Source organism: Ptychodera flava, chromosome 10 (genome assembly GCF_041260155.1).
Source record: "Ptychodera flava strain L36383 chromosome 10, AS_Pfla_20210202, whole genome shotgun sequence".
In the NCBI taxonomy this organism is placed as follows: domain Eukaryota; kingdom Metazoa; phylum Hemichordata; class Enteropneusta; family Ptychoderidae; genus Ptychodera; species Ptychodera flava.
In genome coordinates, this window is record NC_091937.1 from 38,984,641 (window position 1) to 39,039,609 (window position 54,969).

Sequence of the window (54,969 nt, forward strand, 5' to 3'; positions counted from 1 at the left end):
TGGCTCTAAGAGCGCCCTCAGGAGAGTAAGGGATTAATGATTTGACGTTTAAAAGGTTTACGTGCCTTTAAACCCAATCTTTTGTTCTATACAGCAACAGCTCATGTTACTCTGTGCACAAATGTTGAAAAACTGTGACTATCATTATGTGTCTTACTCGAATGATAATGATAATTTATGAATAGAATATCCCTTGCGTCAATATTGTTCGAATTTCCCAGCGCATGCGCCAGATTAACCAATATCCCAGCACGCCCTGACCTTTACATCTATCTCAATCTACTCAATCTACAGCGTTCTGTACTTTTCAATGTAATCGACAGATGTACTATCCGACACAAGCCCGAAAATATTAGGTTGAAAGCGATGCGAGCATAAACATTAGCAAAGCAAGCAAAGCAAAACGACATAAGTGAAGAATCGAAGAAGAAGAAGATTTTGATTTTTCAAATGAACGTTTATTACTAAAATTAAACTCCTGTACAGAAAAGTACATATCAAATCATTTCAATTTTTGAGACGAAAAGCATAATTGAAATCAGACAAATGCGTAATAGCAAATGATGATCAATTACTGAAAAAAAATAAGCAAAGTTGGACACTATAAAGAACAGCAAATACTCGGGGAAATCCCCTGCAAAGTGGTTATGACACTAAAGCCAAGAAGAAGAAGAAGAGTCTTTGTTGGATGACAGTTTCTCAGTGAACCGATTAGCAAACTTGTAAGTGTTTGATTTTCTACGGAAACCATAATCCACCGTAGGTTGTACCTTCGACAGTTGTGTGACACATAACATCATTTTGTAGAATTGACAGATATAAGGATAATTAACTCGTTTTCCTCGGCAAGAAGCTGCTCGGGCAACATGTCGCTGTTATTTGTATAAAAAGCTGATTCTCAAATGGGATGGCACACTGTTTCCCGTGACTGAGCATTCAGGCTGTAAAGTTTTGGGGTATTTTCCTTGCATCTGTCGAAGAAGCGCAACGACAAATGAGTTAATCAAAGTAGTTTAATCACAATCGCCTTTCGAAATAAAATTGACATTGACAAATTTGAGAAAAAAGTGCTTTTCTGAACCAATGCACTTTTACTGCACGTGATTGTGCATGAAAGTCTTAATACACCTTCACATGTTCATAGAAGTTGTATAACATGGTTTTGTACAATAAACACCTTTAAAGTTAGTAGACATTGGAATCAACTTCTTTGCTCCTTACTCACACCTCTCTTACTTGGTCAAAGTAATATATTTGCCATAATTCCTATGTGTCCGTAACACAAACTGTCCAGTAAAAGGGAATGATTTGATAATAATAACCATACAACATGCCAACCTTGGTAAACAAGCCGTGTCATTACATACCCAGTGAATTTCAATATATATACTTCTAAAACAACTTCGAAACACCTGACATCACTTCTTGGTCTTCTGGCCAGAGGTCCATATATCTTTCTTACATGAATATGACTTTGTTTGTGTACCGTCTATTGACTGTCTGTTCTGTGCTGTTTTGTGTCTATGTTTACAACTATTGTCTTACGAATTCTGACCTACTGTCATTGGATTATGGATTGGTATGATTGCGATTATTTTTCTAAAGACTCAAAACTAACTACCTATGAATATGCTCACCTTACACTCATGGTAAAGCCGTGTTCAGAAAGTGTAAGCTTATTTTATTTGTTCCGGAGATACAGATTTCGATGAAATCTCAACACAATCATTTACACAACAGCTGCACAATTGTATAATATTTTAACCAGGCACAGTAATATTATCCATTGACTGAGGTTTTTAGCGTGAAATGTTGTCTTCTAAAGGGACTACATGACTTTCGACAATAGTTTCATCATTTTCGTGCGATGAAACAAGTACGTTTCTTAATATTCTCCGTAATGTACATTTAGACGAAGAACAACTTCTAAGGCACAGTGCATTGTGAACCATTTGCAACGGACGCGGGTGGACAAATGGAATCTAGTCAGGAGTGGAAGTTTTCATAGAATCACATCCGACATCACTCACAAATAGAATGTAACGGCAACTTATAAACCACGTATTTGAAAATGAAAATGATTTTTGATGTCGAACAAGCCATCCGTATTGCACAAACGGGGCAAAAACTGCTTGAAAAGGTTTTACATCAAACACATAGAATTATACACATACTCTCCGTGAGTCTGCGTTCAATTTACAGACCCTATCTCCGAGATTAAAATATTCCTCAGAAACTATATTGCTGGACTCTTGGCCTTTTCCCCTATCATATCACTGTTGTTATTCCACTGAAATTGTGTTGACATTCTCGTTCAGATGGAGCCTTGTGGAAAGGTCAAGCGTCGCTTTTTCCTTTTGGCGGTCGTTGAATCTGTGTAACACCATTTGTTCGTCTGCGCAAAGGTCACAGCCTGTCGTGCGCCTGCCACGTAAATCCAAATGATGTGCGCAATTCCATACAACGTTATTTGCTCGATGAGATATTGAATTAATTGAAACTCCTAAACAGGAACTAACCGCTTCCCAGGGTTGTGACCTCACGAGTCAAACAATTATTAAATTCATCGCCCTCCGTAAAAGGCCTCCGTTGTGATTTTGCACTCGAGCGCGATGATGGAAAACAACCCGTTTACATCGCTCTTCATCACGCATGTTCATTTCACAGCCTTGTGATGTCATGATCGAGAAGGACACCAACCATTAAATACCTTGTTTTCCAGCGTAAACATCAAACGTGCAAATATTGAAGTATTTGGGTCTTCCTACGGGGCATAAATTTGCAAAGCAAAGGTAGTTTCCAACTTCAACCATATATACCAATGCTGTAACTTACTTATTTAGGGGGTGTTCTGGAACAAAGAAATCTCCTATACGGAGGTTGGAAAAGTAACGCAAAGGTTAAGGTCAGCCTGTTTGATGGAATGACCGTGAATTCAAATGCTTGCAGTGGACGTCGACTACCGGTGGTTTTGTACGCGCGTTAACGATTTAATGTCCAGACATGAATAAACATATTTTTAACTTAATAGTGTGACGTCACTCGACCTTAACTGACAGAATCAGGTGCAAATAATTCTCTGTTGTTAAATCGAAAAAGAGCTACAATGCATTCAGATTTTATGGAATTTTTTCAATTGAAACATTCTCGACGATTCCGTTTGGATTTTTTTGTGTGTAGGCTAGAAATATTCGACTCACATGCGACGTGGTCCTGTAACCATGACACCGAGGTGACAAGATCTCCACGCTGCGCGCTGTCTCGGTCTGTAGCTGATCAATATCATGTGACGTCATGACGGCTGGCCAGGCAGTCGCGCACTCGCACTTAGAGCTCTGCGCACGTTGACGTCAGAGTAGCTTGTTTTGATCGAAATATTCAGCACCGTCAACGAATCGCTGTACACCGCAAAACACGTGTTTCGCTAGAGTGTATCTTTGTTTCGGTCGCCGATCTGCATTTTCTATCATTTGGTCGATGTATTCTCGGGAAAAGGTAGGTACGTTTTATTATCGCGCGTGCATTCTGATGTTGAAAACAACCTTCCGCGCAGTTGGCGTTGAACGTGAGTACATGTATTTACCTTTGAATCTGATAACCATAGAGCCAAAACGGTAATAGCCTTGCATTCACTTGGTCCAGCTTCTGTTTTTAAGTAATGATGGGAGTTGCAAAAATCAGATGGGTTAACTAGGAATTGGTAACGTAAGATATATCTGGGTAATGTATATGCAATGTGTCCAGACGTTCACTAATCCTGTGTTGATGTTCAACCAAAGCCAGCTAAAGCATGATTACAGTGATAATGACTTTTAGAAAGCGGGCAGATTTTTTTTCTCACGAGAAACACACAGCCTTTCTTCGCATGAGAAGTAGCATCGGTAACTTGATGGCAAATAATAGTGAAAAATATTCAATAGCATCTTTATAAGACATTGAGGTCATCAACATTTTGCATTTTAAAGTGTACATGTGCACGATGCTTGGTGTATACATGTTGACATCGAAACACGTGATGGTTACATACCTTGAATGTAAGCTGACTGATGTCAAAATGTCGACTCAATACATCGAGATTACGAACAGTTCTCGAGAGTCACTGACCTTTGCACGATGGACTTTCGTGTTTGTGTTATTATAAAATCACTCTACATTGCTCAGGTAGTCACATCGAATCTAAACATTCCCACAAAATGGGACCATTTCCCATGAACGCTCGGAGATTTAAGAATCAAAATATGATATTAAGCGGGCTACACAGGTTTACTAAACAAAGTGAGCGATTTGAGTAAAATTCAGGATTCATGAAAGTTTTTTGCATATATATATATATATATATATATATATATATATATATATATATATATATATATATATATATATATATATATATATAATACACAATATGGTGGTGGTCGCAGTTTATCATTATTATCATCATTGTCATCGTCATCATCTCCATCTTCATTGGTGTCGTCATCAAGCTTTACCGCTATCAATTCTGATCTTTTTCAATATCACAACATTTAAAACGCGCTCATTTAAAAAAACGTTTTGAAAGAGGACTGAATGCAAATCAACAACCTTGATCGGAGCCCTCCAGGCAGCTTGTCGTAAGAGATATAGTATCAGCTTGGAAAGTCTGCGTACGGTACTCATATACATGACGTAGCGGAACAGCGCAATTACTTCATTCGAGGCTCTTGTATAAATATATGCATGGTTCTGTGTCCATTTTTCCTCGCTTAATGTCAGTAATATTAAGTCTCCTTTTCCATTACTTTTTTCAATTCGCTGGAGCAATTGAAATGACCTAGCGAGCGTTAGGCGAAAATTTGATTTCTCTAGAAGATGCCATTTCCATGACGCTGAAATGCGTCCTTACACAGAAATACGCGTGATCTAATTCAGGGAGCTCTACACTGAAATAAAGCGTGGCTAAAGGGGAGACAGGGGACAGGTATAACAATTTACTTAGAATCCGCGCTAGATAAGTGCTGTTATTGAAGACATTTAGCATCAAACGCCGTAAAAAGTGCGTCATCAGTCACCGTATGGTCTTCAGCAAGTTCAACCGTCGCGGATCAAATATTTCGTTATTATAATATGTCGCGTAGGGTATGTCGAGGTCAATGACAAGTAAATATTTGTCGCAATGTAAGTTGAAATGCGCACTTGTCATGTTATGTAACAATTTGCAGCGACAGCAAACTACGGTCCTGAAATGAGAGTCTCGTAAGCGAGGTCGATGCCCCAGTCGATAACGGGCGAAAGTGCGTCGATGGTTAATAATTAAATCAAGCTCGAGCTAAATGTGTCTGATTCAGTAAAATGGTGAACAAATTATCAATACTGTGTTATCGACCTCTTTGACGTCTACCTAAAGTCAAGAGGGTAATTGGGAAAAAATAACAGATTTGTCTTAAACATAAAAAACACGTGTTTTATTTTCACGTTTTCGGCGAATTTCTATAATGTATACTAGTGTCGTGACGCTGTATCAATTTTTTTTACAACAAATACATTTGACGTACCGAATCCTCTCCATGGTTACCGGCGCGATCATCATGATGGAAAACGTGCATCATCTATATAGAAGCGTTTCAAAATCTCGGGGGCTTTGAAATATCGTTATGTGGAGACCGTTATTAGACTAAATTCGTTGATCTGTAACTTGCTCGGAGGGCCTAAACGTTTCTGCATGCGCTAGTCGTCTGTATTTGGGCTATCAGCTCGCATCTCGCATGGCAAACTCGTTGATTTTAGAGCGAACCGTTCTTTGGAAGGGAGCGTTTTTGACAAATCAACATACTGCCATAATCTTAGTTTAGTACGCCCAATAAATGGTTTTCTCACGTGCATAGATCTCGTGTTACTTCAAACGTTTCTCTTCAATATACCGGCAAGTTTGGCGTTTGCTATAGGGAGTTGTCTTCACAGGACGCCCGCAGGCGACTGAGCAAACATTGTCGACTGCCAGTGTTACTTTGCAGTTTACACTTATCCCTCTATTGGCAATGTAGTTGTTGTGGTGGGAAATAAACTGATGATTCAAAGCCAAAAAGTTTAAAGGTGAACTTCAGTTACAAAACGTTGAGAAATCTCACAGTTTTCCGCGCACAGAGAATGACTTCGTTTTGGACAATGATACTTAGTAAAACCCAACCCGCTTGACCGAAATTAACGGTGACGTCGATAACATTATCCTACATAAACACTTTTTCCATGAACAATAATCTTTATTTCAGTTCCTTTTCGTTATCTGTTGTAACCAGCAGTATTTATCCATGACGGAATGTCAGACATAAACATAAACGCTCGTGAATGGAAGACATTGACGTAATTTTGTCAGGAGACGACATTATACAGGAAGTGAAGTGAACGGCATCTAGGATCAGTTAATTTCACTTGGTGTTTGCCATCTGTTTCACGCGAAATTTTCACATCCTACGACGCCGCGTCAAGTGTGACTTTTACGAGCATTGCGTACACGCGTATACGTTGAAATCGAAAGTGCTGCGTTGCCAGCCCCCTGACTCTAAAATTAACCAACATCATTCAAAAGGGTTAGAACTGTCGGTGTGTTCCCCTGAACACTATCAACTTAGAATTAAAACAGCGTACAGGAGTTGAATATAGACTCCTTCATACGTCATCCATTCAAACTTCTGCAAGCGTTGTCAAGCTTACGGCAATAAACGCATGAACATGATCACCCGAGTTTGCAAACACGATCCATGAAAAAGTCTCACACAAACTGATGCAATGACGTTTTTGAAAAGGGACTTTCCAAGGTTATAAATCGAAAAGTCATAGAAAATTTATGATTTGGGAGAAGCGAAGAGAAGGTTACGCTATTGTAAATGTTCTGTGATTTCCCGGTAATTCATCAGCGGAGTGATATTGTCAATATCGTGTACAAATATGACAAGGCAGAGATCACAAACACCGTAACGGGTGATTACTTCTCCACGTTTTACAGTCAGTCTGGTGTGACGAGCGGAGCCGAGAGTTGCAATTCTGTATTTCAAAGGTGAGCCTACATCTTGTATATTCAAGCTATTCCCTTCCGTAGGAAAGAGAAAAAACGTTTCATCGTTTCCAGCACAGCGAATCCACGACAACCTCACTATACCTTCTAATATACACATTGATAAGTCTGTGTGGTTACCATAAGCCTATGGTAATCACAGACACCATAGTGCCTGGCTACCCTACAATATTCATGATCTGTTTTGCGGTTAAGCAGTAACCCACATGAAAAATCTGCTTGATTAATGCGACAGAATTGCGCCAAGAGAATCTGACACACTTGCGGACTTTCAACGTCCAACGATTTTATTCGATCTACAGTTGGTTTAGACTCAAGTTGAAACCTATTGAGAAAAAATAATGATTTTTACCATTTTATTTTTTTCTGAAAATAGTATTTCACCCCATACTAGATTGAAAATGACTGCCATTGTGAATTTCAAATACAAGAAATTTGAGATAATTCTCTTATCGTATGCAAAAGTTCCGCTTTTACCCTACATTTCGAGGATTCATGAGGCAGAGTGTGAACCAAAGTTTGACACTTTTATTTCCGATGTGCCTGCTACCTTTAAATTAGAGCTCAAAAAGTCTATGAACTATACACATGCTCAAGGCTAATTAAAACCTGACATGTCTGTATAAAGTTAAACTGTATTGATATTAGCATAATGTACAGCAATGGGAATTCAACTTACTTTGGAATTCACAGTACAGAGAGTAGCAGAATAATATAAACATAGAAATTTTACAATACCTTCTCGGTCTACAACTTGTGTGGGCTTATTTGGAGCTCATGGAGTAAATAAAGTGTTCAGTCTTATTTTTGTGAAAATACAAAATTAATTTCTCCCCTATAGAATTAACACAGGGATGGCGGCCATTTTGAATTAAAATTGTCGCTAAATATCAGGTATTTTTTTTTCTCTCGTACAGAATTTTGCACTGTGTGACCCTTTATTTCTATTCTTGATTTCGAAAGAGAATGCTTCAAATTTGGCGTGAGGAAAGTTTGACAAAAAATTCAAGTCTTTCGATTTCGAGACACTTTCCATCATTAAACGAAAAAGGCGTCGACACTGGTTTTATGGAAGAGACATGAAATTTACACCCTGATTTATTCAGTAACTTAATTCTTCTTCTTCCCTTTCTTTCGAAACATCTGAGCATGCGCAGAATCGTTTGATCCTGTTGTCGTCTGAAAGCTTTGTCAGCCTCTAAACTTCATCTTTCAATCCCACGATCACTTTGGCGCGCATTTCATGTATAGGTGCATGTCCAGCCTAGCAGTCGATTATTTGACCTTTCATTCTGGCCGCTACGAGAAAACATCATTCGCCCTTTGCTGGAAAATATGATTTGATTCTGAAATGAAGCTGATTTGGTTTGAAAAAGCCTTACTGAAAAGCCTTACTGATCATCGCAATGGATGTGGTTTCACTGAATGCCTTTTGTCATCGGGGTATTTCCTTGTGACGTCATTGCCATATAACGTATATGATCCATCACCATGGTTACACCTCCCATAATCAAAAGTTGTAGATTGAGGCGAAATTCGAACAAAACGTAGCTCTTTCATCGATATAAACCTGTCGTGAACATACGTCTGAGGGACTTATCATTTAATCTTTATTCTATCTGTTTCGGAGGTTGATATGCGTGACGTTCAAAAACAACCAAAAACATCTTTTAAAAGAACAGCAGCTATAAATTTTTGTAATATTTTCATAGTTTGGTTTAAAGAAAACTGGAACATTTCTTGTTCTTCTCTCGTGTCACCGTGGCGACAAAATGCATGAGCTACAACATGCAATATTATTGTCAGTGGCAAATTAAACTCATGCATTTCGACAAAACTTTGAATGCAAAACAAGGAGCTGCGCACCTGAACAACACTGCGTTCAATCTTACAATGTTTTTTGGGGGGTAGTTCCCATAGTCCAATAAAATGGGACCTCGTAAGTATGTGTTAATTCGTAAAATTGTGTTGTCTGGGCCCAGCATTCTTTAGTCTTGTCGAAGTTTCTGTATTTCACAAACTAAGCAACTTTAAGATACCATTAATCAATTAATAATACGCAGAAAGTGGCTCTAGAGCTGCCAATGTTTTCAGTCTGTGGTTCACAACATAGTTCGCGTTCTCGAATTTGAGAGCTGACACTCATCGGTCACATACAACAATTTACGTACCCACATACCCAACCGCCAATCCGTGCGCCAACCAACCCATATATCCATTAATCTACCTCCCTCACTCCCTGTCTCTCTGCCTGCCTGTTTACCTACCTAGTACTCTACCTACCTACCTACCTACCTACCTACCTACCTACCTACCTACCTACCTACCTACCTACCTACCTACCTACCTACCTACCTACCTACCTACCTACCTACCTACCTACCTACCTACTACCTACCTACCTACCTGTAGTACCGACTTGTACCTATCTGGCCGTGTATTATACATGCATGCATACATTCACATATTTCCTATATGAGTCGGCTCTCCGATCCGACTTTCAGTGAAGGTTGAGTTCTCGACCTTAACATGCCCTACATAAGATTTGAACTCAAGAATTTCGCTAAAGTGGTAATCTGGCAAAGGTTTGCATTACGAGAGAGAAATAAATCCTCGTAGAACTGACCCCTGAACACAGATATCAGCTAATACGTGCATTTTACCTGTCTAAAACTAGCTTAAAGTTACGAGAGAGTGAAATCCTAGCTTAAAGTTATTGCCAAAAAAGGAGTTATGCAGAAGAAGTCATACAAAATCGTTAAATAATATTTCATTCCCCTTATTTGTGACACTTCTCGAATCTAGTATTATGTGATAAAAATGCAACTCAATCTGATCATGAGATCTGAGTTTGTTAGTCATCATTCAGGGATCGCTGGTACAAATGTGAGCTTCAATCCATCACATCGGGTCAAGATATCGGTACCGAGTCTAATTATCACCGTAAGAATTACACATCAAAGTCCCATAAGTTTTGTGTCTTATCTGGGAGTCCATTAACAAAATCGTAATGGAATCATTTTCTCTCGCGCACCCGGCACTCCAGGTTAGATTTTTCACCTGATAGTTGTCTGCCGCATACAGCAAAGAAAGTCTGAGATAGCACAGTATGTGACTGAATATTCTTGGAAGTCATGAGCGAAAACATTGTTTTTCCAGAAAATAATGTATAATAATTTTCGAATTGATATCGATTAGGCCCCTGCAAGAATACAAGTATCTTTATTAACACGTTGAATTTGTTGTAACGACTGTCAGAGACGAGCAGTAAGCATTACGATATTCCTGTATTTTTGAGAAAGATAAGCCGTGGGACACAGTTTCACGATCATACGGGCTCTCAACAGGCAAAATCCTTAACAGCATTACTTACGCCTAACTATGCATTTTTACAATAGCGATGTTTTTCAGGGACAATAGCTGCAGCCTCTGATAATATTTTCATTTATATCGTCCTAAAAGAGCGAGGACATTTTCTTCTCATGTTTCTCCCTGAAGTGTGCATTATCCAGGTAAACACACTGCACAACTACGCTTGAAGACGTATATTGGTACTCCAAAAATTTTACAATTCTTTTCCAACCCACCACTTATGGGGGCTCATTTTACAGCTCTTGCAGTGAAAATATTTTCACTGTCTTGGTTTATCAAAAATTGAAAATTTACTTTGAATTTCAAATATCAGTAGATGTTACGTAATTTGTTTCTTTAGTACCAAACTATGCACGGTGACCCCTGATTTTTATTCTCGATTTGATAAGAAAATGGTTGACAGTTTCACCAGGAAAGTTTGAGCAAAAGTTAAGTCTTTAACTTTCGAGGCGCGTACTGCCTTAAATCTCCGAGAAATAGAATGTACACATCAAAAGTTACAGCGAATGGAAGTTGAAACCATTCCACAGAAATTGTGTTTTACCAGAAAAAAGACCGTGATAGTGTAATAACAATAAAAAGAAGACTAACACTCATCAACTGTGTCATCATGTTGACAACTTATGTGATCGTTAAGGTCTGCCGTCGCTTAGGAGTCGTGCATGATAAAAACACTCGCATGAAAACCGGAACTCATCACCTTTTTTTTTGGGGGGGGGGGAATAGCTCTATTCGATTAATTGTGCATAAATTCGCACTGTGTGCCACAGTGTATACCATAAAAACCATACATATGCGTGGTACTCATTCATCTTTCAGATCTTTTTAAAAGTATTGACAGAAATGTTTGTTATTGATGAACGTGTCAGCGGCTTAAACTTCCCGCAATCAATTTCAGCAATTCACTGTGTTTTGCAGAAGTTATCGAATTCGTCGAACTCAAACACTCCCACTTTCGATTGGGATTGGTTGAGGTTGGGTTGGATTGGGTTGGGGCGGGGCGGGTGGGGTAGCAGGCAGTTGATGTCAAACACAAAGAGTTTCACCTGCCATGCACAAAACGTCAGTGTTTTTATGAACTACGATCCCTAAGCGCGGAGAGCCATGACTTACGCATGCTTGTAGTCAATAAAAAATCACAAAATAATAACGATACTACTACTACTAACAACAACAACTAACAACCACAACAACAACAACAACAACAACAACAACAACAACAATAATGATACTTTTTTAGCTCATATTTGGTTTTATATATAAATATCAAAAAGAGCTTATATGATGAGTCTGAGTGGCATCTGTGTCTGTATATTTGTGGGTATGTGCGGATGTATGTCCGTCACACACAAAGGCTCCCATACGCCAAAGCTACCGTCTCAGTATTTGGTGTACAGGTAGATGTAGGGGTTGGAGATGTGAATTTGTTCAAATGAACACATCAGTGTCAAAATGTGCAAATGAGGTAAGAAAAAGCGAAATCCTGAACAGGCTTGAAACAGGCTTGAAACAGACTTACTCCACTGACTTGAATCATTTCCTGTCATTGTTTATGAACTGTTACATATTAACAGACCTGCTCAAACCATAGACAGTAGAGGGGAGGAAGACCGTCAGTAGAGGGGAGGAAGACCGTCCATGGTCAAACTAAGAGTGCTAGCTGCCTTTCAGCTATGCATGTTGCTAAAGTTGACCTCCAGTACCTAAAGTTTCAGACCTTAATTACTTTTGTCATTCTTGTTTTTCTGGTTTGAATATTTCTTGTTGTTTTTCTGGTTTATAATAATGACAATAAAGTACACTTGTAACGCGCCTCATCTCTTAAAACATAGCTCTAGGTGCTCAATTTAAGAGGAAATGTTGAATCACAGGCACAAGGCGAATTACAATTAGCGCTTCCGAAGCAAAAGGCAGCAAAAGGTTCATAAACAGAAGTATTGATTGAGTGCATAATTGGTCAATAGACATGAACAAGTGCCAAAAGACTTGTCAGCTCATCTACTGCAAATCTTTTTATTGCACATGACTCTAAAATTACGTGCACATAGGCACTGCGTATGATTGCGTGTTGTTTTGGGACGGGAAATTGACCGAAATGTTTTGGAAATAAAAAAAAAGCTAGTGGATCTGCTCAGTCGATGAAAGCGCCAAAGTGTACAACACAAGGCATTCGAAGAGAAAAATACGTAAGTGCGATAGCTTCAAGGATACGTCAAAAAATTGAGGTCATGGACGAAATATTACTCTTGTATCGCATGGACGTGGAAATGCGTACCTGAAAGAGGAGATAAGTTTTGAGCAGAAAAGATAAAGTGGAAGAGCGTGACGATTTGTCACCATGGTGATGAGTCTGACTTGCGTGGGTGTCTCAAGAGAGAAAGAGAGATCCTAGGTGCCATGTCGCCGGAGTCAAGGATATGTGAGAGAAGCTGTTCTCAGATATCAAATGTCTGCATGAAACCGGATGACAATATATGGTATTTGACACCACTCACAGATGACAGGCGGCTTCGCATAAGCTCGTTGCTGCGAGAGGGATTGGATTAGTGACCCGGCTGCTTCATTTCAAATGTACGCCCCCACACGTCGAGTCCAGGCCTAGATGACATTTCCACTCCATTCATATTATTCCCCGCACTCTAGAGCTGAACAACAAAGTCGTAGAGAATGCAATTAATGATACTGACTAACTTGCATTTTTTATACTATAAAAACTGCGCCAGATCTTCAAATAATCGTATTTTACGATTCTTTTTTAGTCAACTGTTTGTGTGGACTTATTTAAAGCACTTGGAGTATAAGAACATTTTTATTGTATTGACTTTCTGAAAATCGAATATTTAATTTTCTTCATAGATTATATATGGCATAAAGGCCATCTTGAATTTCAAATATCGGTAATTTTTTTCTCGAGCTCAAAAGCTTTGCTTGGCGTCCACCATCCCCGCTCTAATTCTGAATAATGCAAGGGAATGATTTGGTGTTTGCAGTTAGCATAAGTTGCATACTTTCTGTTTCAAGATTCGTATGTTATGTAGTATGCTTTGAGGGAAGGCTCGAAATACTCTCAATATTTTGTCAACGCACACAAACGTGAACCAATTTTCTACTTTCAAATGTAACGTTTGAGCCTTAGTCAGCAAAATTTGTAAAAAGTATATACATGGATATATAGATAGGCGGGTTTTTGCCCACTTCGTTATAGACTTGATATTCAATAGTAGATTCATTCCATTTATCATAGTTGTTCTTTTGCCATGAGATTTTTTTATTATTTTAGGCATGAAAAACATGCAAAGTCAGAGTGACGAAAGTCAATATACCTCCTGCTGTGGAAAGGCAAACGACGGTAGACGTTAAATACATGCTGCTGCTAAAATTCGTGCTTCTCGCACCAAAATGAACATTTTAAAACCATTGCATTTGTGCGGATCTTCCCAGAAAGTTGAACTTTCAAATTATCCACATTTCGTTTTTGTGTTCCAGCTGATATCAAAGCAAGAATGAGTTGGTACGCCCCGCGATACACCTTGAACAGAATCTTTGCAAATTTACTTTACGCGTAACGCGGAATTGACGCGTTTGAGTTTGCATCCTGTGTTGCGTTCTCGCTGTGGGCGCGATCAATGCTCATTTCCCAGGCCTCGTTACAGTGCCAGCAACCTTCAATGTCAAAAAGGACGCCATCTGCTTTTTAGTAACGTAGTTTTCGTTCCATGCGCATGCCATTTTTGTTTCGGATGGAGGGTTGCTGATTTAATCGTCTTGGTGAAAAGTGTGTTGGTCGGCGGTGGTAAGTGCGGATTTAAGTAGACAAGTGAACGAACAGGTTTCCTCTGTAGCTAAAGTTTTGTTGTTAATGTGTTGTAGACAGCTATAAACCAGTGATTGAGATAAAAAAAAAAGAACAATACGAAGAAAAGTGTTGCAGATGTTACGCTGAAAGAGGAAACAGTCGCTCTGTAATTACACTCACAGTTGCTCTTATGACCGTGCAGACGTGACTACTTCTGGTTCCCTGTGCGCACCACAGCCGAAAGAATATCGGCACCACAGGTGTCGCCATTACATCATTGAGTGGACTGTGCGATAAAACACACACATGGCGAACAAAACTCACTGCCTCCGCTACTGAACGAAAGTTCGGAAATCGGAAAATCTGACGATTCTGAGTATGATTTTCAATTCTCCCTAGCAGGATCTGCACGGTGATTTTAATGTGTCTGTGTATGGTTTTCTTTGCTTCACATTAGCATATGGTTATTGCGAATTTGCGCCCGTGCTAAAGAATAGAGGTGAAGCCCCCGCCCTCTTAACGCAAAAAGTTGTGTTTAGTTTGTCAAGTATATTTTACTCTTATCCACAACCCCTGACAGAAATATAATGTGTAAGGATGACGCTTAAATCTACCAGAAATGGGTTAGGATAATTCTACCAGAAAGGGTACGCTCTGATAAACGTAGAACTAAATATTGATAAAAACCAATATTTAGAATTACTTCTGCAAATTCTTTTTTTAGATTCAGGAAATGAAACAGTTGGTGATGACAGACTAAAGTAAATAACATTTATGGATATCTTCACACCGACAAAAAAACATGAGTGCCAAGTTCTAAGAGACTGCGTCCTGTAAATAGACAACAGCTATAATTTTCGTAATGTTGTTAATTTTTTTCGTTCTATGAATTAAAACCTTATTCTTCATCCAAAACTACATACAAAGTATTTTATCTTTGCAAACACAGTTTACTCTTGGCTAGAGCACAATTGTCATCGAGTTCGCTTGAGATATTCCATACATCAACCTGTTTACAAGTTGAACAAATGTAATTTCCATACTGATTTGGGAAAGGTTGAATGAGAAACACTATTTCACAGAAAACGTGAAATAAATCAAAAGCTATACCTTGTGGAGCTTTTAAGAGATGATGTCCCAGGATAATGCTTTTGAAAGCACCGTTTGTTAAATTAATAGTCTCGTTGTTGGCACCAGATATCGTGCGGGGGCGCATTTCAAACATATGTAACTGCAACTTACCTGGTCTGAAGTAAAACGAAGCCGATCTACCGTTATAAATCGATATTACCGTGTAATAACTTCAGGGACACCCATAGGCGTCGAGCAGATGCTATCTTCGCCTACGTAACGATTCGCTGTCAACAAGTTTAAGAACATAACATTTTTTGACTCCCTAATAAGTTGAACCCTGAATGCATGAAATTAAAATGATTTAATTAGGTCAAAAAGGCACACATCATGAGTATAGCTTAAGGGTACAATATGTAAACTTTTTATTATATTTCGTCATTGTTTCTGGCTTGTGAAACAAGTACTGTACACCATGATTGGAACTAATTCGGGATAATTGGATGGTGAAATAATGTCGATTTGATTTGCAAATGTAACCTTATCTACTTTTCTTTTTAAGTTACAAAAAACACGAAACTTTCTCCCATATTCTTAGACAGAAAAATTATTAACCTTGCCAACAAAATCCGTAGGGTACAATAAGCAACATGCTTGTTTAACTTGTTAAGTTGCCTTAAACAGAGTTTTATCAAAAGTTGGTCTTTAAATCATGAAGCCCGTACTTCTTTAAGGTAGTGTGCGCCTCGAAAGTGAAAGACTTAAACTTTTGCTCAAACTTTCCTCAATGAAACTTTCAACCATTTTCTTTTCAATAGTACAATAAAATCTGGGGTCACCGTGCAAAGTTTGGAACCAGCGAAACAAATTACGCGACTTTGCGATATTTGAAATTCAAAATGACTGCCATTCCTGTGTTAACTCTATGGAGGAAAATTATATTTTGGATTTTCGAAAATACTAAGACGGACAAAGTTTTTCTTTCTCCAAGAGCTTTAAAATGAGCCACCACAAGTAGTAGATCAGAAAATAATTGCAGAAGTTTGAGAGTCTGGCTTTCTGTCTCCGAGGCGCGTTCTGCCATAAATGAGGTCGGCTGCCCGAAAGTATTTTCACCTTAAGGTTGTACGTGCCTCTAAATTGAAAGCCTTAAACTTTTCTTCACACCTTCCCTAACGGAACTTTAACTCGTTCCCTTCCGAAATCAAGAATAAAAAATGGGGGGGGGGGGGCACCATACAAAATTTTGTACTAGAGACACATTCGTAGTGTTTCACGAAAAACAAAATTCATAATGGCTGCCACCCCTGTGTTAACTCAATGGGGAAAACTACCTTTTCGTTTTTCATAAAAATAAGCCGGTGAAAACTTCCCTTACTCCTGAGCTTCAAAATTAGCCCCACAAATTGTGGACTAAAGTTTACAGTATTGTAAAAGTTTGAGAGTCCGAATATCTGTCCCCGAGGCGCATTTTACGTTAAGGCGCATTTTACCTTGACACTCAGTCTGACAAAACCAACTCACCACACAAAACTATCTCACGAGATCTCGCAATGAGTAGATAGCACTAGACTCTACAAAAGTAGACTTGAGTTGACTTGTCCTAGGAAACTGCATCCCTGGAAAATGTAAATAAAATAATTTTATGTAATTAAAGCAAATCACTCGAGTGAAAGAAATATTTTTTTAAATACAAGGTTTTTTTGGAATAGTTGCGAAGAAAATGTTAAGAAATCGACCAAACGATGTTGGGAACGAGGCTACAAATTGCAGCAGATCTTTGTAATGAATATCTTATAACGAAGCCATAGTTCTAAATCTCTATTTGGCATGCTGAAAATAGCTTGCCTGGTGAGTTCATGTTCACTTCATCGAGTGTTTATATCTCCAACAGTTTAAACAACGCCTCGGGGTTTGCCTGTTAATGAAAGTGTCAGCAGATATCAGGATTAAGACTCAGCCTCAGGGCATATGACCACAAACTGACTTCATCACTATGTCAAATGGTGACTCTGAACCAATCAAAACCCGTAATGCCTCCATCAAGAACGTCGGGTCATGTTTATAGTTCAGTGACCTACATTAGCAGGTGGTGTGGGCGATGTGATGGTGTCCCTGCTATTTTGATCTGATCAGGCTTTAGTTACACAGGATACAATTTGCCGACCAGTCAGCGACGAGATCGACTTCTATTAATCAGGGCAAGCTATCGCAAACACAAGAATGTACCAACCCTTGTCCATTTAAACTCTCATCATCATAACAGCCCTTGTTATACCAGACATTTTAAGGATATAATTTCAAACAGATGATTTCAAACACATGGAAAATCATGTAGTCAAATTGACCGTATTAGAAAGTACACTGATTGGCATGACGAATTTTAAGAATAGTTTGTTGTGCCTATGTCTGGCCAGAGACTGATGCTGCATTTCTGAATATTTTCGCTCATTATGAACATTTGCCTGTAAAACGACCGTCAACTGTTTAACAATCAGCTGTATCACACACTAAAACGATGAGTACGTGTGTTTTCTTAGCCAAAAGTTTAAAAATGAAAGTAATATTCGTCGTTGCCATGAGTATGGGTGGTTGGACGCGGTCAATAGCTTATAGAGAGGTTAAGATTGCACCGTAGCCAGAAAGCAACGTACATGTAGAGTGGCTACTCATTCCGTACGCGCAACGTTTTGTAGAGATTAGGATTAAGACTAGACTGGCCCCGTCGATTAACTTTCTCACAAGTCTGTGGGCCATCGTGTTCATTCCACGATCTACGTAACATCCTACCATTAATACGGCAGTCTGTTGAAGTTTATTTCTCCAATTTATTCTGTTTTGATATTTATACGGTGGAGATTTAGCCGAGCGGTTCTCTCTGTGGCCTCTCCGCTAGGCGACTGATGCCGTATGTTGTGGGTTCGAACCCGATTGAAAACTAGCTGTATATTCTATCACAAGTAGCGATGTAGAGATACCTTTTGTGATTCCAGCCACCATAGGCAATGTAATGAGAAATTCTATCATGATATCATCCAAGCTCTGTGTAATGCCTATAAATCAACTCCAAAAATATGAAAAGCGATCTCATCTCCTTCGATTCCTGGATGGAGTTCACACGTGAAAGAAGCTCATGATCATGCTCGGGATACGTGTAAAATTTGAACTAGCCTAGGGAATTCAAGATGTTGACAAATTTACAATATTACTAGGTCTGGAAAATTCAAACATACATTTCGAATAAAGCAGGCGAAACGAAAACACTAAAGTGTCCATGGTTTAGCCTCTGCTATAAAAGATAATGACAGTAAAAGTTTTTGAATAAAGTTCGCTCTGTTTAATAGCAGTAAAACTTCCCCGCTGTCGTCAACTGCTGGATGCTGCACGGGTTAGGATAACGTTGCTGGAATGTGGAGAACTCATTATTCGTCGTTGTTAACTTCTGTCGATAGCTATGCACACAAGAATTTAGCTGTAATATTGCAGCGGTGCTAGTGGCGGCTATCGAATGCGCTCGGGTTAAGGATCACTGCCATAGTACTGTGCGGTGACCCTTGACCGGAGCGCGTTCGATTGACACCACTTGCACCACTGCGATATCACAGATAATCAAGAATTAAAAAGTGCACAAAACAATTTGATGCTAGGATGTTGAAGTGGTGTCTTATCATTTTTTCAATCAAATGTTCTAAGCCCCTATACCGAGCGCGGGTAAAAAAATCTGAATTATATTTGGATTTGACCAAATTATATATTTGGATCGTTACGAAAGGTATGAGTGAAAACTACCAATATTTTACAAACACGAACTCTACATTTTTTTCTTTTACTTTGCAGGGGTATGCAAAAATCAACACTTCTGGTCATAACCTTTTGTCTATATTTTCTACCGAATGATGACAAAAGGGCTCGCATAATAAAGCTGCACAGAAGGGGTCATAAATCTAGGTCAACATTCCAAACCAAGATTCCTTGGTGGAGGTACTTTTTCTTTGTTCAGTGCAACATTGTATCCTTTTTGTTACTACCTGAAATATCTCAAAATCAGACGGCGATCGATAAAACCAAGAGCGTGTGGCGAAACGAGCGTAAAAATCGCTCTCGCAAAAGGTGTACGTGAAAAGTGGCCGTTTCACCTAGAAAACGACTGCCAAACGACGAACGAACGTGTGACATCATCACAACGTGATAAGAGCGCGCAGAAAGTGATGACGTATCAGTTCACGTTCCGTTCTCGTACGAAATCTTAACCTTTCTAATAAACTATCTCAGAACCGAAGTGTTCTGTAGTTACGGACAAATAATTAAGGGACGATTCAGAATTTACTTCCAGGGGGAGGGTGGAGGATTTTCTATTTTCTGGGTGATTTTTTTCCACGCCCCCCTAGTAAATTATAGAAAAAATCTATGGCCCCCCCTCATCTTTCGTGTTTTTTTTCCATGGCCCCCCCCTAATATATACATGCATGCTTATACACTATAGACATATCCAGTCTAACAAGTTGCAGGAACTGTAGTGGACATTTAATCGATGATATAACAAATCATTTCAGGGTTATGTGACTATAAAAAGAATGATTTGCAGGGACTGCAAGTGGCACACTTTTGGAAAGGGTAGCAATAAACATATCTGGTTGTAAATTTCTGAAGAAAAGTTAATTACTAAATATGAATACGTTTTTCGTTATGTCTCACTGATACATATGATGCACACAAAGACAAGCAAAGATGTCAGTTAGAAATGGTGAACAGGAAATCAGAGGAGCAGATAATTGGCAAAGTGATATATATCTAGAAGTTTAACTGTACATCATTTGCAGATATCCAGATATTTCTGGAAAGTAAGATGTACATGTACATGCACAAGTTCAGCATACATTTTCATTTGATGATGCTGAATGCAGACTCACGGTGAAAGTTTTAAACATTAGGAATTAAAATTGGTGAAAGCCAACTTGTTTTTAATTTTCTCTTTTTTTTCTAATTTGGTTGTCATAAAACCAAGTAGCTGCCACGGAAAGCAACAATGCTGAGGAATATTTTAGATCATTTCTTGAACAAAACACCTTATCAAAAACATGAATTTACATGTTATTCTGCTCATTCCATTAACAATCCAATGTTCATATTAAAATGCAGATAACCCTGTGTAAGTCAAAGTTCACATTTTGTCAGCAGTATTTTTCAAAATTGACAGAGCATTCATATTTCAAATTTTTTTAACAAACTTTAATCTTAAAATAGTCATGATGCGCATGTTTTCAGATGACATGAAAGAATACATGTTAATTTGTTTTTTTTTGCCTTTTCTGCCAGCCGCCACTGAGAAATCTTTGATTATACATATCAGAATGAATGGGACACAAAAGTATTAGCATCAATACACAATGTGTAAGCTATCCATATTTCTCCTAGCCTCATACACACTGAGATCACTTCTTGACTACAGCAAATTTCTTGTGTACACAATATTTCAACAATCCGACACCATAGCATTGATGCAGAGCCACATGATCTTCTGGATGCACATACAGGATTATTGGAAAATCAACCCTTTTGTAAATTTTTCACCATATATTTTTGACAGTAATACATAATATTTTTATTTTCAACATTAAAAAACTATTCGCTGAAAAGCAACTTGAAGATGAGATGGTCATAAATTTATTTTCAAAAAGTTTATAGTAGATGTAAGCACTGTAAAAAGTTATGTAGAACATTTAAAAAATTTAGAAAGGGTAAAATTGATGAGAATGAAACATAGAAAAAGGAGCAGAAAAGAAGAGAGGATAAAAATACGAGGACTATGACTGGTTAAAGTTGCGCTTGAGTGGGAACCTTCAAAATTTAAACGTAAAAGAATTAGATAAATACCTTGATAAACATTAATTACCAAAACAAAAAAAATTGAAAGCTGAAAAAGTTCAAATTATAACCGCACATATACATGCACAACCTTCATTCAATTTTAAGAAAACTGTCAGGGAAAGATGTAACAACTTATGTCACAGATGAGTCAGAGTCAGATAGCAGTGACTCTGAATTGGAAATCTCTGTCAATGGAGTCATTGAGAGTGATGATGATGGTGTTGGTTCTGAATATAATAGTGACACAGACACTGAACTGACGAAATCCCAGAGAACCAACGTGACCATGTTACTTTAAGAAGTGGCAGAGTAGCAAGTCGTTTTGTTTTGAATTAAGGTGGAGCTGCATGTTGCCAACACAGTTTTTTTCAAAGCAATATTTCTCATCAAAGATGACAAGAAACCCCCTCATACCATATATTTTCAAAAAGCAGAGACTCTAAAGTTTAGTATGGTAGCAGTAGTTACTCAAAGGATGAAGTGGGTGTATATTTGGGGTAAAAACCTCAATTTTGGTATTAATGATAAAAATAATTTAAGTCAAAAACTAGACAGTATTTTCTGAAATGTAATATTTCACTTGAAAGGAGAGTATATGTAGAAAAAAACAACTATTTTATTTGGCATTATCCATCCTCATTTTAAAATTGTAGGGGTTTTAAAGACTGACACTCTAATAATTGATTAAAATCATGATCAGCAAAATTAAAATGCCTCTTATTCAAAATGCCTCTTTTTAAAAATGTAAGAGCTTTATTGCCAAACAAACCAATTGATAGTCGTTTTGTTATATAGCATTTAAAAAACATAATGTGAAATTTCAGAAAATTTGACCCAGTCGGAGTGGAGTTATATTCTTCGGAAATTTTGAAATTGGGAGGCAAAAGAAGCCAAGAAATCGGGTGATTTGCATACATTTGCACAAATTAACACTTCTTTATCATGCAACTTTACACTGCTTTACAAGCTACAAGGTAAACCCAACCTGATGATGCTGAATATTTGCTGTAATTTTTAGCATTTGTTCAATGTTCATCTCTGTGTATCAGCATTTGTTTGCTATTCTATCACTACATAGAACACCCAAGAACACCCAATGCTGTATTTAGCAACATACCAGTGTGAACATAAATGACCATTGTTATTGTTGATAAATGAATTCTAGCCTGGACTTGATTCGAGATCTCTTTTCACAAAAACAACCCCGACTGTTTACTGTATGGTTTGTGTTGACATGCTAAATACTGGACATTTCATGACGCTTCAGGAAGGAGAACAAGATACTGCAGTAGATGCATAAAACAAACCACTGTGAATATTACCGAATTTGGCAGCTAAAGGAGTTTAACTAAACACCTTGAGTTTATCTGTCCACCCAGGTAGCATCTATGGTTCTCTTTTGTAGAGATCAGAAATTCTGGGCAAATATTGAATCGATGATTTTTTTCCTTGGCCCCCCCCTAAAAGATTGTGGTATTTTTGTCTGGCCCCCCCTAAATTTTCTTGGGAAAAATGGGTGGCCCCCCTGAAATCCTCCACCCCCCCCCCCCCTGGAAGTAAATTCTGAAACATAAGGTTGTTTTCTGTTTGTCCGATCGGACACTAAGTCGTTTAGGTAATTATAGTGTAGATATAACTTATTAGAATACTTGTTTTCACTGTATAAATTACGAGATTAACAATGAAACTGGGACAAAAACTAATGCATACGACAGAATGCTGAAAATCAAGGTTTCTATTGCCCAAAAGGGGCGTCATCCCAATTAAAATGTAAGCATAAAAGGTCCTGTCGACAGGTGCCGTGAATACAGAGAAAGACGCCCCTCAATATAGTACAGAATATGCAGAAAGACTGAAACTTTTGCTGATACTTTCTGTAGGTCGACTGTAAACCATTTCTTACGAGATTAAGAATAACAGTCAGGGGTTACAGTGCAAAATTTTGAACCTAAGAAACAAATTATGCAATATTTCTCGCACTTGAAATTCAAAATGGCCGCCAACCCTCGGCTGTGTTAACTCCTGGAGGATAAATAAAATTTTCGATTTTCACAAAAATAAGCCCATGAAAACTGTATTTACTCTATGGGCTTCAAAATGAGTCCCTACAAGTGATAGACTAGCAAAGTATGGTAAAAGTTTGAAACTTTTATGCAATCTTCCTTAAATACAATTTCACGGACCGGACCACTGTCCTATGAATGATACGCCAAAAGGTTTTTTTACTATAGACGTACAGAGGGGTTATTACCGACGTTGAACGATCGTGCTGGACGTATATTTGTAATTAGTCCCATTGGACTGTCCCCGGATGCTTTTAGTCGCCGTGTATATCTTCTCTCTCTTGTCTGTTTAATATACCTCTCGAAGACAGCAAGGATGAAACTTAAGTATTTAGCAGATGTTTTGAATCGACGTCAATGCTGAAGGGCCACTTTAGGATTAATGTCAGTCATGAACACAGAAACTGGTACACAAACGTCTTATAACTGGAAGACAGTCAATTTTGTGACGGTGGGGGATCGCGATGGAGTGACTCCATGGGATTAAATCTAGTCTGTAAAGGGTACTGCGAAAAGATCTGACAGGAGGATGAATTGAAATTCAAAGATTCACCACAGATGAGCGAATTTATTTGGACAAGTTTAATTCTCAACGTCCAGTCGTCATCTGTTTAGTTTGTCAGTACAGGTGAATTAATCCATTAGTACTTTAGGAAAATAGATAAAGTTTGATGTCTTTTATTTTGGTTTGTATTCTTCCATGTGTACTGAACAGTCAACAGTGCCCAGAATCACGACTGAAACGAAGATTCCAACAGATTTAGGTTAAAGTCTCTTCTGGCAAATGTCGAGAGAAAAAAAGTATCGCCAGCGGCCGGCCTCTGTAGATGCACCTGAAAGATGTACAAAACTGTATCACAGGAGCTTGCATATCCAGACTCGTGAATATCTTCATTCAAAATCACGTGAAAATATCATGTGATACTTCACAATGCCATGTAGGCGGATGACTACCAGTCTGATACATTGATGACGCGTGTCCCAATAATTTAAACATGTTTACATGATTTAAATTTTGTCATAGATTTTTTTCACTATGATGCGTTGTCGTGTTTGTTGACGCCTACGCAAAGCTGATGACCGTCCTATTGCAGAAGGAATCTTAACTCGGGTATTTGCCAAAAACCATCGTATCCAAGCAACAGTGGTGACGTCATAGACATTATTTGCTGCGACAGGTACGCTCTAAAGTGCATCCCATGAGGTCATCTCCATAAAAGTCTGTATTCATAAGAGCACGTGAAATCGTAACATCACACATAAGCTAGCTTTGTAAACTAAATAAAATGCTATTATGTGTAAGAAAAGACATTCTCTGACTGAAATATTAAACAGACAATAGTTTAAAACATGTAGGCGTTTTATTATTTTTAGATTTTAGCAGCACTGATATCGTGACATCATGAAACCACCAGCTTTTGCTGTTAGGTTCCAAAACTCTGCTTCGCCAATACAATGATATTAGGATATTCCCCGGGGACAGATTGTTTTGATTGACCCACAATTTTTGCGATTATATATATATATTATATATATATATATATATAATATATATATATATATATCGAAGCGTCTGAAGATTGCACAGATGCATGACATTCGAGTAACAGTTATCGTTACTTTGTTCTTGAAGTAATTTGTAAAACGTATCTTGTCAAAAATGTCCAGAATTGAAACATGGAAGGGGAACATTGCAATGTTAATATTTTATGAAAAAATGCCATGCCTTTCTGCACCGTTTCTTATTGATAGTAGTTAGTTCCTGACCTACGTTATTTATGTAAGAAATGTGTTGATAAACAGACTTTGGACAGCAGGGTCAATGACTTTCTGTACAACAACATTTATATTTTAAGGTGTTGATGGTAGCTCTGGTTGAAAGTTGCTCTCCATTCAAGTTAAAGACAATCAGAATATCGGAGTTTTGGTATGATAAATGCATGCGTGTTGAATTTACGCGCCAACTGGTACATGCATTCGATGGATGCTTCTGTTGACAAGTTACAAGCCGCTACCGCTGTCAAAGATCAGCTGCTTCTTTTATTTCGCCCGGTGTGTCGTTTATGGATATCCCGAAAGAACAAACTGCTGATTTTTACACAGCTCGAAATCCATTATGGCAGCCATTGAATAGATTTATGATGATTGCTACAGCCGAAATGTGAACTAAAAAGACAGGCGATACGATTACGTGTCGCGAAATATGAAAGTGGATGGACCATCATTGTAGCACTGCTTGCGCTCTTGGATAATCCATTTTTCTTGGAGGGAGAGTAGCTTACTCAAGAAGCCTATCATTGTAGGGGCGGTCATCAAATATCGTAAACTTCGTTTTTTATGTCATGACTGCACAGTTCTACATGCGATAGTCCAACTGTCATGTTTATACCATATGTGAAAAGTTTATATTGAGCGTATATTGAACGGCCGGATCTCCCACACATGCAAGCTCTTGTTGTTGTCATAGCGAGGTTGAATATTTTGACGCACAAGAGAGAGGAGGGCCGTGCAGACGACGCTGACACCTTTCAGAAGCCCGAATGGTCGTGCCTTGCCTTTGTTTGTGTACAGTTATACCATCAGCGTGCAAAGTTCAGATTTGGTTGACATCATTTTTTTGCCAGTGTCCACGCTTTTATCAACGATTAAACGTACGACACTCCTACCAGGCACCGCAGTAACGATTTGCGTTCGTTATTCGTCCTACGTTTAGGCACCTCCATCAGAAGCACCAAGGGCTGAGATCTGTTCAGACGTCTTGAAGCGAAATAGGGCCGTTCAAGGGTGTCAGATAGCCTCTCTTCTCAAAATGGTGAGTAGCTTATAAAGTAATATTTTCGAACGACCCGAAGGTAAGAAAGATAAGGGATCTAGATCTTTTATTTATACAGAAGTCGTGTCCCCACGCTATGTCCATGTTATGGCGAAGATACACTGAGTCATCTCGTAGCCATTTCGAACTCTACAGATTTGCTCGACAAATGAAATCTTAGAAGGCTGTGCAAAGACGCAGTGCGTAACACATGGAGCAATCGAGAAGGCGTTCATCTTTATATAAACAACTTCCTGCCTGTCTCGAATTCTTTTCTGTTCATAATGAAATACTGTCTCGCCGCTTATACATTTTATTTTGCGTTTAATGCTTCTCTATCTTTTATCTCATACGCCCAGTCTGTAACGCGCTCGTGATTTTCGCCTGATTCAATGTGCCAGCTTTCATTTATTGTCTTGCTTGTCTTTATTGTGCCTCCTCCCGTGACATAACACCCCTTACACGCTGTCAATCCTCTGACATTGCGGTCGTTGTCTAGTCCCTGTCATAAACTTGCGTCAGAGAAAATATTTCAAACTTTGGACACTCTGGCCGCGCTCAAGAAACGACATGCTTCGTTCGTAACTGGTTTGTGATTCATTTTAATCATTAATAAGGTCAGTATTCTAGAAATCATTGACCTAAACGTACATGTTCAATTATGTATCGCCTGATAGACCAGGGCTGCGCAAGTCGCGATAGTTGATCAGAGAGCGCTCAACAACATTTGTTTTGCTACTGTCCCACCTCCGTTTATTTATATTATGGGTCCTCGTCCCCTGGGTTGGCTGTAACCAAATTGATCACAACTTAAAGAGCTTGAAGATTACTTGTGTGTCTGGTCTGAACTGAGGCACCTGGGACTCGCCACATGGTCACTTGAAGACTTGAGAGACGGTAAAAGCAAAGCGGCTGACCTAGGCCAGAGCTCACATGCGCTGACAGGCGCGGCGCTTGCATGAGGAACTGAATGTTCATTTGGTTTTATGATATAATTTGTTATATGCAAACAAAGGGAGTGTAGCAAAGTTTGTCTTCAATTATACAAGCATATAAATATCATAAATCGTCAAATATTGAGACATCGGTTTGCGTCAGAGCAACGCCTCTTTGGCGCCCTGTCATGTGACAGAGGTAGTCACAGAGATGTGACGTCGTTATCGGTATTGAGAGTCGTGCCCACTCAATTTGAAAAATACAGCTTCCGTACGTTAAGTGATATACTCGTTGCGTACAGTTGTGTACCAATGACACCTTCGATTCCGGGCACTCTATGCGCAAATAGGCCTATAGCCGTTATGAAGGGACGATGCATGGAAGTGCGTGATATATCGTTGAGGAGTGGCACCCCTGCAATTGAAATGGCTAATCGTCTGGAACGGCGGCACTTACCATTAACACCAAGTCTTATATGCGAGTTCAACCCTGGTGTGGAACCGAGTACCCAGTTGCAGTTGTCCCTGTTTGCTTTGCAAAAGTCGAGAACAAATTAAGTCACGTGTTATAGCTTACTGGATGGTGCACCAGTCAAGTGTAAGCTTCCAGTACAACATACATCATTGTATGTCATCGTCGAAAATCAACCCAAGTTTGAAAACAATTCCAAAAAGATTATCGTGTTGATATATCGCGAATTTTATCTGCTACACTAAGGCGCAAGTCAAGACCGGATTTTTGTTCTGAACTTCTTCGGAAAATTATCACTTTCCATAACGATAGCTGTGAAGTGCATATCACTTAATCGATCTCGTGTTGTCCAAACTGCCAATCATGTCGCGGTTGAAGTATTTTCAACGAGCGTTGAAAAGGTAGAAGTTCGATAATTGCGCACAGTAGCAGTCAAGTCATCAACTCTTCTGCTTCGCATCTGAGATACATTGCTCAAGTAGTGTCTTTTAGTGTCGCATCACTTGACAATAAGCTTATGAGAGAGAGAGAGAGAGAGAGAGAGAGAGAGAGAGAAGAGAGAGAGAGAGAGAGAGTGCATTTTACGACTACATTCTACGACGTGACTGTCCCTAGTTGCCACTAGAGATAACGATATCAGCTCGGCAAATATTCGGCAATACTCAAAATCACTCAACAGCGAACAATAGATGATTTTTGTTTACGATATTCTGTAAGAGCAAGAAGCGGCAGTTTATAAACGGTGATTTATTACAACGAAGTCGAGGGGTCTCCCCTCGAACAACCAACCATTGACTTTGTTTAGCGTTTCATTCATTGTCCTCACAGGGTGACTATACGAGATAAAGTAGGCAATCTAAATTTAGCTTTGTATTATTTGATTTATTTCTTTGGTAATATTAAGTGAACTATACAGTTTTAACGAGGCAACGTGCTTATATTGATGCTGATTTCACTTTGCAAAGCAAAAGCTTTTGTCATTAAAAGAAAAGAAAGAAAAACCTTTAACGTATCTGGTCACCCGTCCGCTTTTACTCCCAGTCCTAGATATGTGCCTTGAACAGTGTTGACCGATGGGTAAACTTTGTGATACATGTAACCTATATAGTGTGTCTGTGCTCAGCCGTTACCACTAACCCGGTATCCATGATACATGTTTGCAAAGCACCGACGAAAACACCCGAGTAACGACCAACATTTCAAACAAAATAACACTCTAACTTCTACTATTAAAGCAAACAGAAAAAAGGTCCGAAAATTGTTAAAGGCTTGCTTAACCTCGTTCGTACATTTTGACGATTGGCCGGGTAGCATACTCGCTCACATTCAATACCTTATGACCGGTTATGATGTCACAAACCAAAAAAGGCTAGACGAACTCTCGTCATCCCGAGTCTGGCCGTGAAGTTACAAAAGATGACGTCAATCGGAGCAGCTGCATACAGTGAACATGCAGGACAATATATGTCACTTTTTATAACATTATGTATCAAATTACATTTGTAAAAGGAATAAGATGTATGTCGCTATGTATATGTGTATGTCTGTCTGTCTGTCTGCATGCATGTATGTATGTATGTATGTATGTATGTATGTATGTATGTATGTATGTATGTATGTATGTATGTATGTATGTATGTATGTATGTATGTATAAATCAAAACATTAAGCATGCAGATGAATTGTGTTTAATATGTATAAAGTTGACAGTTTGCATACTATAGACACTGAGGTTCAGCACGAGGCATTCTGACCTTTTTATGTAGACGAAGCCGACGAAACAAAAGTACAGATATCGTAGGATACATGACGCTTTAACTATTGTTTCGTGAAATTTATAGACAATTTGGAGTCGGGCAAAAGCAACCGTAAGGCTTACCCTTTTCTCTATACCGGATATCTGAATTTAGCTCTGTGTTCAGAATCTCACACAACATTAAATGAAGCAGTAAAATCGCTGTTTCCCGGCGCTCGTACATCGATTTCTGTCGATTATTTTGTGTTTAACCAGTCGTGCAAAGACTCGAATCTAGCGAAGCCTTGATTTGCCCATGCTTGTGTAATAATCACAGGTGATCATATTGTACGATCCAGGGAGGGATCATATCTCTGAGAGCAACGGTTATTGTCACGTATGCGATCCCCTATTTCAAATTCTACATAGGAGTAAACAGATTTTACAATTTTAGTATTACTGTTATTACTGTCAAGTCACGTAATTATTCCCTTTGAAAAAGAAAGCACATTTTTTACAATTTTCGTTTTGCAATTTTTTTCTACTGTGAACGCCTCTTTGAAATCTGCTGGTCTCGCCCCTGGACCAATCCGGTGACCTCAGCGGTTGCCATGCCAAATCGTCCGTTACATAACTCGTCACTAAGTCTAACCATCAAAGCGTGCAAACTGTAGGAATCCCTGGGACTACCCACAAACGACGACCTTCGTAAAAAACGTCATTTGATTATCACAATCATGAGTGAGTCCCTTCCACATGAGTGAGTTTCCGAGCCAGCGCTGACACGGTCAATTTTCTCCTTTGTATTTCCATAAATACCGCTGATTGTAAAAGCCGAGACGCCCATAACACTTAGATCGCCTGGAGGAACTGACAACTCAGCATATCACGTACAACAAAATTCACGTTTGAGGGACTCCTTTTCGCTTCACATTGCATATTGTATTTGTAGCTGTGTGTGGTCGGACGAGGAACATAAAAAGTTATGTTGGCACAAAATACATCGATATACATGCACTCAACGTCCATACGAAGAGATCTTTGAAATGTATTATTTGAAATTCTTATAATATCATAGGAATTGATGTGCAATATGCACCAAAAGTCATTGTGCGTTGTGATATCACATTATGTTATATGTGTAGTACACGACGTAAAAAGACAAATATGTATGTATGTATGTATGTATGTATGTATGTATGTATGTATGTATGTATGTATGTATGTATTTATGTATGTATGTATGTATGTATGTATGTATGTATGTATGTATGTATGTATGTATGTATGTATGTATGTATGTATGTATGTATGTTTGTATGTACCACATCCTTACTGAGTACACAGGCGACCCAATAGGTTCTGAGTTTTTCACACTGTTTTCTCTATCATTTTCTCTTCTTCTTCATGCTCTGAATGATCGGAATAAATAAAATAAATGGTTTATATAACCTAACCTAGCCTCTGTGACTCTTTATTTATTTTACACTCCATTACAAGGACGTATATCTCTCATACACACATGCTGTAATTAATTAGTCAACACAACTAATTATGCTAATCCGTGGACTTATCAGAGGTTGGTCAACATCGGAAAGATAGTGATGTTAATGAAAAAGGAGAAGGTATGAAGATCTTGGGAAACATGTCCCGAGGACGTCCGTAAACCTAGTGGACGCTTATATATTCATGATATGCGCAAACAAACACTGCTCATTATTCAAAATAAACGGGAAGTTAGATTGAAAGGAACGCTGGAGACGCGCATGCTTTTCGTTGCCAAGCGCCAAATTCTAACATAACTAATTATGGTCCTGCTCCATGTAACAAATGCCACCCAGAAAGTATCGACCGACCAAGCAGAAAAAGATCACCGGAGTGGCCGTTTCATGAGTTTTTCAACAAAATTATATAGATGTATGTTTCACGTCGTCGTTTTCTGGGAGTGTATATACCAAGTATAATTTACAAACCGCGTCGTGATTCAAGGCACAATGGTGACACATTAGCAACAGCACGCACTGGAGAATTTTTGCCAGCACTGTGAATTTTTTAAACCAGTCACCTTCATTTCTCTGCACTCGCTATTAAGTCCATGTCTACCGGTAACATCGTTATTTTCTGTCTCAAAGTACGTACCAGCAACAGGCCTTTGACGTCAAAGTCGGTTGTTTTCTGGTATACGGTAGCAACCAAGCTCATGACTAGAATGACTCTACGGCGTCAAAGAGTTAATCTCGCCGGTTACTTTTTTCGCCTAATAAAAGAGAGTCGGTCGCTACATGGAGCTAGTTTCTAGCTCCATGGTCGCTACTAGTCTAAGGAATTCATCGATTTTCAATCGCGCCTTATGCTGTTAGTGCACAAAATTCCCGAAAGAAGCGGCGCACGGGCTATAAAACTTCGTTTGTACTGTTAGGCTAGCTTTGGGTCCATAGCTGTGGTGTTTTCGGACGGGATTTCTGCCTTTTACGGCTGGTTTTGACTTAACGTCACCACCACAGCCATGGGAACGTCCATGTTCTGCCCGACAGCACGCTTGTCGCAACTTTGTTTGTCGATATTTCGAAAATTTTCCAACCAAATTGACCAACACTCATCGACAACATGGTTATTAGGGGCCTACCACTACCAGAAATCCGCTCAAAAATCACCAAACTATCGCAGTTTTTCCAGCTTTTTTCGACATGACTACTCGCAGACCTGTTCTTTTTCTGGCGTACAAGCGATTGACGAGGCTCAGAGCAGCCCGTCACTAAAGTCACCTGAGCGGTGACCTCGCAACATCGAAACACAAACTGACATCACCGATGATGTCGGCCACTACGTTAAGAAGCCTGTGAGAATTTTTACCAGCACTGTGAATTTTTAAACCAGTCACCGTCATTTCTATTCACTCGCTATTATCTCCATGTCTGCCGGTAACATATCGTTATGGAGAAGTTTAGTTACACGTAATAACGTTCCATCATCAGCTGATCAGTGATACCCATACGTCGCGTACGTGTAGAACATATACGTTCGGAACGGCAAACAACACCTCTACACATACAAAATGTAGTCATAATTACGTGTAGTATTTTTTAGATTATTCTTGATGATTTCCGCGAATTTAGACAAGAAACCTTGTAAACTATCATGGAAAACATCTTTGATATCATAATATTTCGTAGAGTTTGCACCAGCGCAAGAAGTACTTGCTATATGATTTCCTTACATGAACGAAATGTTGTTGTCTCATTCCACTTGTTATCTGACGCCGCCCAAAGAGTTCTCCAAACCATATAAAAAACTGTATCAAAGAAAATCGGCTGGTTTAATTCGTGGATACGAGCTAGAATATTCCTCATATAAAAATTAATGTTTCTTAAAACTTAAACGAATTTCCAATGTTTGTGAGAAAAAATACAGCAAATTATCGAGAACACACAGCTAAACTGAAGGCAGACCACCGTCCGTACACCCACGGACGGCGGGCAGATAAAACCTTAGCAACACCACCCGATTGAGAGAACCACGCTTAACCACACGAACTTTGACCCTAGTCAAAATCAGACTTGTCCCTGGGAAATATGTTTACAAGTTTGCCCACATATAAACAACGTAAAGGTCAAAGGTTCAACTTCCGACTTCCTGCTTTACGGACGTCCTCATGCCATGAACTGCAGGCAAGGCACTGGCAGGGTTTGCACTGTTCGCGACCATTTAAACGTTTGAAATTAGAGTAGCTGACTCTCCTCGGCCATCGAAATACATTGGCTGCAGTAGATTTTGGATAAATGGTCATGACTGGCCGCAATTTGGTAATTTCTGGACACATTTCAGGAGAGCTTCTTACCTTCCCGTTTTAGTAACCATTCCTATCTTTCGCGATGTTGACCAACCCGTAAAATCCCTGATAAGTCCACAGATTAGCATAATTAGTTGTGTTGACTAATTAATTACAGCATGTGTGTATGAGAGATATACGTCCTTGTAATGGAGTGTAAAATAAATAAAGAGAACTCACTAATGCGAGAATCCGGGATTGAAAATTGCGTCTCCTTAAAAGTAGTTCGCGCAGAGCATGAAGAAAGAAGAGAAAATGATAGAGAAAACAGTGTGAAAAACTCAGAACCTATTGGGTCCCTATGCTGAGTATGGCTGTGTTAACATGCGCAAACTTGTAGAAACCGCTGTATTCCTGCGCAACGTAATCTATTTAATATGTTTTAGTGTGAAAGGAACGTATGGAATATGAAATCTCAGAGGGAGAGTTTAGAGAGTTTTTTTTTGGACAAGTCTTAAAAGCTGATGACCGACACAATCTAGAAAAATTCCAGGTGCCATCTCTGTTACCATGGTGAAGTATTAGTATCGTGACGTCGACACACTTCACCCTAGGCAGACGATTATCCGCGGTGTAGAATCCCGCCATTGCTTGAAGAACGAAGTGTTCGCCCACGTAGCGTAGACATTTCTGGGCAGCAAACGAACCTGTTCGTGAAAAGGGCGTTCTTAAGTTATCTGCCATCGGGAGGGGGCACTTCATTCACTCGTATCAATACGCGGGGAACGGGCAGGCGAACGGATTTTTCCCTCGTCCGACAGGGAATTTCATTCTTCTCAGAAGGTTACTTCAAAAGAGACAAACCCACTAGGCGAGCAGGGGATATGGTTATGTTGTTTTCAGGAGTTAGGCCAAAAAATAAATTGTGCTGTTCCGATAACATGGTTTTCAAAAATCGGTTAGGTAGGTCGGCAGGGATTTTTTCCGAAATATTTTTATTTGTAAATATGCACTTTTCAGGGGTTCAGGGCGATCAAACACTGGCCACAACATTTCCAGAAAAACGTATCATACATATAAAGGAATAAAAACATAAAAGACGTCTTCGTTCAAGCAAAAATCGAATGCCAGGTAACGAACACGTGACCTTACGGTTTTTTCTTTCTTTTTTTTACTTCCGTTAAGTAGCTCTAAAAAGTTTAGGGTACGGCGGGTAAAAATGGGGTAGGTCGGGTTATAGGAACAGCATAATTTTTTTTCTTTGGCCTGAATGAGGGATAAAATTTTTGTAGTAGGGAGAGGACGGATAGGATGTTTTAGTGATAGAGATGATGTGAAGAAGTTTGCTAAAGGGAAATGAAATAGTAACTGGTTTGTGGGAAATGTTTCAAAACGTCGCGCGAGGGAGGAGGGGGTGGTGGGCGCTTGTGAACAACTTTCACGTTCCCCCTCCAAACTTTCAGTAGGTTCAATTTGATATCATAGATAAGTATTCACATGTAAAACAACTCTGATTGCTATTTCTGAAAGTCGGCTGGTTTGCTGCCCATAAGTGTTGCATGGTCTTGTGTCCATTGGATGTAGTATTAGAGTACACTGCACCGTTGTGTGAATGTTCTCGTTGGTATTTCCAACACTGAGTAGTATCTTGTTACGTACATAGTTGTTGTATGTGAACTACGACACGTTCTAGTAGCATGGCGGCCTCGCCGAAGGATTCACTGGATCTAAAGTCATCGGATCAATGTCATGTAAAAATGGGACTCATTTCACCTTTATTACCAGTATAAGCCACGATGATGATTGTCGGAATCATGTGCTCGTCCCTCATTAAATGACGCCAGGCTCATGTTGAAGAAGTACTCATGTCATAATATGACCCGTGAAGCCATTTAGCCAGAGAGCTAGTGTTTCATGAGTTTAGATAATGATCATTGATGGTCGATCTTTATCGTCATTGCATATTGCATCTATATGCATCTGTTGGCCATAGTTCTCAATTAGCACGTCGATACGGACTAATACATCAATTGTGAACCTGAACTACAGCAGCGTCAATATCAACTTACGTGATATAGGATATATATATATATAATATATATATATATATATATATATATATATATATATATATATATATATATATATATATACACACACAAAATGTATACAATGTGCCCTCCCGGTTATCACCATAATGGCTTTATGGAAACCTCTGAAACTTGGGCACAGAGAGTACGGTGATAACCTGTATTATATATATATATATATATATATATATATATATATATATATATATACACACAAAATGTATACAATGTGCCCTCCCGGTTATCACCATAATGGCTTTATGGCAACCTCTGAACTTGGGCACAGAGAGTACGGTAGTGTTGGATAGTCTGGTGTCCATTGGATGTAGTATTATATATATATTTAAAAACTATCCACTGTTGATTGACCAATCAGAGTGCTCAATTCAGGGTGTTTTATTTACACGTAAAGCCCTGGTCACCAAATTCCAGAAACGATTGACAGCGCCGTAGTAAAGTACTGTCCAATCAAAAGTGAACATGTCATATTCTGTAGACATCTGGTACGTTTAATATTCAAATTTGGTAACACAGCGGAAACAGCTGCAACACAAAATCTGCTGTGCCCTAGGGCATTTATATAATGTGCCCTAGGGCATTTATAGGATGTTCCATTACATTGGAAGGCTATTTCACAAATAAAAGTTTTAATTCATATCCTAAACATGTTACATTGACAAAGGGGACGGTTGACGTAAATACATTGAAAACGAAAATATATCAGTTAGGGGCGATAGTTTTTAAGTCGGATAAAACCCTCATACTCGGGCTCTTCTGGTATATAAAGTCCAACCCTACGATAAAATGTCTCGGCCTGCGGCCTCGACATTTTATCGTTGGGTTGGACTTTATATACCAGAAGAGCCCTCGTACTCGGGCTTTATCCTATACATATATATATATATATATATATATATATATATATATATATATATATATATATATATATATATATATATATATATATATATATATATATTATATATATTATATATATATATATATATATATATATATATGATGGCTAAAGTAAGAATGCCACAAAATAATGAGGTTCTCTGCAAAAGGATGTGTGGCAATTGACCATTTTTATATCGGAAAACAAACGAACTACCAACTTAGTCAGTCGGCAATCCAAAATATCCATTATTAATGAAGCAGTATGAGACACAAGGGTGTGATATGAATAAAGCAATCACGGCAAACATTTATGATCACTGTCCTAGCAGAGCGATTATACAACAGGAGAGATACCGTTGCGGAATTAACATCCTTCAAATCGATTCCTCATTTTTATCGCCGGTTTCAGATTCAGATCGTAAATCTGGGGCATAGTCCCGGATGACAAATGTTTCCTCGGGTTTCCAAACGTTTTGTTTGTCTCTGAATAGTGATGGCGCCAAAAGACGGGAACAGTTCTTGTCAAGTTTAGCTATAAATGTAGGTAAATCGTGTACGCTAATTAAGACCTTCTTACTATGGACTGCTCAGTGTCTCTTTTTTACCTCTGTGTACAGTATAGGTCTGACATGATAAAATCTCCCCTATACTGTCACAGATATATCAGTCTTTCTCATCTTGCAGCAAGAAAAAGATATTTCAGGTGACTGGCGTCTGTGTGAACATAAACCTTTCGCTCTAGGACCTACTGAATGAAGCACTGAGCTGCGCAAAGTGGTTCATTGACAGCGAACTCACAGCGTATGCAAATATGACCCAATTACGCCGACCTCTTCCGGCCCAAAGGCAATGAACTTCTTTTCTCATGTATCCCAACAAAATTTACACGTGATCTGATCTTCACTCTACATCTGCCATGTACATCCCACGCTGACCGAACGATCACATAAGACACACAGACAAGTGGCACCCTGAACACGCTGTTTCGCTGTAGCTTCGCATTGTCACGCCATGGTACACTAGCGAAATATTTATGAAACTCGATACGGAGTAACAACACTAAACATAGATGTGAACACAGGGATCCATGTTGGAGGGCATTTCATCAGACAAACTCTTTGCGGGAGATATAAAGGTCTGTGCGTTCACTTGAAAATATTTTCATCGAGGTCTTGCTGTCTCTTGTTTTAAATCAAGCTCTTTGCTTGACCGCCAAAAAACCCGACTAAGTTAGGCAAGTCTACACTAAAGACATTAAAACGTAGTTTTTTTACATTCCATATTACTTTAAATATACCTTATGTAATTATTATATTATCTAGAATTAGATTTGATGTCCTATCATCACTACAAGCGAAAAGACACCTTAACTGTCACCTCTTGCACGAGCTCGTGTCATCAAAACTGGAAGATAATGTATTTGATAGAGGGACGGTCTATTTGTCATCGACATGAGTGAAAAAAACTGCCTCGACTATGCATCTGAGTGTGCATTTATTTAACTTACTCTCGTTGGCAGAAACTTAAGATGTATCTTGAAATAATGCGATAATGCTGGGTGTCAAAGCGAGCACCATCTCCCGCACAAGCCTGGCATTGCAGTCGAGTTACAGTGATACATATGACACTTATAATAGCAAAATTGAGGCCAATTTTTAATTAGAATAGTGGTGTACGAATCCTGTTACCTCTGGTGCAAACGTATGATGTCTTTCTCAATTTCAGCCAGACGACAAAAGTAAACAGCTGTGGAACGCCGTGGATACCGGACAATACAAAGAAGCGAAGAAGCTCATCGGCAAAAGCAGCTGTGACGTCAACTACAAAAATGAAAGCAGGGTTAGTATTTGAATCGTTTTCAAAGCTTTTATCGCATTGCTTGTTTGTGTGTGTGTGTCGGGGTGCTTGTGCTAGTTGGCACACGCTCACTCTGACACCAAACATGTATCTTTGCAAACAATTAATTGAACTTTTTAGTTAATTGAATCAAGTATATAAGTTATGTGCTCCTTTACTGATTTGCTATACACTATACGTGTACTCTAGCCAACCTGCCTATACTAGCACAGAAAGCAGAGCTTCTGTCTACGCTATAATTCTGTCTGACTGTCAAACTGTATATTTTCCAATCAGTGCCCAGTCGCTTATTCCTACTTAGGTCAGACTCAGCTACCACATATAGTCAATCCTTCTCAGTCCTTCAAATTTCCTACTAGGACCCATATATCTTTCCACTTCCCTATCAATCCTACATACCTACACTCAATACCAGGAACTATTTTCGAGCTAACCACTTCCTGCAACGTTTTCATACCCGATATCGAAACCCTTCACTTGACTTCAGTTGATTTACTTTAGACCATGACTGAAATACGTTATTTGTTCATTTCGGCTTCGATGAAAAGAAACTTTGGTTCCTAAACGGACTCTATAATCGATCAAATTGAATAATTTTGAGTAGTGGGAAGTGTGACCGCGAGAACTATCGACTTCCGTGACGACTTCCTGGCTGATTTCCCGCCAAGCTGGTTAAGAAGAACGTCACAAAAGTCGCACAGTTAAATATAATCGTGACAGCTGTTTGAATCCCCCTTTGAAATGAAAAACATGCCGTGCGATCGAGCCGCAGGAATAATTTCATGGAAGAGTACATTTCGACCGGGCCGCGGGATTCCCTTTTAATCGGTATCACAATTGAATTATAGAACATATACCATTGCGCAGGCGTAGCAGTCCGCCGACTATCGTCTGTTCCAAATCAATTTTTTCGCTCGACGAACAACATTTGGTGACGTCAACGGCGGGATTGCATTGTCGCCTTATCTCGATTCTAACGATTTTCAGGGTTAATATGAAGTGTCCCTCGGTAATCGATTTTCTCGGCACGGATCAAAGAATCGCTAACAGGATATTTTAAGGGTTAATGTTACGAATGAATATTTCCAACAAAAAAATTCACGCTGAGTACGTGGAGATCTCTATCCACAATAAAGGTCTGTCTCGTTCCAAGAGACATTACTTTCCACTTATATTCACAATTTTATTTGATTCAATTATTCTTTTTTCAAATCTTATCTTAATTTTTAGGGGCGATACTGCCTTCACATTTATAAGTATGTACAGATGTTGAAAAAAGTAAGCTAGGCAACTTTCAAATTGGTAAGACTAATTATATAGTATCATAGTATATAATTAGTATGTAAAATAAATATTGCTCTTATTCTGACAAATTTTCTGTAAACACTTTATCTTTTCTGCTACCGACTCTAGCTCACATTAAAAACAAAAAAGTGAAAAGATTATCAAAAGTTCAGCTACTTTAAAACCCCAATAGCTGTGAATGTGTAATAAAACCAATATCAAAATATCCTGAGTTTTCCATGAGTTACTTTGAATAAGACCCATTAAAGACTGAAAAGGTGTATAACACTGTCATAAGTGTCGAAAGTGGTATGTAAATTCAAATGTTTTACCATCATTTTAGATTTCCCACCATTTTCTAAAACCAATCATGTGACAGAGAAAATAAAGATTACGACAACATACTGTTGGCCATCGTGTGGGTGCATTCAAATAAATGGCATCACGCTTGTTTCTTGTATGATTACAATGTGTATGTGCACGAAATACTGCAGTTTTTGTACTTTTCTATGGGGCACTATTTTACGGGTGCGGCAGCCTTTTATTATTTAACTTGTTAAAATATGTAGTTGTAGTCCAAATCAGGCAGCAGTGATACGTCTAGTCAGCACATTTACACGAACCAACATTGGTTTGAAAATAAAATCTTGAAAAATATTCATATAATGCGCAGCTATTGGGGCTTTAACATGTGAGGCGAAAAAGTAATAACCACCTTTTCGGTCAGGGGCAAGCTTTTGATATATACAATATTCGCTGATAATTGACAGATGTTTTCTACTTCGAATTATACTATTTTTGCAATAATGACGTGATTCAAACGATTTAACAGTTTCTGTATACATTGGTACTTGACTGCACACCATTCTGACTCGATTAATCGCAATACATTTTATTGCAAAACAAAGCGCCGTACAAGGTCCCGGATGATATCATGCAGGTTGTAAGATAATTGCCAAGAGTCGCATATGGTCGTTTTCTGCCTGATAGATACGCAGAGGGGTCGTAATTCGAGGTCTGCGCGTGCGTGAGAGCGTTGTCGTTTCAGAGACACTTTTCTGTTCATTCCACATATGATATGCTTTACTATGTTCTTCACTTAGTCTGATTTTTTTCTTTCAGTTCGAGGCCACAGCACTTCACCAGGCCGCCAAGAAGGGTTATGTGGAACACGTCAAACTGTTGATGAAATTTAAAGCTGATGTGGAAGCCAAGACTAAGGTAGCCACATAACGCAGAAATGCACTTGTTTACTCCAATTTAACGTAAAATGTTCAGAAAGAGAGGGCGCACAACAAAGCATTCACGAGGGACCGTGATTGATAACCAAACTGAAAATCAAACCCGACTTACAGCAAAATCAAGGGTTGTACGTTTTTTGTACTTTTCTACTTAGAACTCCGGGGAAATAACGCTTTTGTCACTTTTCATACTACTCAAATGCCACTCACTGTATCGGTATCGTCTCGGCGGCGATGGAGACATTGATATGTATGGCTTTTATATGGTCGTAAAGAAATCCCAGTTCAGTGGTCGCGTCTGGAGTCAACACGTACAGTCAACAAATATCACGATCTGTTTCTAAATAGGCGGGTTCATTAAATGTTATTTCTCTCTGTACGTCTTGTTGAAGAGAGTGTACGTGATATTGTCACTTTTGAAAATCCTTGAAATGCAACGATGAACGGACTGGAGTCGAATAGACTAGCTGCAATTCTAGTAACTACCTAAAAATTCTAAGCCTCAAACATCTATGGTGTACGTTTGCAGCAAACGTTTGTGGAATATCTTCTCGTGTCAATACAGATTTGTTGATCTTATTGTTCTGGTTTCATGCATTTTGAAGGATGGTTGGACGCCAATTCATTACGCCGCCGAGGAAGGATACACAGAGATCGTGCAGTTGATGCTGAAACAGGCCAAGAACGTTGACTGTACAACGAAGGTCGGTCAATGCTAAACAAATCAACCACACAAATACATACACACACAACCACAAACAAAGTGAAAAAGCAGTTCTCTACAGCTCCTACATCGTTTAGTAGGATTGGTGTGATACACTCTGTTTATTACAAGTTGTGATTTCAATATACCACTTCCCATTCGACGCAAGCGTTGCCCACTCCCCTTTTATTGAACGTTACATTGAGATGATATCGCAGACTGATTTATGAAAATGTTACGAGCAAACGATGTGAATTTCTCATAATAATCGTTTTTCATGGTAGCATATCACCCGACTGAAATCACCTTATAATAACTACATTTTAAATCATATTGGACGATCAATGTTATCGTCAAAACAAATAATATGACCTAAATCATAAAAAAAGACAACCAAACATTGGATGAATGGACAATACTCTGTACCGAACACTTGTGCATGCACATTGTGATTTGATGTGACATACTTATTACATAAAATAAGATCTTTGTGTATCCGTGTACGTGCATATTGGTACACATAGACTTGACAAGCAAACAAATAAATTGGCTTCCTACACAGACGATATATATTTACACACTTTCTCAGCAAGTACATCAGTGCGCATGTATGTAGAATCCGTATGTACGTATTTTAGGTGTATGTGCATGTGGGCTAGTGGGCATTGATGGAGGGAGGGAGGGAGGGAGGGATGTATGGAGGGAGGGATGTATGGAGGGAGGGTGGGAGGGAGGGAGGGATTGATGGATGAATAGATGGATAATGGATGGATGAATGAATGATGATGGATGGATGGAGGGAGGGAGGGAGGGAGGGATGGATAGAGGGAGGGAGGGAGGGAGGGATGAATTGTGATGTCTTGGTAGTGATAAATCGCAGATGGTATGACAGAATGGTAGCTGTGTTATTTCCCAGTTGTATATTTGTTACCAGAGTAGGAATACACTCTATCTATAGAGATAAGTTCACTCACGTCACGCTCGTGATCTAAAGCAATGATTTCTTTCAAAGTCATAAGTGATGATAAACGACTGCGGGCGTGATCAAAGACTCCACTCTAACATTATCACCGTTCTTATTTCACACATTACTTCGACCTCTTTGCGGCTAAATACCGCACTCTTTTACGACCAGGTGCCGTCTATAATGCTCATCAAAACTATCAAACAGCAGTGCCAAATCAGACATCAATTTCTTGACGCTGCTAGAGTAAGCCCTTCTAACTGGGCATGCGCGGCGGTAGATAGGGCCAAAGTTAAAAGAATATGTGACGTTAGCTCGGAAGCAACTAGGGTATGTTATAGAAGAATAATCAGACGACATTGATGAGAAGAAATCGGAACTTCCACGAATTTTCACAGCTCTACCCAATATATATCACCTTGAAAATTGCTCTATTTGATCAGAAGCACCATCTTGCGATAAAACAAGATGACACCATTTAATTTCTACCTAAAATACCACGCCGCCATTATGTGATAAATGGTCAATTAGCGCAACCTGTTCTGCCTTTTCTTATCTCCCACCAGGGTGGTTCCACGCCGCTCTTTCTGGCGGCAAAGAACGGTCACACTGACACAGTTCGGGTTCTCAAAGAGGCCGGCGCTGATGTCAGTCAGCGGAAGGTAAGTCAGACCCTTTTCTCAATTCTACGTGTTAAACGAAAAAGGGAAGTAGATCAGCTGATATTAACATCCGAAAATACTTCTCACTCTGTTTGAGTTTAAAAAATTCTACCACGGCTTGGTGAGGCTCCATTGCGTGTACATATGCCATCACATACAAGACGCCCAATGTGAATGTGGTTAGTAACCTAAACGCCTTAATTAATGACCATCCGAAGTTCATCGACCATGTCTTCTCAATTTTAACTTATTGACTCTATATCGAGATAAAACTGAACGGTTATTGTCGCCATCTGATGTGTTAAATGCTAAATAATAGCCAGCTATCCATTCTATTCAAAAGGCATCATTTAGCATTGTACAAGTTTGCAGATCTGACAGTAATGTGGCATTATCAATGGTCAATATTCACCTGCCTGCGATCGTGCACTATACACTAGGGAGTCCAAATCCTGTCTTTGAAGTCCGTCCCTCTTAAAAGTTTTTTATAAGTCTGAAAGGTATAGTTTAGATATAACAGCTGTTTAATAAGCATCGTGGAATATTGGCCGTGGATATTGCCATTGGGACTTACATGTGTTCAGTCATGGTGACAGGTTCTGGTTTTCTTCTGTGTCATAAATTTATCGCAAATTAATCTCAGGTCACATCCTCGGAAAGTCAAACTTCAATCCAATCCGACAGGAGGCCATATCTGTTCGTGCACAATAGAACTAAATAACATAATTGCACAATGTCGATTTTCGGTCATGATATACGACACAATATATGCCCATCTATTTGGCTACGATTATCACATTCAAGTTCGAGGAGTTGATGTAAGGTAACAACGTGCATGCCAGGGACTTGATAAAGCGAAAACGTTGAATTTTAATTCATAAATTCAGAGTGTCACAATACCTGGTAGAGGGCAGTATTACCATTTCGAAATTTATCCATCCCAAAAGAACTTGGTAACCATCGGTACTTTTCCTGATAGAATTGCATTCGTAAAATATGACTGATTTCGACCATATGGATTCAGGAGAAGAACTTTTCATTACCAGGGAGATCACTACTTTGAAAAAGATGTGCATCATATTTATTTGCGTTTTGCTGTACTTCGCCATTTATTCTCAAAGATCTTGCAGCTATTACTAAACCCACAGAATCTGTGCACCCTACAATCATATCTTGTGACAACGATGGTTACAAATTGAATTTTGCATTTACCAAATTTATCTTTTCCGAAGTTTCGACAATGAAACTCAACGATACAGGCAATTGTGTACTCGACAACAACTAACCAGTTGCTTGCACCTGTTCTCCAAATCTGGAAGTTGCGTCGAGACAGAAAATTCGATCCCTCCTGAATAGTATCAGAGGCGTTATGTAGACCACAAACCGAGCCCAGGTCATGTATTACTAAAAACGGTGAATTGGAATTTTAGTCGCGGCAGAATATCTCGGCGAGGACTTGATAAATATTGACGTAAAATATTCCGTCAATTTTTCGGTCTGTACCACACAACAGAATGCGTTTCGTTTGATGCAACAACCGGTAAAGGGCAGCTTAACGTAACCCTTATATTCACTAGCGGAACACCATAAAATTAAATGCCATACGTACGGTCCATTATGTGACCGTTGATAAAATTCCATTGGACAGCATCTGCAGAAACGAACTCTGAAAAGAAGTCTTTGTAAAAAGTTTTTCTAATGGATGTAACCTGAATTCAATCGCGAGCATCGACAAAGACACGTGTGACCCATATAACCTGTAAGTTATTCTCGTGAGCAGCCAAAATGCACTGTAGGCCATTAAGTGAACGGCACTCAGGTAAACGGCGAAACCCTGTGATGAAATTCATGTTGACACGGTCGATGTTCAACTGCACATCTGCGTTCTTAATGTGTCGCTGACATGACACTGTAAAGATGAATAACGGCCGATGGGGATTGTTTGTTTTCTCGTCAACTGTTCTAGAATGGCATCGGCAGGTGTACGGCATTCTAAAAGGCATTAAGATTTTAAAGCTTGCCTGATACAGTTTTGGTAATTGACAGTTGTGAGGCTGTTCAGGAAATGTTGTTCACATTAAGGATGAATATCACACTTATACTTGTGTAAAAGCCTTAGTTAACGATACAGAAGCATGCTAATGGAACCATGGTTATATGATTCGAGTGTTTTATGTCTGTATCCATAAATGTATTTATCAATATGTAGTTCATATGTATCTGGGAATGTGTAGTGTAGTGTACTGTATGAGGCGTATTCATGTCTGTGTGTATGTCTGTATGTCTGTCTGTATGCATGCATGCATGTATGTATGTATGTATGTATGTATGTATGTATGTATGTATGTATGTATGTATGTATGTATGTACATATATGTATGTAAGCTTATGTTTGTTTGTCTATGGGTACATTCGTGGATGGCTGATTAACTTGCTGGCGAGACGTATCAAGGTGTGTTTGGCGGGACTGGAACAGGAAACCGATAGAGTGATAGAGATGATAGGCAATGGAAAAGTGGGATGGATTGAGGCATTGACAGGAATAATGGAAAGATTGGTTTGATAAGTTGATACGAATCACGATAGCAATAGGACGACAATGGTCAACGTAAATGCAATCGCTGTGAGGAAGAGGGATTTTATTCTGATAGACAAAGCATAGCAATGTCTGAGTATACACAGACCTACAGTCATTCAAGTCTCGTGGCGAAGTAGTGATGAGGTTATTCGCGTTTTCCTGTCAACAGGGTGAAGTGTCGCCGTTACAGATAGCCGCACAGAATGGCCACCTTCTTACGCTGGAGTATTTGATTAAGAGTGGTGCTACGGTAAGGAAAGTCATGATGTTTTCAATTTGCTTAAACTGTCAGCCATATCGCCATCCTCCATTCGATTCGAAAACGAAATTGACAATGTCTTATTTGGCTGAATTACTTTGTGAGATTTCTCGATCGTTGACTCTCGTGCAATTGTTGTAAATTTTGCTCCAGGAACTGACCGGCGCGTTCCACTCTGCCATCGAGAAAGGTTACATTGACGTTGTGAGACTTTTGAAAGACTCCGGGGCGAATGTTGAGGCCAAAACAACGGTGAGTCAAAAAAGTGCATCATCTTTGCTGAGCTCTTTGCGTTATTAGCGCCTCGACTGGACGCGACGGCGCAGTTATTCCCACCCATCGCCAAGCTATGAGTATGAAGTGACTCTAGACTCGCGCTCCATGCTTGTGGTGAGGTGTCATTGGCTTGGCGCTCTACAGGAAACATATTTGGCAAGACTTGCAAAGGAGCTATTGATCATGTTTTTTTCAGTACAAATAGCTCTGCACACGCGTTGTCACCCAATGAATTTGTTTCTTAGCGTTCAATACACATTTGGTATGGCTGGCACAATATAATTCGTTCTTTATATAGAGGCCGCTCAATGCAAATCTCTTCACATTCGGTGCGTTCTGGTTATTTGAGTTCCCTGTATAGCATTGAATCCTGACCAAACGTCATTTCCAGAGTAGCATGCAAAATCACTATTGACATTATACCGAATAAAACATCACTTTGCCAGCTACCGCGTGCCATTGGCGCTGTTCGGATTCATATAATTTCAACTCGTCTGATGTTGAGAGGAAATCCTTACACTGTACCCTAGACCCTTCTCGAGGGTCTATGACTGTACCCTTGATCTGTGGTTCAAGTCTATGATATCAGTCATCTGGAAATCTGTCTCTGGCATTCATGTCCTTTCATTTGAAAATGTACAGTCGTTGGAAAGCGATACAGCTGAGTTACACTGGAAAATATAACGTGCTGTATCGCGACTAGCCTACTGCGCAGACTCTGCATATAGCGACAGCCAAAGCTTCAATGAAGTCCAATCGACGTCCAATCAGTGACGCACAAAATACATATTGTTATTAGGGTTATTGTAAGGGACTGGTCAGTTCTTCGGCCGGGGGGGGGGCGGTGGATTATTTTTTGCCGACGTCAAAAAGTGGCTGACCCCCCCCCCTATTCCAAATTTTGAAAACAGGGTGACCCCCCTATCTCAAATTTCGAAAAAAAAAAAAAAAAAAAAAAAAAAAAAAAAAAAAAATATATATATATATATATATATATATATATATATATATATATATATATATATATATATAAATTAAATTGTTGACATGTCAGTTGTAAGATAGGAATTTCAAAACACAGCTAATAATGACAAAAAACTGCCTTTTTAACTGTTATTTTGGTCATAAAAAAGGATCATTCTGCAGAAAACCTGAGACACAAAGGAAAACAGTTGCATCAATGACAACGAAAGATATCTTGTCATTTTTCTATCTCTAAAATAAGCCACTTATCAAATATATATTGTGAAATATTTGTGCATGTTGCTTTCTCATACTGAATTCTCATACAGAAACAGAAAAGTATCAGGAATTTGTCATGCTTTTCATATGAAATGCAGATTTCATAATGGTACACTTTCACTTAGCAAACATCAAGATATCTCTAGCATATATCTCTGATTTATCAAAGTATGGCGTCCGAAGGGCGCATCGAAAAATATGAAACGATCCTGATATTTCTGATATATATGTCTTGCACATTAAAGTCATGCACCGGAAGGGCGTGCTGAAAAATGTCTGATATATTAAAGTAATGTGCTCGAAGAGCACGCTGAAAAATGTTGAACACACAGATATCTCTGATGTATATATGCCTGATATGTTAAGTTGGGCCTGCTGAAAAATTGTTCTGATATTAAAGTTACGCGCCCAAAGGGCGCACCGAAAAATGCAACTGAATGGTGAAATTTGTGGCTGACACGATGCATTTTAGGCAATGATGAGCCTGTGTCGAAATTCAAAAACACACTGACCCCCCCCCCCCTATTGGGCATTTCAAAAACATGGTGACTCCCCCTATCACCAAAGTCAAAAACAGGGTGACCCCCCCCCCCATGAATCCACCGCCCCCCCAGGCCGAAGAAACTGACCAGTCCCTAAATTTTGCTAATTTTGACATGTCTTACTGCATTTACGCAGGCTGGCGATTATCCAATACACCTGGCTGCATGGAACGGCCGAAGCAATATAATTCAGTACCTCCTAAAAATGGGCGCGAAAATCAATGCCACAAACAAGGTAAGGTTTCTGAAAATATTGAAGCACCTCAAACTGTGTCTTTAGATTTTTATTTATTTATTTATCTATCTATTTATTCATATTTATACTGGTTAGTTCTGATTTCCAGGGAGACGCTAGTGTGATGTGACTCGAAAGTGATGCGTCTAATAAAACGTGTCAATGGATGGACAAACGCAGACTGTATATTTCCTTTCAGGGCGCCGCCGCTAATTTGGAGTAATTATGTTATCCAATTGAGCGATTTGTATTCTGAGGACAAACTAAACGTCATCAATTAAAAGGGATGGACCATTCGATTTTTGAAGAGGGTGATCAATAAAGTATGCAAATATGTATGATAATCACTTTTGCATTTCAACTCCTCCGACCTTATTTAAAATATATTTCACTTTGCAAGTATTTTCTCAGTAACAAGCGAAGCATTGAGTAGTTTCCCCCAATCCAACACTTCTTTGCGTTTCCAACCCGTAAAACTCTGTTAAATTTGTCAAAACTGCAGAGCCGCATTATCTCCGATATCTTCCCCATTTTTCACGAATTTTGCATTTTTTTCAATCATTTTGACTGACACTTCCAAAGATTTAATGGTCGATATACTAAAACTTCTATTTTGAATTAAATTTTATCAGCAAAAGATACCGTAAATCATTCGGCTTCTGAGGTGTTGAACACTAATTATTAATATTCCAACATAAATATCTGTATATAGTCTGAGATGAATGCTTAAATATGAATTTAACGTACCGCCACTAGTTATTTATTTTCGCATACGCGAATGGTTCAGTAAAGATTTAATCAACCAAGATAAAATACTAGGTCTCAAAACACGTCAGGGAAATTAAGAAAAGGTAAAACGAAATGGCAATAATGGACAAATTGGCACCGGATAAAAGTTCGGCTCTGAACTAATGACCCAAAGATAACTTGGGCTTATACTCTTTTATGGTTTAGAGAGAAACCGGCTTGCATTACCCTAATATATGTGTGATGGTTATTCGACTTCAAGACCCTTGACATGCAAATCTGGTGGTCGTACACTCAGGTTTACACTGATTCAAATACTTCTTCTAAATTTCTCTCGATGGAGACATCACCTTTCAACAGAAAGGACGAGAGTGTGATAATATCAAAGCATTGTAACTGCGATCAATAGTAAACCGTGAATATTGTTGTTATTTTTTTCTTACTTGTCTAGGGTGGCGACACCGCCTTACATTACGCCGCATTTTGTGGCGAGAAAGAGACAATGGAAGTGCTCCTGAACAATGGTGCAGATTCTTTCGTGGAAAACAATAAGGTAAGCTAGCCAGGGAATTTATAGATCATTTGAACTTCATTAGAGAATCGCATTTGCTGTTTCGAAAATAATGATGATCATGATTCTAGCATCGTTAAATGTGATGATGACGATAGCGATGATGATGATGATGATGATGATGACGACGACGACGACGACGATGATGATGATGATACAATCATTATCGTCGCTATATTTGCTACACCAGTAAAATCTAGTATGGCTCTCTCAAGCTTTATTTTTTTCCTACAAAAAATCTCAATTATACAGAAATATTTTCTCTGAGAACGCACGTCAGTATTTTGTTCACTTTCTGTTCGTGTCCATGGCAATAGTAAAATTAAATTACATGTGGTATTTTGTGTCTGTGTGGCCGCAGGGTGAGACAGCCTTCGACAGAGCAGAACAGGAAAACAATCAAGAATGTGCCTCTATTCTGAGGCCATACCACAGAGCGAATAAAGTAAGTAAACCGTGGTGTTTTGATCACGTGTTATGTCAGGGGTGAGGGGAAGGTGTTAGGAAAGACTGAGAGGCGTACACCAGAAGTAAATAGGCCGTAGACGGACCTGCAAGCTAAGGCGTAAATTTACTGACCGCATGTCAAGAAGTTATTTCAACATTGCGAGAGACTTATGCTATAACAAAAACTCGCCAAAATGGCGCCTTTTTACCTGTTCTTTCTAAAACGCAGAAAACTGAGAGGGTACGTTGTTTAACATACGAAGATAACCATTAAAAATTAAAGAATAAAATAAGGCGGTTTACGCTTGACGTATATTATAATTTGGTTAGAATATTGTGGACATAAGTTTTTTAGCATGAAAGTATCTCATTGGTGGAAATATTGTGATGCATCTTTTTCATGCCTTTCTTAGACCGCCACTTCAACTTGACGCAAACTTTTATCTCCGAGTCTGTTTTATGCACACACAAATACTTCCCGAAATCTGGACAAGTTTGTTTGCTTTTGGAAGTGACGTCACTGTCTGGAAATATCTCTCTCTGGCTAACATCGATGTACAATCAGGCGTAGTTACACATACACGGGTTTAAACGGTTTGGTCAGATAGCTGACATGGCTTTCTAGTATAGTCGCTCAGAACTGTAAAATATTTGGCGCCTGCGCACAACTTCCAGCGATTTATTGAATGTCGCCCTCAGCAGGCCGATGTTCTTAACCATATTTCTGACTTTTCAGGCATGTGCATCGATGAGCTATCGCATCGCTTACTCGACCAGTAGTTACAGGTGAATCGTACGATAACAGCGTTCAATAGATGTAACATAACATGCACAAAGTCAGAAACGTTTTTTTGCAAACAGTAATTTTCCATCGAATAATTACCTTGTAAACCCAACGTACTTTCTGTTGGTACACGAGTTTATGTTTCTCCTATTCATCCTTATAAATGTATTGCACACTTTCTGGTACCGGTATACGATAGTACAATCATTTGTAACATTAATAAAATTAACCATAGTGCAAGACTAGCTTGTCTGGAACAGTTGCAATATTTAATGTCAGCACAAATGTGTAGAAGTCCAAGTTGTAACTTGTTACAATTCCACGCTACAAACAATTGTGACTTAAAGCATTTTATCTTGTCCAAAAGAATTGTTTCCGATGGCGGCTATCTTTACTGGCTTTTCCTTAAAAAGCACAGAATTACGGCGTTGTTTGTGTATACGACAACACTCCGTCCATTTAATTACAAAGTTGGTGAAAAAGACGCTCGAAAACAGATGCTCTGTACAAGTCTAGTGAACATTTATCCTTTTACTTAGCCCAAAAACACCGTAGATTATTCCTGTGTGGCGGTTTCGTTGTATGAGTTACAGCTGGCATAATATGGAAGACAAGTTCACTTCTAAAATCACGTCTACTAAATTTGGATCTCTCCTTTCGATTGTCGGACAAGTATATGATAAAACTTTTCGAATTTTCATTTTGTGATTATTCAGTTAACATTTGTTGTCAATGTCATTTAAATGGATAAAGTTCTAAGTTTCCAAATTATTTTGCTTATTTTTTCAAGTGAGGGGTTATGTTGTTTTGCTAACTAAAACAGGTTGAGTTATCAATCACCCAATCTCTACCCACACGATGCGTACACACTTAACATTAATATGTTGATTACATATTTCTTGTATGTACCGTTAAGTATATCATAGGAGTGTTTATTGTTGTATCTACAAGAGTGAGTAGAGATCTGACAAGTGGCATTTCAGCATGGTTCAATGAATAGGGTAATATGAACAGTTGCTCATATGAAACAAAAATAACCGAAATAATTTAGAAAGATATCGACTTTGTCCCATGAGTCCCATACAAAGGCATATCTTCATTGAAATCATGAAATCCAATCAAGACAAGAAGTTCAGATTATGCTGTTCGTTTCTTTCTCCCACGTGAGAATACCAGTGACGTCATCTTATTCTTCTGGAGATGTTCATAAAATTTAAATATCTCGGTAAACTAGTGAGGGGTAGTTATCTGAAATACTGTATCACTAACGCGGTCCAACCACGTTTACCAACACAAATGTGGAAAACTAAGCCCAAAATCGAAAGGAGGGATTTCATACAATGTTAATTAGGGTTTAAGAGAAGTTAATGTTAAACTGTCGAAAGAATTTTTCATCCTGTTTATGTGTCGTCTGTAATGTTTAAACCAGCTTATGCACAGTTCCCTACACATAATTTACAACTAATTATAATGGTCAACTTCCTTTTTTTGGTTAACTTCTTCTATTTTTAAGGGAAAAGAGTTGTAACTTTCGATGATATTTTGGGCGCTATCTTTGGTGTAGCTCATATCTTCCTCTTTCATAAGAACGTTGAAATATCAAATATCAGCTTTGTACTCGCAACGCAGTGGGTACAACATGAGTTTACACTGTTATTTTGACAAATGTATTCCAGTCCCGACTGAAAATCAGTGGTCAACACTACTGGCCGCTACTTGACTACCAGGCATTTCGATGTGATCTTTGGATTGTATTTACAAATTTAAGCAGAACAACACAAATAGGACACATAAAAGTTATCGCCGCAGAGATTTATTAAGTATCAAACATATCCAGATATGAGTTCCTGATTTTATTGTAAATCATTTTTCTTCTTCTACCCTTTACAGTCATACACAGGTTTAAGAACAGTGGTCGTCACATCAAGCGAGACGCCTGTGCGCCTTCAGGTTCAACTTCTGGACAACTCGTGAACGAAAACTGCCGAAGATAACCGAACAAATTCCGAGTCAAAGCAATGGTGCAATAGATTCCCATAGGAGTACTAAGACAATAAAGTCTATTTTTGCATTTCGTGTATCGAAACAATTTTATTGTTATCAGAAATTCCTATTTTGACAAATCAAACAATTGTGTAAAGATAAGTAAAACACATTTTGAAACAAAGTAAGAAAAGGGAAAATATATCGAACGCAAATGTGTAGTTCCGACATTCCACCCTATTCGATGTAAGACCAGCGGACTTTATAACAATAGTACAAAATAACACATGGTCAAGAAACAGTATTGTGGATCTAGTCGGAGCTACACACATATCATTCTATTCTTATCTTTTCATGAAATAATCGAGCGACGAAAAAGAATATTTTCATAGATTGCAACGACGGAATCGCTCAATTCTCACAAATATTTACATGCACGAATGATAAACCAAATAGAGAAAATTTAACCTGAAACTGAACGTATCAAGGCAAATTTCAAGGTTTTTTTCACGCCTAGTATTTGTTCGTACAAATTAATTTTGTGGTAACATTCTGTGTGCAGATATTTAGATATTGTTATATTGGGTAGAGCTTTGTTGACTACGCCGCTAGTTTTTAAAGCTACCAAACAAAAAAGTTTAGATATTCAGTTCATATTTCATTAGAATTAGCATAGGAAGCGATGCACAAGTTAAAGTTGCGCACAATACGTAAAACGTTATGTTTTGAAAAGGCTTGTTATTTTTTAAGTTTTTACAAGTTTTTCAACATTTTTGACATAACGGAGAGTTGTGATATTGATGAAACATTGACTCCTGTACAATATCTGTTTCAGTGTATTGTATAAATGTTTGACGGAACAAACACACGAGGGACTGTCCCTCATAGACGTTACATTTCTTGAAAGCCCAGTGATGACCACGACTGATGATCTGCACAGAATGATATTTGAAAAAAAAGAACTATAGAGGGCGGTTGACCAAATAAGACTTTCAAAGTAATTTCTGATCGCACAGCCTGTTAATTTAAGTAAGGAAAAACACACACGATTTGATTTAGAGGAATTCTTCGTCTTTAATGATATCAGCCAATTATTGATTTTCAATCGGGTGTCATGTACAAAAGTGCGCCCCTAAAATGTTTCGTGCCCAACACAATGCTTTTACTTTTTTTCTACATATGTAGCTTGGCGTTGAGAAGGCAACGTTAACAACCCGGATGCTCAATAAACCAGCTAATCGGAGTAACAAAATTTGAAACGAATATGAACATTTATATAATGCAAGTTCTTGTAGAATCCATTGTGATTATGACATACGCTGGGACTTTTATAAAATGTCTACATTGAGTCTTACAGCAGCATACAGACAGTCGGCAGAGCAGTTCCCGCCTACGGTAACTTTTAATTAAAGCCGTTGTATTTTAAGAAGAAAACGATTCGTTTATTCAATCTGTTCTCGGACACGTCTGCTCCTGTGGCATTAATGATTTAGATTCAGAGTAAATCTGAACTCTTGAATCAGAATACGAACCTGAACGCAACCTAAATCTATTTGTGCCACAGAAATGCTGTTTCGGTTGTATTTGCTGGATACCAATATCAACGAAAATATTGAATATACAAGTTACCAAAGAAACCAGCAAACATAATTACCAACCTAAGTCGTTCTGAATTCAAAGCAAACCGCTCCCTTGTTAATATTAACCTGTCTGGTTCTTCAAGTTCACCGAGCATATTTGTTCAGTTCTTGGAATTACACCATTAGTTCACCTTTTTTATTTCATTTTTCTACGAATTTAAACCAGATTGTCATAATCAATGATCAACAATTAGCAGTGAAAAGTCACTAAACAATGTGGAGCTATTTGATATTTCTCTATCTTGTATTATTTAGTTCATGTTTAGATATTTTGCAAGTTTGTAATGATTTCAAGTTCGCACTGGTATGTTTAATGTGATTTTTTAAGAAAAATAAAAGGTGCGGTGTTAATATGTGTAAAGTTCGCTCGATTGTCTTTGTATGTGCATATTTCGAAATCCAAATAGAGATGACGAAACTCACTGAAATGATAGAATCCTGGTGAGACATCAGTTGTAGTGTTGAACTAAGATGAATAGTAGAAAGAGGGTAACAGTGATGATAACATGTTTGGTTTTTGTGGTATTAATTGCGTTTTTTCATTTCACTCATGATGTTTTGAAAAAGTCATACACTGTGAGCGGGTAAGCGTAAACGCTTCTCAGATGTGGGATGAGATATTAGAGTTTAGTAGCGATTGCGCCCTCTACAGTCAGAGTCGTGTTTTCTCGGCAGTCATCGGTACACTATAAAGACTTCGGTACCATTATCATGAAAACTATAATAAATATGATGTTCGGTCACAACAACCGCATTTGTAAGGCTTTGTGATTCACCACCTTGTTTAACCATCAGAAAGAAGAAAAGCTTTCGTCTTTCGATTGTAGAATTATCAAAATTGTTTAAATCATTTCATCGGTAGGCATAATAGTCCGTTTACCCACAGATTAATACACTGTACTTTAGTTTGAATTCATTACATTATTCTTTGTAAAATGCATCACGAATAAGACATCATTTTTGGGTAATTTTCTCTCTCTATTTTTTAATCCACTGCTTGTAGCGCACGAAAGTATCAGC

The 54,969-nt window shown here is 38.6% G+C and overlaps 1 protein-coding gene across 4 annotated transcripts; it reads left to right on the top strand.

Moving 5' to 3' along the window:
• The first annotated feature begins 3,084 nt into the window (after positions 1-3,084).
• On the top strand, positions 3,085-54,310 carry LOC139142733 (putative ankyrin repeat protein RF_0381). 4 transcript variants are annotated; one of them, XM_070712842.1, is made up of 13 exons: positions 3,341-3,495; positions 25,935-26,033; positions 37,660-37,773; positions 40,198-40,296; positions 40,922-41,020; positions 42,550-42,645; positions 45,393-45,473; positions 45,636-45,734; positions 47,679-47,777; positions 48,976-49,077; positions 49,457-49,540; positions 50,279-50,328; positions 52,217-54,310. In XM_070712842.1, the coding sequence occupies exons 1-13, from the start codon at positions 3,478-3,480 to the stop codon at positions 52,230-52,232; spliced, it is 1,056 nt and encodes a 351-aa protein (XP_070568943.1). In that variant the 5' UTR covers positions 3,341-3,477; the 3' UTR covers positions 52,233-54,310. The 4 variants fall into 4 exon arrangements, with proteins under 4 accessions (XP_070568942.1, XP_070568943.1, XP_070568944.1 ...); XM_070712841.1 differs by lacking the exon at positions 50,279-50,328 and having other exon boundaries at positions 3,085-3,495; XM_070712844.1 differs by lacking the exons at positions 3,341-3,495; positions 50,279-50,328 and adding an exon at positions 6,920-7,033.
• The last annotated feature ends 659 nt before the right edge of the window (positions 54,311-54,969 follow it).

Bases quoted from the DNA above. Each gene is read 5' to 3' on its own strand.
- LOC139142733 (XM_070712841.1), top strand. The intron at 45,474-45,635 runs GTAAGGAAAGTC...ATTTTGCTCCAG, and splicing joins TGATTAAGAGTGGTGCTACG to GAACTGACCGGCGCGTTCCA. The intron at 49,078-49,456 runs GTAAGCTAGCCA...GTGTGGCCGCAG, and splicing joins CTTTCGTGGAAAACAATAAG to GGTGAGACAGCCTTCGACAG.